Below are 72,089 nucleotides of genomic sequence, written 5' to 3'. Positions count from 1 at the left end.
CTGATTGAGGGTAAATCCACATCTGACATATGGGAGTCTTTTAAAGGCCAGTTGATCAGGTTTCAGCACCAACATGAGGATGAAATATAAGGATGGCAAGATTCGGGAACCATGGATGACAAGAGATATTGAAAGTTTTGTCAAAAAGAAAAAGAAGCTCTATGTAAGATTGATGAAACGGAAATCAAATAGGGCTCTTGCAGAGTATAAAGGAAGCAGAAAAGAACTTAAACAAGAGATTAGAAAGGTTAGAAGGCATCTTAAAATGTTCTTGGCAAATAGGAATAAGGAGAATCCCAAGGCATTTCATGTGTATATTAGGAGCAAGAGGGTAGCTTGGAAAGGGTAAGTCTATGTGTCTGCGTGGGTTTCCTCCAGGTGCTGCGGTTTCCTCCCACAGTCCAAAGATGTGCAGGTTAGGTGAATTGACCATGCTAAATTGCTCATAGTGTTAGGTGGTTTAGTCAGAGGGAAATGGGTCTGGGTGGGTTACTCTTCAAAGGGTCGGTGTGGACTGGTTGGGCCAAAGGGCCTGTTTCCACACGTAGGGAATCTAATCTTCTACTCAAGGACAAAGGACAAAGTTTTATGCCTGGTGCTGAAGGAACTGGATGAGGTCCTTAATAAGTATTTTGGATCAGTATTCACCAAGGAGAAAGACATGGATGATGGTAAGATTAGAGAGGGGTTCGTAAGACTCTAAGGCGTGTTGATGTTCAGAAGGAGGAGGTTTAACTGTTTTGAAAACGTTAAGGTAGGTAAGTTCCCAGGGCATGACAAGATATATCCTAAGATACTGAAGGAGGCAAGGAGGAAATTGCTGGGGCCTTGACAAAGATCTTTGTATCTTCTTTAGCCACAAGTGAGGTTCCAGTAGCCTGGAGAACAGCCAACATTGTCTTTTTTTTTAAGAAGGACAACTGGGATAATCCTCAAAATTACAGAACCTTACATCAGTGGTAAGGAAATTATTGGGGAAGATTCTTAGGGACTCGATTTACTCATACTTGGAAAAGAATGGACTTATTAGGAAAGTCAGCATGGCTCTATATGGAAGCGGTCTTGTCTCACAAATTTGATTGAGTTTTTTTGAGGAAGTTACGAAGATAGTTGATGGGGTAGAACAGGGGATATTGTCTATGTTAGCTTTATTAAAGCATTTGACAAGGTCCATCATGATAGGCAGGTGCAGAAAATTAAGTCACATGAGATTCATAGAGGGTTGGCAAGTTCAATTCAAAATTGACTGGGTCATTTTGACTGGCAAGGTAGCTCAGTGGTTAGCACTGCTGCCGCACAGTGCCAGGGATCCTGGTTCAATTCCAGCCTTAGGTGACTGGCTGTGTGGATTTTGCACATTCTCCTTGTGTCTGCATGGGTTCCTTCCAAAGTTCAAAGATGTACAGGTTAAGTGAATTGGCCATAACACATTGCCTATAGTGTCTAGGGATTAGCCATAGGAAACACAGAGTTACAGGGATAGGGTAGGGGATGAGTCTGGGTGGGATGCTGTTTGGCAAGTCAGTGTGGACCTGTTGGGCCAAATGGCCCGTTGGGATTGGAGGGATTCTATGAAGAAGACAGTGTTGGGACCTTGGTTGTTTGCAAGAAACATAAATGATTTGGATTAACATATGTGACCTGATTTGTAAGTTTGCAAACAACAAGAAATCTCGTGGTAAAAAAACAAGTGTCGATCTTGTAAATCAGAAAGAAAAGCAGAGGCTACTGGAAAAGCTCAGCAGGTCTGGCAGCATCTGAGAAGGGAAATCAAAGTTAACATTTCAGGTCTGGTGAACCTTCCTCAGAACAGGTGATTGATAGGATGAAACTAAAAAGAGTGGCTAAAGTAAACGTTGGTCCTTTAGAGGATGAGAAAGGGCATTTAGTTATGGATATGATGAAATGGCCGAGGAATTTTGTATCAGTCTTCACAGTGGACGACACTAATAACATGCTAGTAATTGACAAAGAGACAAAGGTAGGTGAGGACCTGGAAACAATCATTATTACGGAAGAGCTAGTGTTGGGCAAGCTAATGAGCTAAGGATAGATAAGTTTCCTGGCCCTGATAGAATGCATCCCAGGATACTGAAAGAGATAGCAGGAGAAATACCAGGTACATTGGTGGTAATTTTACAAAATTCGCTGGACTCTGGGGCACTTCCAGCAGCTAGGAAAACAACAAATGTGACCCCACTGTTTAAAAAGGGAAGTAGACAAAAGATGGGGAATTATAGGTTGGTTAGGTTAACTTCTGCCATGGGGAAGATGCTTGAGTCTATTATCAAGGAAGAAATAGCAAGGCATCTTGATAGAAATTGTCCCGATGGGCATGGGTTCATGAGTGGCAGGTCATGTTTAACTAATCTTATGGAATTCTATGAAAACATTACGAGCAAGGTAGACAACAGGGATTCAGTGGAAATGGTGTACATGGATTTCCAAAAGGCCTACAACAGAAAAGGCTGCTGCATAAGATAAGAATACATGGCGTTACAGGTAAAGTATTAGTATGGATAGAGGATTGGTTGACTAACTGGAAGCAAAGAGTGGGGAAAATGAGTGCTATTCTGGCTGGCAATCAGTAACTTGTGATGTGCCTCAGGGATCAGTGTTGGGTCTGCAATAATTTACAATTTATAGAGATGATTTGGAGTGGGGGACCACGTGTAGGGTGTCAAAGTTTGCAGATGACACTAAGATGAGTAGCAGAGCAAAGTGAGCAGAGGACTGTGAAACTTTGCAGAGGAACATAAATACTTTGAGTGAGTGGGCAAAGGTCTGGCAGATGGAATACAATGTTAATAAATGTGAACTCATCCATTTTGGTCAGAGTAACAGTAAAAAGGATACTACTTGAATGGTAAAAAAGTTTCAGCATGCTACTATGCAGAGGGACCTGAGTGTCCTTGTGCATGAATCACAGAAGGTTGATCTGCAGATACATGTAATTAGGAAGGCAAATGGAATTTTGTCCCTCATTGCTAAAGGGATTGTGTTTAAAAGCAGGAAGGTTATGTTGCAGCTGTACAGGGCACTGGTGAGGCCACACCTGGAGGACTGTGTGCAGATTTGGTCTCCTCATTTGAGAAAGGATGTACTGGCACTGGAGGGAGTGCAGAGGAGATTCACTAGGTTGATTCCGGAGTTGAGGAGCTTGGCTTATGAGGAAAGACTGAGTAGACTGGGATTATATTCATTGGAATTTAGAAGAATGAGGGGGGATCTTATAGACACATATAAAATTATGAAGGGAATAGATAAGATCAAAGTAGAGATGATGTTTCTACTAGCAGGTGAAACTAGGACAAGAGGGGATAGCCTCAAGATTAGAGGGAACAGGTTTAGGACTGAATTGAGAAGGAACTTCTTCACCCAGAGGGTTGTTAATCTATAGAATTCCTTGCCCAGTGAAGTAGTTGACGATATGTTTTTAAACCTGAGATAGAATTTTTTGAACAATGAAGGAATTAAGGGACACAGTGAGAGGGCGGGTGAGTAGACCTGAGTCCACAACAACATCAGCCGTGATCTTAGTGAATGATGGAGCAGGCTTGAAGACCAAACAGCCTACTCCTGTTCCTAGTTCTTATGTTCTTATGACCCAAAACATTAACTTTGATTTCTCTGCACAGATGCTGCCAGACCTGCTGAGTTTTTCCAGAAAATTGATGGTGTTGTGAATAGTGAGGAATGTTGTCAAAAGATAAATCAGTGTTTAGATTAGTTGGGAAGTTGTGCTAAGGAGTGGCAAATTTAATCTGGACAAGTGTGAGGTGATGCATTTTGGCAGGTCAAATGCAAGAGGAAAGTATACAGATAATAGCTGGACTCTGAAGAGCATTGATATATAGAGAGGTCTTGGGGTGTAAGTCCATAGCTCTCTAACAGTGCCAAATGGAAAAGGTGGTAAAAAAAGGCACATGACATTCTTGCCTTCATGAGTGATGGCATTGAGTATAAAAGTTGGCAAGTCATGTAGCGGCTGCATAAAATTTTGGTTGGGCCACATTTGGAGTATCGTATGCAGGTCTGGTCACCACACTATGGGAAGGCTTTGGAGAGTGTTCAAAAGAGGTTTAACAGGATGTTGCCTGGATTAGAGTGGATTAATTTTAAGGAGAGGTTGGATAAATTTCTACGTCCTTACTCCAACACCCACATCACATGGGCTGCTACCACACATAAATTGTCAGCCACTAATAGTCCCAATTAGCAAATACTCATTCTCCCAGGCTGACCTTTACCCAGTCTTTTATCTGTCTAACTGTTTTACTTTCCCTTTGGGTTCCATCTCCATCCATCATTTCCTCCTAGCCCCTCCCCCCACCACATAAATACAAGCCTTTTATTAGCCTCTGTCAACTCTGAGGAAGGGCCAGTGAACCCAAAATGTTAACTCTGCTTTCTCTCCAGAAACGCTGCCAGGCCTGGAGAGTTTTTCTAGCATGTTCTGTTTTTGTTTCGATAAACTTGAGTTTTTTTCACTAGAGCATTGGAGGCTGGGATACGACCTGATAAAAATATATAAAATATTGTGAGGCAGAGGTTTTTTTTCCCATGGTGGAAATGTCAATTGCTAGGGGCATAGATTGGAAATGATAGGGGAAAGTTTAAAGGAGATGTGTGAGGCAAGATTAGTACACAGAGATGCTGGACTGCACTGCCAGGGAAGGTGGTAGAAGCAGAGATGATAGCAATGTTTAAGAGGCATTTCGACAGGTATGTGAACAGGCAGGAAGTAGAAAGGTACCGACCTTGTCCAGGCAGATCGGTTAGTTTAGAATGGCTAGCACAGACTTGGTGGGTTGAAGGGTCTGCTTCTGTGCAATACTATTCTTATGTTCTATACATGACAAGTGGCTCATTCCTGTCTCCATAACTGATACGGGAAGATTTCCTTTGAAATTGTAAATATATTTTATGAACACATTCGTAATATTCAAACATATGGTAACTTGTTCCTCCGTATCTTTAACTTGAGAAATAAATATTGTTTAAAAATGTATATGTAACTGTTTTTTGTAACTTCTGCATAATTGAACTGTAGTCGATCCAGCTATTCTATTACTTAAAATAAAAGATGTTTTTCATCTAATGTTAACTGTACAGAATCACACAAAAATATATCATTTGCTTCTTTGTTTCATGTTTCATGTCAGACTATATTACTGTATTGGTTTACTTACACTGGCTGATGTTAGTACCCATTACTAAAATGTAAAATTTAACTGTAAAAATTGTAGTTAGCGCCTCTTATGGCCGAGGGGTAGTATTGCTATCAGGGAAGCAAAAGATTGTTGAGACCAAAATCTCACCTCTGCCACAGATGGGGCTGAACAGATGAAATTTAAAAAAAGTTATTTATAACTATTGCCATTAACAGTATGGTCTCTCCCAAAAATTCACAGGAGCATGTTTGAGCTCCCCCTACAGGTCTGGCAGAACAAATGAACCATTTTCACTGGAAATATTGCAATATGAATATCTGTTAAATAGTTAATTTGTGATAAACATTCTTAATTTTTCTTCAACTCCCACTTACTGTCATTGTGGAAGCCTGCACCATATATCCTGGGAGCTGGCGTGACTCTTCTCACCAGAGAATGTACAGGTTCCTGCTTTCCTTCCAGGAGAGGCTGCTGTGAGTCTTTACAAAACCCTCGGGCTAACTTAGAATTGAAATACAAGCTTCCACCAGGGCCCATAGAGAAACAGATCATAGGCTTCCTTAAGATGAAATTTTAACACTTGGACCATTCTGACTGGACCTTGCAGTAGAACTTTAAAGGTTGCACACCATCACTATAGTGCCCATCATAGGTGGAGCTGACAAAGGGGTCATTGAGTCATAGAGATGGACAGCGCAGAAACAGATCCTTCGGTCCAACCCGTCCATGCCGACCAGATACCAAACCCAATCTGGGCCCACCTGCCAGCACCTGGCCCATATCTCACCAAACCCTTCCCTTTCATTCAGCCTGCTCAGGAAGGCAATTTTCGGAAGATAAAGTCAAGGCAAAGACTGGGAGGGAGTTATGTGCCTTTGAGCACCAGACATTAGAGAGAACTGAGTTGAAATCCTCTTCCAGCATGAATGGATTTCCTTTCATTATGCAATTTTTCACGATCCTTTCTGATGATTTTGTTGGCAAGCAGTCCCTGGTCAGTCCTACCATTCCTGTGGGATCTGTTATTTCTGTATTCCATGATTTTTTAAATTGCGTTGAAAGACTATTTTCTTATCGATATGATTTTAGATATTTTTAATTAACCAGACACAACCCCAGTGCCACAAGAGCCCTCCATGTGATTGTACACTTGTTGTCTTTGGCTGTACCCACTTTACAAGTCATACTTACCATCAAGGAGAAAGCAGCAATTAGTAGGGCAGCCAACAACATTACATTGCAGTAATATTAAGTTGCTTTGGACTTTAGTCAGCATATGGTATTTGAGTATTATGTACTGAGACACCTCATGATAGGCAGCAGATTGGGAGTGATCTTCAGGCCTCTTTTTATGTTTTGCATCATCAGTTGGTCTTCAACATTTATAAGTTTGTATAGACTGCTAAATTAACTTGAAACATGCGAGCATTTTCCAGGACAATGTTTTACTTGAGAGAGGCAGTGTTCTGTGTAGATTCTCTTGGCTATGAGGGAGTGTGGAGATATGAACTTCTTGTACACCTCCCAAACTTGAATGGCAATGCAATCCCTTGAAAAGCTGAAGGATAGAATGAAATATTCCATTCAGAGGTGTGTGGAATCATCACTGATTCCATCCTCTTACACTTAAGGTGGGTGTAAGTGTGGAATGATGTGCGGAGCAGACTGACTATAGGCTCTGCTTATTGTATTCAGCATCAGTGCAGTGTACATTAAAGCCTTGGCTGCAGTCTTCACTGTCACATTTCAAAGATCCATGATTTTTGGTGCTACCTGAGGTCAAAGCATCTGCAGCCTGTGAGAGATTAGCAATGCTTGGCCATTACAGCCACTTTCATCCTTTGAATGTCTGAAGAGATTGGCTATCTCTCACACTGATGCAACATTACTATGTTTGGCAGCTACAAGGAGACTGAAGCAATACTTTAAGAGTGCAAATGAACAAATATTTACAAAAGTGCAAGGTTATTGGCAATGATGTTTTGGTAATGCCATCTTGAAAATTCTTTCTTCCTCTCCCTTCCACTACATCTCGGTTTAGTGCCAACTTTCATGGATGGAGTAGAGTGAGCCAAATGTATGGTTGGCCCTATGGTTTGGATGACTTGGTTGGTCATCCCCAGGGTTATTTGGGCTGAAACAGCCCAATCCTATTGAGAGTGTCAAGCCTAGATGCATGCTTCCCCTCCTCGGGCTTGGATTTCTGCAGATGTTGGTCATAGATAAAGGTGAAACGCTTAGGTACTCCATGCTTGGAGTGTCCTGAAAGAAAGCTTCCGTGAGGCCTGTGTGTGGCTCCTCCTCTGTGTGAGACAGGGATACCTGAGTGAAGTCCCTCGCTTCCCCTGCTGTCTTGCCATCGATGCTGGGCAATTATGTCTATAGTGATGGTTCCAGTGTAGATCTGGAACCATCACTACAGCCTTACCACTGAGCATAGTGGACATGGGTCTCCTTGATGGTCACCAAACTCTCCACAGAAACAGGCAAACTCTCAAACATTGAAACAAGCATGGTACTGATAATGCCTGTGGACTCCTCCATCCTTTAAACCAGTTTACTGACTGCCTCTGACAAACTGACCTGCTGTTCTGTGCTGAGAACATGGAATTGTCTTTTCTCAGGGACTTATCAGGTGCCTGGTATCTGGCAGAGCTCTGTGTGCCAATGTCCTGGGGCATTTCCTACTTCACCTGATGCAAAGGTGTGTCCGTAATGTGCTCACACTTTGTGTTCATTAGTCTAATCTACATAGAATACATGCTGAGGTGAGAGTCTGAGCTGGTGGCGGGTGCAGGTGAGAGCCTTGATGGTGCATCCTCTGTGGATTGAGTGGCTGCATTCTCAGAGGTGGAGGTGGAGCTGAGTACCTCCAGACTGACTTGTTCTAGCCAGAGATTTGCTGAGTGCCACTTGTGCTTGCATTAGAGAAAAGAGAGGATTAGTTGTTGAAAGAGATTAAATTTGTTCTCTGTAAAAATGAGCTAGAACAGGCATTAATGGGAGTGCAGAGCAACACGCCACAATGAAGGTCACTAGGTAGGCTGCCCATCAAAGTCTCCATGATCTGCATGAGAGGTCACGTCCAAATCATGCAACTTCTCCTTATACATAGTGAGGAACCTTATTTCTGCCAACCTGAATTTCATTCTTTCAACTCGGTGTGAGATGTTCACTCCTGCAACAAAACAACATGAGTGTAATAGAAGTAGCTGGAAGAGCTGTTGGTGGTGATGTACGAGCAGGAGAGATGGTAAGGTGTCCCTAAAGAGTCAGAAGAAGCAGAAAGGACAGTGTGCATTAGTGGTGTAGGTGGACGGTGTGGCTGCGAGTCTTTGAATCGGTATACTGCATGCAACAGCGAGAGTTATAGTCAATCAGCCTTGGTTAGCCGAGTGGGCAGTGGCAGAGTTTTGAATGAGTGCAAGATAGCAGAAATGGTGGTGCTTACCCTTGTGGAGCACAGAAAATCATTGACCTTCTCCTGAACTTCTTCTTATTGAGGATACTGCATTGACTCAGGCCAATATCTTAGTCTAGATCAGCTGAGTCTACCAGAATGGTCTCCTTTGGCAGTCAGCAGGGCAAAGGATGGCTCTTCTCTCTACCATCTCATCGACCAGCACCTTCAGGTTCTGTTAGCATAGGGCTGCAATCCATCCATTCTGGACTGTGGCCTCAGTCTACACTACAACTATCTTTGTAAGACTGCTGCAAGGACATCGTACACTCAGGGTCATGCACCCAGCTCATGGAGTAGACCAGACTGTGTCTCTGGGCTCTTTATAGCTCACACAGATCCTGAGTCTCCCTGGATGCTTATGGCATCTCTGTCTTTGAAGGGCATTGCTCTTCCTTGCCTTTATGTGTTTTTACCAACAACCTGAGATATTCGGCTCATATCGCTGCTATTTTCAGCAAGTCAAGGGAAGTCTCTGACATAAGCCTTGCATGGGGTGGTCAGAATCAAAATCCTCTCCACATAAGGGGTGACAAGCCAAATTTCAGCCAGCCCACCATCCATTTTTCTTCATTATCCTGGAAGGATATCGAGGCAGTACTAGGGAAGATGAAATCCAAGCTGAGGAGGGTAAGCCCACATCTGGGCTTGACATTGTCAGTAGGACTGGGCTGTCTTAGCCCAAATAACCCTGAGGATAACCAGCCGAGTCATCCACACCATGGGGCCAACCATGCAGCAGGCTTTCTCTACTCTATCTGTGGAAGTTGTTGACAGGGTGGCTCAGTGCCTAGCACTGCTGACACACAGCACCAGGGACCCAGGTTTGATCCCATCCTTGGGTGACTGTCTGTGTGAGATTGCACATTCTCCTTGTATTGTCGTGGGTTTCCTCCAGATTCTCCATTACCCTCCCACAATCCAAAGATGTGCAGATTAGGTGAATTGTCCAAGCTAAATTGCCCACAGCACTCAGGGATGTGTAGGTTAGGTGCATTAGTCAGGGGAAAATGTAGAGTAATAGGGTAGGGGAATGGGTCTGGGTGGGTTACTCTTCAGAGAGTCAGTGTGGACTTGTTGGGTCAAATGGCTTGTTTTCACATTGTAGGGATTCTATGATTCTAAACTTAGTGGAAGATAAAGGAAAAAGGAATTTTCTAAGATGGCATTGCTGAAACATCATTGTTAATAACTTTGCACTTTTATAAATATTTGTTCACTTGCATTTGTTCACTTCACTTTTAGTCTAGGTGGAAGATGTCATAAATAAGTGAGTAGACAGTGCAGAAGGCATATAGGGCTGGTGGCGTCAGGGGCTGGAGTGTGTGGGAGTAGGTGAGGGAAGATTTTGCATGCAATAGTCAGAATGATAGAGCATGAGCCTTGGTGGGAGGTGGGTACAATAGCAGAGGTGGAAGGAGTGTGAGTATGGTGGCACTTCCCCTGGTGGTGTGGAAAAGTCCATCAACTTTTTTTTTAGATTAGATTACTTACAGTGTGGAAACAGGCCCTTCGGCCCAACAAGTCCACACCGACCCGCCGAAGCGCAACCCACCCATACCCCTACATTTACCCCTTACCTAACACTATGGGCAATTTAGCATAGCCAATTCACCTGACTCGCACATCTTTGGACTGTGGGAGGAAACCGGAGCACCCGGAGGAAACCCACGCAGACAAGGGGAGAACGTGCAAACTCCACACAGTCTGTCGCCTGAATCAGGAATTGAACCCAGGTCTCAGGCGCTGTTAGGCAGCAGTGCTAACCACTGTGCCACCGTGCCGCCCTAACTTTCTTCCTAAAGTTCTGAGCATTCCTGTACAAAAGCATTAACCTGGGTGCTAACTTCAAAACAGAATGGTATGGTCTGGTGTCATGGCCTCTACTCTAAGCCTTGGGTAAGGAGAATGTCCTGTGTCAGGGAGGAGCTCCAGGACCATGCCTGCAAACCAGGGTGCTGATTTTTACCTGTCTGCCATGTCCTGAACTGTGCATGGCAGTTCTGAACTGACAGTGCTTGTCTGGGTGCACCACGGGCATTCAAAGATCGAATGGGAGAATTGGATGGCAGTCTTTCAGAAGCTATCCGCTGACTGGTGGGCTTTTCAGGAAATGTTGTACAGTAAGATGGGGTGGAAATTGAATGCGAGAGATACCAGAGGGGTGTGGTAGACAATTGATGAGACAAGAAAGGCTAAGATGAGAAAACTCAGTAGGTCCTATGACCACAAATCTTCCAAAAGTCTCAATGCAATTGGACCTGTAGCCAAAGAAACTTAGATTTAGCCTTAATTATGTGAAATTAACTTTGAAATTTCTGCATCAAATATTAATGTAAATACTCATCCCCATTACTGAGTATTCTGATTTTCTGTCTATGTGTATGTTTGCTGCTGCTCCTACTAAGAGATCCTGGTATGTGTGACTCATCCGTCTAATTTGTGGGCGGCACGGTGGCAGAGTGGTTAGCACTGCTGCCTCACAGCGCCTGAGACCTGGGTTCAATTCCCGACTCAGGTGACTGACTGTGTGGAGTTTGCACGTTCTCCCCGTGTCTGCGTGAGTTTGCTCCGGTTTCCTCCCACAGTCCAAAGATGTGCGGGTCAGGTGAATTGGCCATGCTAAATTGCCCGTAGTGTTAGGTAAGGGGTAAATATAGGGGTATGGGTGGGCTGCGCTTCGGCGGGTCGGTGTGGACTTGTTGGGCCGAAGGGCCTGTTTCCTGTAAGTAATCTAATCTAATCTACATCCTTATGCATGACTGTAGCTTATCTACTTTTAGAATGTAATCATGTATTTGAACATTAATAATTAAAAATTAAGAATGCAAGTTCTATAATTTTTAGGTTAGGATGGAAATTTGTAAAAATAGAATTCCTTATCAGGAAAATCCTACCAGCCACAGGTAATCACCATTACCCAGTGTTTGATTTTCTTTCCCAGGATGTAGGTTAAGGTTTTAGCTTTGGCATTTTCTTATGAGTACAGTTACTTACTGCTTAGGTAATTAAAAGCTCCATCATGGAAAATATTAATCTTTAGATTTGAGTTACTAATTTTCAGGAAGAATATTTGCATATCATGTTAAGTTTTGCTTGCAATTTCTCTCTTGTGCCAATGCCAACTGAGGCTGGATCCAACAACCTTTTTAAACAAGCATGAAATGAAATTTATTTACATAATGCAATGGTCCATGAAGGTTACCAGAACATCAAAGGGCAATATTAACCGCTTGAATGAAATTCATTAGAAATTAACTACCACTTAAATTAATTTTCCCATACTCATGACTCTGTAATGGTGGGAAAAAGGGCTGTTCATCTGCACATTCTGACAGCCAAGCTGTGGTTGACTTTATTTATAGGTTTTAGATTATATTAATACATGGATCAGTCTTCCATTGGGATGTGTTGAGTTTTTTCAAACACTGCAGTGCAACTTGCTCAGACACTAGGATTAATAGTTATTCTAATTTTGTGTCTGTTTAAAGATACGAGGAAGTTTATTTTGAATGTAAAACCAAGCTTACACTCAAATATTCATCTTTTAAATTGTCCACACAGAATGCTACTGTTTGATAGCAAGGAGTTTAAAATGGTGATTGCTTTTGAATGAAACTTATTCTTTACAATTTACACTCATGATCTACTGTATTACAAGACAAATTTCATCTTGCTTTCTTCCCATTACAAAATGAAGAGGAGATATTAGGGCCTGGATTTCCATGGAGTCAGGGTAACTCTGGAATCATTTAAATTATGACAGACAGGATCTGATTCTGCAATCCTGCAATTGCCATGTCTACTCAGTGCTAACTAAGGCCAGACATTTGAGTTTCTACCTGCCTTCATGATGTATACTTGGCTGAGGGCACAGACTAATAGAAGCATAAGCTCAGCAGGGACTCCATTTTCACAAGTGAATGGTTGAAAATGCTTGACTGACATCTTGAAATAGTTAATAAGTTGCCTTTTTTTCCCCCATGATCTCTTTTGGGGGTGTCCCATTATTCATTTGAACAAGGTTAAGAGGTGTGAAGTGTTTAAAGCCTCTGTCCTTGATATTTTAATGATCTGTCAGATTGACACACTTAGAGGGTTGTAGGAACGGCAGTATTTTTCAAGGAATGTGATTTTTTAAAATTCTCTCAGCTGTTCCACTTTTGCCATTGTTGGAACATGGTTTACTGCTTTTGTGCAAAAGTATAATGTACAGTATAGTACATACTGGGTGAATAGGTATGAAAGGAGCATAAGTTTTCCTTGAATTTGCATGGATGGTATAAGTGGCCATGGGGAGTGGTTTGGAGATATGAGTTGACATATAAAGCATGAAGGTTTACTAGGGGTGGCAGGGGGAGCATGAGTTGGTATCCAGATGACTTAAAGAATATAAGGGATCCTGGAGAGAGGATGAGCCAGGTGAGGGCTAAAAGCCTGACTGATTTTATTACAATTGGTGTGAAGTCTTAGACATCTGAGGCACATCTATGAACTGTCCACTTCCATGGCTACTTACAATCCATTTCTAGGACTGGTGGGGACTGTGTACGTCAGCAGCTGCCCCCCCCAAAAAATAAGATAAAGGTGTAATGAAAACAATAAGGAATAAAAGCAGGATAGACCTTTCAGCCAATCAAAACTGTTCCATCATTCAACATGATCATGGACAATCTGATCTCTCTTCTGATACGCCCCCCCATAACTAGGAACTCCTTTGTACATCAAAAATCTAATTTAGCCTTAAATATATTCAAGACCCAGTCTCCACTGAAGTGAATTCCAAGCACTAATAAACACCAGAGAGAAGTTCTTCTCCATTTCAATTTTTAATGGAAAGATCCTTATTTTGTATTTTTTGCCCAGTTTTAGAAGCTCCGAGAGAAAAAAACATCCTCTTAGTATCTTACTGCCAAGCCCCTCAATTGTTTTGATAAGATTAACTCTTATTTTTCGAAATTCCAATTAGTATAGGACCAATGCCTTAATCTTCACACATAAGGCAACCCCATTCTCCCAGAAATCAAACTTAGTGAATGCCTATCCCTGATTGCGAACAATTGCAGTTAAGAGTTAACTCGTTGCTGCTGATCTTGAACCACTTGCAGGCCAGACCTGGTGAAGACAGTAGATTTCATTCCCTAATGGGCATTAGTGAATCAAATGGTTTTTTTTTAACAGTCAACTGTGGTTACATGTCGAAAGTGGTGTGCTGGAAAAACACAGCAGGTCAGGCAGCATCCAAGGAGCAGGAGAATTGATGTTTCGGGTAAGAGCCCTTCATCAGGAATGAGGGAAGCAGGGTGGCTTAGTGGTTAGCAGGGCTGCCTCACAGGGCCAGCAACCTGGGCTCAATTGCACACTAGGGCAACTGTCTGGGTGCCCTGGGATTCCATTTCCTGCTCCTCAGATGCTGCCTGACCTGCTGCACTTTTCCAGCACCCTACTCTTGACTCTGATCTCCAGCATCTGCTGTCCTCAATTTCTTCTAACAGTGGTTCCATGGTTAATCTTAAACCTTTTATTCTAGATTTTTAGTGAATTAAAATTTCATCATCTGCAATATTCAGACTTTTTTTAACCAGAAATTTAGCTTGGGGTTTTGGATTACTGATCACCTGACATCATCACTACACCTCAGTAAAAATTAGTTTGTTGCTTAAAAGAAGTAAAGCAATACTGCATTGCCACAGTTTAGAATGCAGAGCTTTCTCAGAATAAAATGCTATACCATTGCTACAATACATAGCTCAAAATCTTGCAGACAATAAAAATGTTAAATCATTGCTATTATGTATTTGCAATTTGAAGGGATATTACACCAAGTGAATTAAAACAGTGTTGACTTAAAAACAAGATTATCAGCTTTCATGCCACCAGCATTTGTCTATTGCACAATCATTAAATCTTTGAGATAAATGGAATAAAGCAGCATTTAGATGCCACAGATTTAACATAGTGTTTCCGTAAGAACAATGCATAATTGCATAAAGAATAAATGACAGTACAAATAGTGTGCCAAATTGATCTAATGTCAGATAAGGGCCAAGAAGAACACAAGACTGGATATAGCTAAGTGGAAGAGCAGTCAGGGTGAGGTTGTCTGAGCTCAGGGAATTGGAGGCTTAGGCTGTATTTGCTTCAATGCATTAAGTATAACAGATAAGACAGGTGAATTTAGAGCCTGGATTAATGAGTGCAATTATGATGTTGAAAGAGGGCTAGAATTGGCATCTTAACATTCCATCATATTGATGTTTCAGATGAGACAAAGGAGGAGTTGCATTACTGGTTAGGGAGCATATCACAGTTGTGTTGAGGGAGGGTGCCCTGGAGGGATCTTGCAGCGAGACAGTATGTATAGAACGCAGGAATAGGAAGGGTGCAACCACAATGCTGGGACTGTACCACAGATTTCTGAGCTGCCAAAGGGAGACAGAGAAAGAAATATGTCTCCAGATACTGGAAAGATGTGAAATAAACGAGGTTGTTGTGGTGGGTGATTTTAACTTTCCAATATTGACAGGGACTCCCTTAGAGCTGGGGGTCTGGATGGGGAGCAATTTGTTGAGTGTGTCCAGGAGAGATCTTTGAAACAATATGTGGACAGTCCAACAACGGAGGAGGCCATACTGGGCCGGGTATTGTGAAATGAGCCCAGCCAGGTAATCGAAGTTTCAGTGGGGGAGCATTTTGGGAATAGTGACCAGATACATATGGATAATGACAGAGGTGGACCTTGGGTGAAGATGTTAAATTGGGGGAAGGCCATCTGTAACTGAATTAGGCAAGAGTTGGAGAGTGTGGCCTTGGAGCAGCAGTTTGAGGATAAATCCACATCTGACATGTGGGAATCGTTTAATGACTCGTTGTTTATAGTGCAGGACAGGCATGTACCTGTGAAAGTGAAGGACAGGAATGGTAGGATTCGGGAACCTTAAATGACAGGGGAAATTATCAGCTTAGTCAAAAAAAAACAAAGCATACATAAGTTCTAGGCAACTAAAAACAAAGTCCTTGAAGAATATAGAGAAAGTGGGAAGGAGTTCAAATGGGGAGTTAGGAAGGCTAAATGTGGTTATGAAAGGGACCAGCAGGGTTAAGAAGAATCCCAAGGCATTTTATACATATATTAGGAGCAAGAGCTTAGCTAGGGAAAGAATAACTCCACTCAAGGTTAAAGGAGGGAGGTTATGTGTGGACCCAGAAGAAATGATTGAGATCCTTAATGAGTACTTTACATTAGTATTACATGAAAGAGAGGGCATAAGGGATATTTAGGTTAGGGAAAGGTGTGTGAATACTCTTAAACATTTCAATATAATGAAGGAGGAAATGTTGAGCGTCTTGCATGTTGAGTGCAGTGGGAGTGTCCCTACCCCTGAGTCAGGAGGGCCAGGTTCAAAGCTCATCTGCTCTCGAGGTGAATAAGAACATTGCTGAACAAACTCTTTACAAAATAGCTAGAAAAGATTAAGTGACACTGTAGTAATATCCCTATCTCTGAGCCAGGACATCAAGGGTAACATCCCACCTACTCCAGACATATTTAATAATATCTCTAACTAGGTTGATTGGAAAGTATTGAAGAAGGAGGATTGAGAGCTCTTGTAGTACGGTGATAGTGCCTCACCTTTGAGCCAAGGCTTTTGCCCAAAACATTGATTTTCCTGCTGCTTGGATGCTGCCTGACCTGCTGTGCTTTTCCAGCACCACTCTAATCTAAACCCAGGTTAAACCCCACCTACACCAGAGGTGTGCATGTAACACCTCTAAGCAGCTTGATTCAAATATACTTGCAATAAGTTGCAGGGATATATGTATTTAAGAGAACTTTTATTATGGAAGGCAATGGTATGGTGAGGATGTTATTGGATTTGTAATCCAGGGACCTGGCTACTGTTCTCAGGGCATAAGGCTAAATTCAATCATGACAGATGAAACTTGAATCCAATAAAATTTAGAAAGGAAATTAAGGACACTTGTGCGCTGCAGCGGTGTCCCTATATCTGCACTGGGAAGCTTGGGTACAAAGGGATCTATACAATATTTCTGAACAGGTTTATAACATTACGTGTGTCTGTGTGTGTATGTGTTTACATGTGTGGGCAAGTGATTATATGAAGGCTGTATGCTTGACATTAGGACTTCATTATTTTCCGCAGGGTTAGCAGTTAACAGCATTCTTTCTTTCAACTAAACTTCAATTGGCTTCTTATTGCTATTGCAAAAAATAATGAATTGCATTTCAATTGGAGAAAGATATCGCCTCGTGATAAAAATAATGTAAGCCTTGTTGTAACAAAGTTGATGAGGCTGAAAAGATGGGAGAAGGTCTTGCCTGGTCATAACACTCGGGAAGAGAACATGAATGTGCATGACCACAAATGGATACTCGGGCAATGGGGAACTCTGTCAGGTGAACCAGGGACAATCTTATATACATGTGGCATGGTTTGAGGGGTCTTCATGACAGTAGATCCATCTCCCAGACAGGACTGCCAGCTTGAGATGTCTACCAACCCCTGCCAGCCTCCTCCCAAGAGCTACCTCTAAATTTCAACCTCCATTAGTTAGAATGGCAAAGGGGAGTGGAAATCTGTCTGATGCAAACACACTATGGAAAACTATTACTGAGGAGAATGTTTGTGCTTGTGGGCGTACATCAATCGGCCATTGTGACCAAACTATCAGAACTTGCTGCATTGCTACAAATGTTGACACAACATTTAGTTGTTCCTAGGCAACATTTTCTCAGAAAATCTCCTTGACACTGCAATATCAAATATAACCCAATATAACCCATACCACGTTTGTGCTCTCTTTTCCTACATATCTGTGTGAACACAACATCAAGAGTTCAGGTGGAGTAAGGCTGTTCAATGTGTTGCTTCATTGCCTTTATGGCTTTGGTCTGACTTTATTGAAGGTCCAGGAACACTTGGATTCCATTCTTTAGAGTTAACCTCCTAATCCGCAGGGGCATCTTTCTCAGCTATGCCTGCTAGAAACAATGAGATCAACAGCAGAGGAGCTCAATGAGAGGCTGCCTGTCACTAGGGTAACCTGGGAGAAGGTCCCACAGTCTCACCACCCTTCCTGTAAGATGGTGGTGAGGGCGTCCGAGCCCAAGGCTCGTCTGCTCCATCTGCTTTACTTTTCATTTCTTTTCATTTTTATCCTCTCTTGTTTTTGTTTTCTTTCTTTGTCTTTTACTTATCTCTTATTGAAGTGTTCAGTCACAGCAATGGCATTGGCAGCAAACTCGTGGTGACGTCAGAGGTGGGTTTGGGCTGCTGGTGGCTTCTGCATTGATGAGGCAGTCTTAGCGCAAATTCATGGCTGCCGCAGCAGAGGCTTGAGCATGGGTTCCCAGCAGTATCTTCATCCAGCGCAGATTCATGAAGGCAGCAACAGAGGTGCGTTTGGGTCTAGTAAGAGACCCGGCAGCACTGGCAGCAGCTGCATCAGCAAGATGGGCCCACAGTGTACTCATGACAGCGACAGAGTTGGGTTTGAGCTGGTGTGATGCTCGTGGCATCAGCTGGTCTTGGCATTGGCAAGGTCCAGCCTGCGTATCCCTGGACAGTATGGGCAATTTAGCATGGCCAATCCACCTAACCTACACATCTTTTGGACTGTGAGAGGAAACTGGAGCACCCATGTAGACATGACGAGAATGTGTAGTCTCCACACAGACAGTCGCCTGAGGCTGATATTGACCTGGCACTGTGAGGCAGCAGTGCTAACTGAGTAACGGTACTGCCTCTTTGCCAGCAATGTGGCCAAGATCATGGGTAGATCACATATTGGCATTCTGTCCAGTATTTCTGGTAAGAGAACCTCATGCTATTATTGATGACCTGAAGGCACATTTGCATGGAAGCATGGATGTGGACGCTTTGGAGAGAGAGCAGAGAAGGTTTACGAGGATGTTGCCTGGTATGGAAGGTGCTAGCTATGAAGACAAGTTGAGTAGGTTAGGTTTATTTTCATTAGAAAAAAGGAGATTGAGGGGGGGACATGACTGAGGTATATAAAATCATGAAGGGTATACACAGGGTGGATAGAAACAAGCTTTTTCCCAGGGCGAAGGAGACAATAACGAGAGGTCATGCTTTCAAGGTGAGAGGTGGAAAGGGTGAGGGGGATACACGCAGCAAGTACTTCACACAGAGGGTGGTGGGCATTTGGAACGTGTTGCCAGTAGAGGTGGTAGAGGCAGGCACGGTAGATGCATTTAAGATGCGTCTGGACAGATGTGTGAGTAGATGGGAAGTAGAGGGATACAGATGCTCAGGAATTGACCGACATGTTTAGACAATACATTTGGATCAGCTCAGGCTTGTAGGGCCGAAGGGCCTGTTCCTGGGCTGTAAATTTTCTTTGTTCTTTGTTCTTTTATTCTAAATTGTGGGGCCAATCTATGTCTCTGCTCTGACATCTTAAATCTACTCCTAAAGGGATGAGAATTCCCAGTATGGCAGGTGTTAATAAAGAGGAAGGGATGGGGCGTAATGATGGGGGAATGGGTTTGAATAAGGTTAAGAGTCATAAAGTATAATGCAGACAAATTGACAACATTTAAAGCAAACAGAGTGTGGGAGCAATGGACTTGATGCAGAGCCTTGCTGCTTGTTCGGGAAGCTCTTCCATAGTCCACCCAGATCTGTTGAAACATTGTCTAACGACAGCATGTTCCAATCTGCCTCTACTACACAGTTGCATGTATCTCACATGCCCACCACAATAGCTTACTTTCCCATTCTGGAAAAAAAGCTTCTTGCTATCCACCCTGTCTATACCTCTCATGATTTTGTAGACCTCAATCAGATACCCCCTCAACCTCCATCTTTAAATAAAATAATCCTAATCTACTCAACCTCTCCTCATAGCTAGTGCCTTCCATACCAGACAACATCCTGGTGAACCCCCTCTGCACCCTCTCCAAAGCATCCATATCCTTTTGGTAATATGGCGACCAGAAATGTGTGTAGTATTCCAAATGTACCTGAACCAAAGTCCTATACAACTGTAACATGACCTGCCAACTTTTGTACTCTATACCCCATCTGATGAAGGAAAGCATGCCATATGCCTTCTTCATCACTATCGACCCTCATTGCCACCGTCAGGGTACAATGGATATCTCTCTATACATCAATTGTCCCCAGGAATTCTCCATTTACTGTATAGTTCACTCTTGAATTGAGTCTTCCAAAATGCATCACCTCACATTTGCTCAGATTGAACTCCATCGGCCACTTCCCCACACAACTCTTCAATCTAACTATATTCTGCTGCATTGTCTGACAGTTCCCTTCACTATCTGCTAATCCACTAATCTTAGTGACCTCTGCAAACTTGCTAATCAGACCACCTACACCTTCTCCAGATCATTTATATATACCACAAACAACAGGCCCCTGTGGAACATCACTGGTCACAGTTCTCCATTTTGAGAAACTCCCTTCCACTACTACTCTCTGTCTCCTGCTGTCCAGCTAGTTCTCTATCCATCTCACTAGTACACCCTGGAGCCCATGCAACTTCACTTTCTTTATCAGTCTACAATGGGGAATCTTATCCAACACCTTACTGAAGTCCATGTATATGACATTCACAGCCCTTCCCTCATCAATCAACCTTGTCACTTCCTCAACGAGTTCTATTAAGTTGGTAAGACATGACCTTTCCTGCACAAAAACATGCTGCCTATCACTGATAAACCCATTTTCTTCCAAATGTAAGTTGATCTCTCTATACGTATCTCTCTATATATTTGGAGTTGATGGATAATTGAGTAAGTTGGTGAGGATTGTAAAATAATAGTCTTACAAAAGCTAGGAAAATGAGCATGATTACAGTGGATTTGAATGTAGAAGGAGTTGGAAATATACAAGTCAAATCTTGGTCAATTTAGTATTATCAGGGAAGAATTCAACTTTGGTCACCAAAAGGTTGTTGAAGATATCATGAACTTTAATCTTGCTTACCTAGGGAGGATGAACTGAGCTGAACAGAATGAATAAGAATACCAAACACAAGAAAATAAAGTAAATGACAAATGCTGTATGGTATGCTCAAAAAGTACTCTTTACAAAGAAAACTTCCAATCAGGAGTACATTTCTTTGACCTGACACAGTGTTGCTATCAAATCAATGCAACACTTTCCTTCACTCCAATCTTTTGAAAGAATTTATAAAGAGAGTTTAATGAATTGTTGTCTGCTGTTATACACATAGAATCACAGAGTTATACAATACAGAAACCTACTCTTTGGTCCAACCTGACCATGTCGAACAGATATCCAAAACTGATCCAGTCTCATTTGTCAGCATTTGATCCATATCCCTCTAAACCCTTCATCTTCATATACTCATCCTTTTAAATATTATAAGTGTACCCACCTCCACTACCTCCTCTGGCAGTTCATTCCATATATGCACCACCATCTGTATGTAAAAGTAGCCCCTTAGGTCCCTTTTAAATCTTTTCCCTCACACTTTAAATCTATGCATTCTTGTTTTGGACTCCCCTGTCCGGGGAAAGAGACCTTGGCTATCCATGCTCCTATGATTTTGTAAACCTCTGTAAGGTCACCCATCAGCCTCCAATGTTCCAGAGAAAACAGACCCAGCCTATCAGCCTTGCTCTGTAGCTCAAACCGACCAATCCTGGTAACATCCTTGCAGATCTTTTCTGAACCCTTTCAAGTTTAACATCTTTCTTATAGCAGGGAGACCAGAATTGAATGCAGTGTTCTAAAAGTGACCTAACCAATGTCCTGTACAGCAACAACATGGCATTACAACTTCTATACTCAATGCACTGACCAATGAAGACAAGTGTGTCAAACATCTTCTTCACCAGCCTGTCTACCTGTGCCTTCACATTCAAGGAACTATGCACCAGCACCCCTTTGGTCTTATTGTTTGACAACAGACCCCAGGGCTCAACTGTTTTGAGTCCTGCGCTGATTTGCCTTACCAAAATACAACACCTCACATTTATCTAATCGAAACTCTATCACCTATTCCTTAGCCCATTGGCCCATCTGATCAAGGTTCCACTGTACTCTGAGATAACCTTCTTCACTGTCCAATACACCACTAATATTTATGTCATCTGCAAACTTACTACCAATGCCTCCTATATTTGTACCCAAATCGCTTATATAAAGCAGTGGACTCAGCACCGATCCTTGCAGCACACCATTGGCCGCAGGACTGCAGTTCAAAAAACAACCCTCCAGCACCACCCTCTGTCTCCTACATTCAAGTCAATTTTGTATCCAATTGGCTAGTTCCCCCTGGATTCCATACTGGTTACAGTAAAGAAATTAAAGCGTTATATTTGAACTATAATACTGAAAATTGTTATCCAGTGAAAGCCTTGCTTAAAAACATGAACCCAAGTGTGTCTGCCTTTTGTCCTTTGAGGACAAATAACAAATATGTTTTTGATAAGTTTGACATTAGTGTTTTTTCCGTTTAGCCCAGGGCTACGTGGTATTTCTGACTGAGAGGTGCGGACAAAAGAAAACAGTTTCACATTAAAAAAAAACATTGTATGGGTTAATCATAACCATACAGAAATCACAAGACTGCCAGCAAAGAAATAGACTGATAACGCCAAGGGAGTAGCATAGTTTATTACAAATGAACTACAGGGACTTATACACCCCCTCTGTGTGCAGTAAAAGTATTTCAAGCATGCACTTCTTAATTAATTATTTACAAGCTTAAGCTGAAGTTAGGTTAAAAAAAAATCAAATGCACTTAAATATTTAAATTGCAAAAGTAGTAATTCAAATGTTTCTTGGTTTGAAACTAATCTCCATGCAGTTATTCGATTTTGATGAAGAAACCCCGTATTACCAAATTTAAAGAAATAGTGAACGCCTTTCTCCATAACTCTGCAAAGGATAAATCTCATTCAAAAGTAAGTATTCCAGCAATTACTGTATATCATATCATGTTGTGTCAGGCATGCCTCATTCATGTAATGTAAAAACAAGCAAAACAGTTTCAATGTTCCTCAGATGGAGATCTGGGCATCTCTGCCTGTACTGTGCTTTCTGGTGCCCCCAAACATTGAGAATAGATGGACTATCAGACTATGTCCAGCAAGAGAGCACAACTGATTAGCATGGAACTCCAGGGCTAAAGAACAAAGAGCCTGTACTGCACCATCTGAGGGGAAGGGGTTAGGTCCTATCTCAAAAATAACTGTCACCATGACTCTCTGACTCAATTATAAGGAAGTACAAGCAAATGTATTATGTTACTCAATCTTGAGAGTCCACCCCACTCTCTTAGATTAAACGTTCATGGTTATTTCCATTCCGAAATTTGAGTAGGCCAGTTGTCTCTTCTTCATCACAGTACCCAGCTCCAGCTCCAGCTCCAGCTCCAATACTATACCCATCTCCATGAGTCAAATATTGCAGGAAATCCCAAAGTTCCAGTTCACCGATAAGGTCTATTGTATACTGATAACATAGATAGAAGCAGAAACATTGCAGAAGATTCCTAATTAAACAAAAACTATAAACTAATGAATCTAATGGTTGAATTTAATAAAGTTCAGCCATTATAATCAAATTAAGGAATCAGAAGATAGCCAAGACAAAAAGCTAACTCCAAGATCTATTTTACATGAATAATTTTACTTCTTAGAATTGTCTGTATCTTTCTATCAGCTGATGAGCCTTCTGAAGAGATAACAAAGGAAGTTAATGAGGCTAATGTCGCTGATGTATTGTACATCATTTGAAAACATGTTTGACAGAATGCCACCCAGCAGACATGAGCAAAGTTATAGCACGTGGCATAGAAGGTACAGTAGCAACATTGATATAAAATTAGCTGAGTGACAAGGAACTGAGTGCAGTGATTTTTGGAATGTTTGTCAGCCTAGAGGGAGGCTTGTAGCACAGTTCACCAAGGCTCAGTGTCAGAGACTCTTCTTTCTGACACATGTTAATGGCAAGGTTCTTAGTGTGCAGGTTGCATTTTCAAAACTTGAGGATGAGACAAAAGTTGGAAGCATTTGTGAACTGTGAGGATGACGGTGTAGAACTTCAAAACGTTGTGGACAAGTTAGTGGAATGGACAGACAGGTAGCAGATGAAGCTAAATATAAAGAAAGGTGGAGTGATTAATTTTGATAGGAAGAACATACAGTGACAATTGATGAGGGGAGGCAATGGCCTCATAGTGTTGTTGCTGGATTATTAATCCAAAGGCCCAGGTAATGTTTTGGTGACCCAGATTTGCATCCCACCATGGCAAATGGTGGAATTTGCATTCAGTTAAAAAAAATGTGGAATTAAGAAGCTAATAATGAGAATCAATTAATTGTCAGGGAAAACCCACTTCATTCACTAAAGTCCTTTAGGGAAGGAAATTGCCATCTTTACCTGATAAAGCCTACACTTGAGTCCAGACCCACGGCAATGTTAACTGCCTTCTAAGCAAACAGGGATTGGTAATAAATGCTGGCATAGACTTCATGTGAATGAATTAAAAAATAAAATAAACAACGCAACCACTCGAAAGGGGGTGCAGGAGTAGAAGGACCTGGCTGCATGTGTACATATTTTCACTGAAGGTGTTAGGACAGGTTCATAATGTGTTTAATGTTGGATGAGGGGATTGAAGGATGGGTCAGTAAGTTTGCAGATAACACAAAGGTTGGCGGTGTCGTTGACAGTATAGAGGACTGTTGTAGGTTGCAGCGGGACAGTGACAGGATGCAGAGATGGGCTGAGAGGTGGCAGATGAAGTTCAACCTGGATAAATGCGAGGTGATGCATTTTGGAAGGTCGAACTTGAAAGTTGAGTACAGGATTAAAGACAGGATTCTTGGCAGTGTGGAGGAACAGAGGGATCTTGGTGTGGAGGTGCATAGTGGGCAGGGTTGTTAAGAAAGCATATGGTGTTTTGGCTTTCATTAACAAGGGGATTGAGTCTAAGAGCCGTGAGATCTTGTTGCAGCTCTATAAAACTTTGATTAGACCGCACTTGGAATACTGTTTCCAGTTCTGGTTGCCCTATTATAAGAAAGATGTGGATGCTTTGGAGAGGGTTCAGAGGAGGTTTACCAGGATGCTGCCTGGACTGGAGGGCTTATCTTACAAAGAGAGGTTGACTGAGCTCGGACTTTTTTCATTGGAAAAAAGAGAGTGGACCTAATTGAGGTATACAGGATAATGAGAGGCATAGATAGAGTCGATAGCCAGAGACTATTTCCCAGGGCAGAAATTGTTAACACGAGGGGTCATAGTTTTAAGCTGTTTGGCGGAAAGTATAGAGGTGATGTCAGAGGCGGGTTCTTTACGCAGAGCGTTGAGAGAGCATGGAATGCGTTGCCAGCAGCAGTTGTGGAAGCAGGGTCATTGGGGATATTTAAGTGACTGCTGGGCATGCATGTGGTCACAGAAATTTGAGGGTTCGTACATTAGGTTTACCTTATATGAGGATCAATGGTCAGCACAACATCGTGGGCTGAAGGGACTGTTCTGTACTGTACTGTTCTATGTTCTAATGTATTAACTATTTGGACTTTTTTAGCCAATCCAATCAGTATCAGTATCCAATCCCTCCTGTCAATTTAAAACAAAAATCATTGGGTTTAAAATGGATTTTATTTTCATTCCAACATTTTTACACTTTATGGATAGGATGCAGCTGTGAGTGTGAGAAAAGAAGGCTGTGCTGCCTCCTGGTGACAGGATTAGGGACACCTTCTCAGGGCTGGAGAGGAGCTTGGAATGGGAGGGGTGGGATCTCCTTGTCATTGTTTATGTAGTACTGTATTAACAGGAATAAGACTGAAAAGGAAGTTGTGATAGAAGAATCTGAACAGTTAGCAGCTAAGTTAGAAACTGGAATCTCCAAAGTAACAATTTTGTGACTGGTATGTGAGCCAAGGGCAACTGGCAAAGTCCAAATAAAGCCAAGGAATTAAATACATGATTCAAAGATTGGCAGGGGTGGAATGGGTTTCAGCTGATGGAGCACTGGCACCAGTTCTGGTGTGGAAGGGAACTGTTCCAATGCAATGGGTTTCTCTTGAACTGTGCTGGAATCTGAAGCCAATCAAAAAAAGCTAGGGTCATGGAGGACGCTTTAAACTGATTAGATGGTGAGTGCAAACCCCTCTCTCCCAGACCCTGATCGAAGGTAGACCTGAGGACACTTTCCAGGTCAGGGTGATGGCTTCGGGTCCATTCATGAATTTGCTCAACATACAGCAAATAATGATCTGATCAGTGCAGCTACCGTATTATGGGATAGCTCTGATATACCCTACATCAACATGAAGCTTGCATGATGAGTAAATACAGTTCAAGCTCTAATTGTGAGATTGCTGATGCTACGTGAATGCATTGAACCCTGTGCTTCTAGGTATTACAGCTAACTCTCAGCACAGACCTTTATCCATTAAACCTCATATCACACATGCCTTGAATCTTCTTGCCTGTAAGTAGAACCTCCTCAGCTTGAACTTCCAAGGTTTCGAGGTGGCAGGCAAAGTGGATGTGAAGGGCCTGCCCCCATCTGAGGTTTTGTGAGTGGGAATGTGCAGAGGCACCTGGATATGGTTCCACCTCTGGCCAGGTACCTCCTGGCAATGCCCTGTCTCCCTGTGAGGAAAGGGCACCTGAACTGGGATCAAGGTTCCCCTTCCCTTGTGTTCATACCTTCTATGGGGTGGAGTGCAAGTGTGTGCACTTCTTTAGTAGTCCCCGAGGCTGATGGGCCTTCCTCTCCTTGGCAACACCCAACTAGACAGCTGCTTATATGAGTTGCTGCATTACCGTAGTCTCTGGGGTCTGAGAGACCTTGCATCCCACTCACCTGTTTGCTGCTGCTATGCATTTGGAAGGAGCCTCTGGTTACTGACACCACAGGGCTAACACCTGCCTGGGGCTGAGCAGGTACCTAGCAGGCAGCATGGTGGCTCAGTGGTTAGCACTGCTGCCTCACAATGCTCGGAACCCGGGTTCAATTCCTGCCTTGGTGACTGTGTGGCGTTTGCACATTCTCCCAGCGTTTATGTGGGTTTTCTCCGGGTGCTCTGGTTTCTTCCCACAATCAAAGATGTGCAGATGAATTGAGCGTGCTAAATTGCCCATAGTGTTAGTTAAGGGTAAATATGGGGTAGGGGAATGGGTCTGGGTGGGTTACTGTTTGGAGCGTCAGTGTGGATTTGTTGGGCCAAAGGGCCTGTTTCCATATTGTAGGGAATCTAATCTAGTCTTTAGCAGTCCCCCTTATGCTGGCTGCTGGCTCTGTTTCTTTCTTAGCCAGCTGTTGCTGAAACTTGCTCACTAAATTGTGTACACACACTTCCTAGGCCTAGTATTGCCTTAACTGTCTAGTTCAGACAAATTTCTTGGGCTTTCCAAAAATGACTTGAAGCATGGCTGCAGGAAGTTACCTTGATTATCCAAGAATTACTTTATAAGTCAGATTTTGTTGTGATGATGGACTATTTCCAAATGAAGTTCTTGTGAGTTTCTTCAAAAGGAATCATTGATCAGCATACATTGTTGCTGTGATGTCAAACAAGCTGTATGTTTGATGAAGGAAAATTATTTCCAATTCATGTCAATAATGGCATTGTGCAATGGAGCACATAGAATATGTGTGCAATCTATAATTTTCTAGATCTTCTGAAATCTAACCATTCTGAAAGATCACACAATCCTCTCGAGATACTGTTATTTAGGGACGGGGAATAAGATGCCTGTACAAGTCATTAATCATTTGATTTATGTAGCCAGATAGCTGATTGGCTTATATCCTCAATAGTATTCGGAAGTTAGCCTGATTTTTGTTTTAAATGAAAGACTGTTATGACCTTGACAGCATTAAGGAATTTAACACTGCAGGACACAGCTTAAATCAGTCATGCTTTTATAAAACAACGCCTCTAGATTCACTGACCCTTTGAACAATGTTGGTATTTGTATAAGTGAACTTCAGTACAGCATGATCTACCTTGCATTATTTTCATTCCTTTGCCAAACCTGATATGGGATTGAATGTTTCGAAGAAGAAATGTTAACTCTGCTTTCTCTCCACAGATGCTGTCAGACCCGCTGAGCTTTCTCAGCAATTGTTGCTTTTATTTTGACTTCCAGCATTCACAGTTCTTCGATTATTTTTGATTGGAGTTGGATATATTTTGGGTGTGCGTGGTTCAGGAGACATAACCACATGAACACAATGCATTTTTTTCAATTTTTCAAACCAGAAAAGTGACTGTAATAAAATCTAATTTCTACCCCAATTTGTTTCCTTTTTCATTTAGAAATGTTGCTAGTCAGCGAGGGTTTTAGACTTGTATTCATAAACATTGTGTCACGGATGCCGCACAAGAGTTGAATTTTATGGCTTCTTCCACAGAATTGTAATCTATAGATTACTTTCCTTAAACTGAAATGGAATAAGTAATTTCTTTGACAGCAAAAGCTTTTGGCTTTTTTTGGAAAAAATGAAAAGAGGAATTATAAGCCACAGTGACGACCACTTTCAATATGAGAAATCCTTGTAAAGACATTAATTAGGAGCATACCCAGAGATAACTCACATTTCCATGTAGATTTTAACGAACAGCTTGCATTTCTTTTGGTGTCTGATGCAGCTCAGGGGTAGATTAGAGCAATGCTCAGCTCTTTGATGAGTGAGGGACTTCAATAGATTAATGCTTACTCAACATAAAGTCAGATGAAGTTTTTGAATTAATTTATCATTAGTAATAATCCTAAATCAATATTTAGAATAAATATCCTTTCAATCAACTTATATAAATTGGCAGCACGGTGGCACAGTGGTTAGCACTGCTGCCTCACAGTGCCAGAGACCCGGGTTCAATTCCCGTCTCAAACTCACAGGAGTTTGCACATTCTCCCCGTGTCTGTGTGGGTTTCCTCCGGGTGCTCCGGTTTCCTCCCACAATCCAAAAATGTGCAGGTTAGGTGAATTGGCCATGCTAAATTGCCTGTAGTGATAGGTGAAGGGGTAAATGTATGGGTCTGGGTGGTATACGCTTCGGCGGATCGGTGTGGACTTGTTGGGCCGAAGGGTCTGTTTCCACACTGTAAGTAATCTAATCTAAAAAAATAAATCAAATAAAGTGTGACTCTGACAACTGTTTAATATAACTGTCTGAATTTCCTGTGATTTTGTTATTGTTCTCTCGTGGGAAAAGCATAACTGGCTGGCCAGCATTTACTGTCCATCCCTAGTTGACCTTCAGAAGGTGATGGTGAGCTACCAACTTGGACCACTTCCATCCATATGTTGTAGGTAGACCCACTCTGGCCAAGTGACCAACAGCCTAAGTGGATTAACCTCAACATAAAATTGGCTAAATAGTTTCTGCATGCAAAGCCTGATGGAATACAAGGAGGCCAAGGTTACCACAGGTCAAAAGCCATAAGGACCAACGTGAACCTGTCTTGAATATTGAACAACAGGAGCATCATTATGGATGCAAAACCCATTAAGAAGTACTCAGCCAGAACATTATGTTTGTGTATTCCCCAATTTAGTACAATGAAGTAATCATATCTTGGAAAGGGAATGGATACATGAGGATAACCTAGCCTAACTTCACTGGGTGGTATGACCCCTGCCCTGTGACCCATTGGCTGAAGCCAGAGAAGCTCAGAAAAGGGGGATAAGAGAGGACACCTGGCAGACATTCCCTCAGTGAAGACTTCGTTGGCAAAGACTCCCTGTGAGACCTATATTCATATGAAAAAGACACTGAAAACACCCATTGGTGGAGCTCAGTGAATTGAATCCAGCAACCCAATCAAGTTCACTAGAGCAGATGGCATATGTGGTTTTCAGCCAGTTTGGATAAGTTAACATAATTTGTGTAAGAGTCTTTTTTTCCCAACTTGCAAGCATTTTAATAAAACTAAGTTTGAACCACAGTCCTTTGTCTCAGTAACAGCTATTGTACATGCTTTATATGCATCATAAACTGGTCAAATGTTTATGTAGGATATTTCACAGGCAATATTTCGCATCGCTGGGTAGTCTTCGATAAAAAGTGACCCTCAGTTGCCCCAAAGTTGAACCCGCCAGCTTGTTTACTCAAATTTCCAACCTAGGTCTGAACTAAGATGACAGCTGATTAAAGTGGGTGAATAAAGATAAAGGCAATTGACCAGTAATTAGGCTATAACCAAGTGTTTTAAAAAGTGAGATGAACAAACAGGTGAATTTGAAGCTAGGTTAGTTGGGATGTGAAGAAGCTCTAGAGTCAGCCACCTGAGGGGCTGGGACCTTTATCAAGGAGTGTGAAGTGCTTTTCTATCAGAGGGGCTGGAACAGGAACTTAGCAAACGCCAGTTCCCAACCCCAGTCAACTCCCATATTCCTGTGACAAATCCTAAAGGAAGACAGAATAAAGAGGCAAGGAAGCCAAATAGTGGGTCAGAGGAACGACAAATTGGTGAGAAACCAGATATCGGGGTTGGGGACCCACAAGGATATAGAGAAGCTGGAGCAGGGTCAGGGTCACAGAGAAATGAAAAATAAACAGCTAATGGTGGTTCAGGGACTCATGAGAGAGAGAGAGAGAAAGAGTTGGGGGGGGGGGGAGACAGAGAGAGAGAGAGAGAGCGAGCAGTGAATTAGAAGGAAACAATAGGAGAAAAAGGCAAAGTACCCATAGTGAGAGCAGGTACAAAAAATTTACCTAACTAAGAAATGACAAAGGTGGGCTGACCATTGTAGTGAGCAAATATCAGGTTGAGAACCTGCGGGACAGAAATGCTGGGTGATGACGTGGGAAACTGGAAGGAAGCGCTCTTTAAATAAGCCTCAGCACTTCTACAGCAATAGCCAGCCAATTGGGGCAGCTGAGAGGGAAATGGGAGAAGGTGAAGGTATAGTTGATAAAATGTGGAGTTGGAAAAAGCACAGCAGGTCAAGCAGCATCAGAGGAGCAGGAGAGTCGACATTTCAGTCTGGATCCTTTATCGGGACTGGGGAGGGGGCAGGAGGCTGAGAAATAAATAGAGGGAGGGAAAGTGACCCGACATTTGAGCCCTCTGCTGATCTTATATGCTCTTTGAGAATACCCACCAACAGAGAGTTTTACACAGGCTCGATGACACAAAAGAAAACGAATACAAATGTGCCTGAGCCCTGCGGTGCATCCCCAGCATTACGGCACAGGGTAAATCCTCTTGCTTAATTTACAGCAGCAACACAGAAAAGATTTATCCCGTGCAGTAATCTGTAAAAATTCGAGTGGCCAAGAACTATTTAAAGTAAAAATTAGCAGCTTTATTTCTTAAAGTATAACTGAGAATAATTACCTAACAACCTTTTACAATTCCTTCCTCTAACCTATCTTTTATCTTCCCTTCAATAAGATTAGTCTGATAAAACTCCCAAATAAATTTACAAAAAAATTCAAATTTTAAAACCAGCTAGCGGTGGAATCTTCTTTTTATCTTCATTGGTAGATTGGCTCTCCAGGTCAGTGTTGAGGTTTCTCTCTGCGCAAACTCCTTCTCTAGACAGGCACCTCTCAGAGAGTTCTGACTAGCAGTCTACATCTGTTGGTCTGGTGGCAGTTCTCCTCCCAACTGTTCAACTTTCCCCGGTCTTATACCCCAAAGCATTTGATTGTGTCATTGGCTTTTAAGATCATCAATATGCTCAATTCAAACTGGATTGGGATTTGGTATTTTTCGGGGTATAATTTAAAATGATTGGCTGAAATCGAATCTGTTTTGTCATTTCCAGGCAATTAGCTACCCAAGTAGCTGGAGCACATGTCTTATTGAGAACACTTGGTGCTGTCACTGCTAGCTTTTACTCTCTTAAAGGTATAGTACACTCATGTCTTCATAATAACAACAGAATATAGGAGAACGCAGCTGTATGACATAAAAGCAGTGATTCTAGCAACAGTTGGCTACAATAAGATAGAAGGTAGAGGTTTAAACAAATACAGGTAAAAGAAAGGGGTACACCTGACAGCTTTCTTTAGACACTGTGGACTCACCACTAGGGTCTTTGGTGATATGAAAAGAGCAAAGTTAGACGGACATAATCTGTCAAATTGGAGCAAGATTTTAGCAACACATGCCACTGAAGGCATGCAAGGATTTTGAATCAATGGGTAATATCCATACAAAGACATAGGTGTTAAAGGGAATAACCCAAACTTGGGCGAAAGAAGTTCAGGGGGTATGTAAGGTTAAGGCAAACAAGGGTGGAAAGATGTTCCCAGTAAAAGGCCCAAATTCTCGTATTTGGAGAAACAAGTAGGGGGCAGAGGCACAGGAAGAGGTCACCCATCCCCAGGTTCAGGCAGAGGTCAGCCTTAGGATGACTGCAGACAACAACCTGTGTGATGCTATAAAGATGGCTGAGCAGGCCACTATCCCTGAGAATGTAAAGCACTCCACCAACGTCCATATGAACAGAGACTAAAGCCTGCCATAGAGAGACTGGCGCAACAAGCCCCAGTATACACAGCAGAGGAAATCGAGAGCCCCTTCACCTGTAACCTCAGCTGAACACAGGTTCAAGAGCATGATGATGTCAACCACACCAACTTCCGTGTGTAATGCAAGGGCAGACAGTGTAGCTCCCTCACAACCCTAAAGAGATTCACAGTAATCGGTACATGAATCTGTAAATTGGATTCAGTGGACGTTTAGAGGACAAATCCGAGACGGACCCACAAGAATTCGGATGGGATGTTGTGTGTCATCATGCAACCATATTAATGGACCGGCACCCAGAAGCAGAACACACCCAGGATTCCGATCTCCTCTTGATTAGATTACTTACAGTGTGGAAACAGGCCCTTCAGCCCAACAAGTCCACACTGACCAGCCAAAGCGCAACCCACCCATACCCCTACATTTGCCCCTTACCTAACACGATGGGCAATTTAGCATGGCCAATTCACCTGACCTGCACATCTTTGGACTGTGGGAGGAAACCGGAGCACCCGGAGGAAACCCACGCAGAGAACGTGCAAACTCCACACAGTCAGTCGCCTGAGGCGGGAATTGAACCCGGGTCTCTGGCACAGTGAGGCAGCAGTGCTAACCACTGTGCCACCGTGCCGCCCACAGATACTCAGGAGGACCATTTAAGAATGCTAGCTGAATTACTGACCCTCCTTAAAGCACTTAGATTAAAAGTCAATCCCAAAAAACTCCAGAGGATGAAGTCCCAAATCACATACATATGAAATACAGTGACCCACGGCAAACAGGAATTGAAAAGAATCAAATCCAAACAATAGCCCAATTGTCCCTGCCCAAAGATGTGATCCCACTACAATCCTTTCCAGAATTGGTGGGACACTGCAAGAACCACATTGACAGTTTCATCATCAAAGCCTCCCCATTATCAGAACTCCTGAAAAGAATGTCTCTGGAATTGGAGATAGCAGTACACATAGGCTGTCTTTAAATTAAAACAAACCTTGGCAAAGGCTCCAGCACGGCAGGTGTCAGACCCAGAACCTCACTATACACCAGAAGTTGTCACTGCAGAGGCAACATTTGCAGCCATACTTCTCCAAAAACACCAGGGGAGAGTCAGGCTGGTACACTACACCTCATGGCTCCTATTCCAATGGAGCAGGGTTTATTGGTGTGTGTGTGACTTCCTGGCAGTTTTCTGGGCAGTACAACACTTTGCCTGCATCACTGGACTCAATCCACTCGCCATATTAACAGAACGCACCCCCATACAATTGATACTTGACAGACGAATCGAAGAAGACACCGTTTGTCAGAACCCAGAAGATGGTGGAACCTGATGCTTCAGAGCCATGACCTTAAAGTCAAATGAACAAAATCACTCACTTTCTTTTAGTGAACTATGGTGGCGAGTGAGGGCCAAAGAGTGTCAACAAATGATCCCAAAGGACCATTTGTGCTGAAACAGAAGGGGAGAGGACCCAAGGTAGATGCAGCCAGAGAAGGCATAATAAAAATGTTTGGAGATGGAAGGTGGAAGTAGGATGATAGGTTGTGGTATTTATTTGGAAGACTAACAAGGTAGGCCCCCTAGTGGAGCTAGTTTTACATTTGCCCAGCAAAATGAGCATCCAAACTGCTGACTTAGCAGCAGGAGCCTACGGAGTTAGTTATCCTGAGGAGCTCCCCAACTGCAGATATACATTCAGGCAGTATGTATGTCTGTAACAGTATGACAGACTTCTTGCCACTGTGGGAAGTGAGAGAATTTGTCTCAGCAGACAGAAAATCTTTATCATCCATGCCCCCCCTCTGCTAAAATACATCTTCTAGGGTGTCCAAGGCTATGTGCATGGCATTGTCAAAGTCCGGGCCCACCATAACTATTTCCTGGCTGAAAACATAAGGACTGAATTAGCCAAGCAGGGCACCTGAGAAGGAGAATGATGGCAAATCCCATCCTAGAACAAATAGATAGCGTTACCGTCGCACTGTCAGAGATCGACAATCTTGTGCAGAGATAGAACAGTGATGGAGAATTAAAACAGATACTAGAGGGAAAACACCCCATCTCTTTTCTCTAAAGGGCAGTAGTGAACCAGATGGGTTTTTCCGACAATTGACAATGATCTCATGGTCATCAGTAGATTCTTAATTCCAAAGTTTATTTTAATAGAATTTATATTCCACCATCTGTCATGGCAGGGTTTGAACCTGGGTCCCCAGAACATTACCTGGGTCTCTGGATAAATAATCTAATGACAAAACCAATAAACCATTGCTTCTCTAAAGGAACAGATAAAGGCATACAGATCCCAAAGAAACCATCAGCTTCACATGTCCCTAGAAGATTACAAGACACCAGCCTCACATCCTGTTCCCTTGCTTCTGATCTGAATCCCATGGAACTGGGAGGTGATGCCCTGGCAGTAGTGATTGGAAATGAGGTCAGATGTATGGATCATATAGAATATGAGTTCCCTGATTGGGGCTATTAATCTGGTCTAATTAGGGAGACCTGGCTAACAGATATAAACAGGAATATCAGTGTTCTGCTCAGTTTAGGAGGCAGCTCTGAGCTAGCTGGGTCAGTCCCATGTAATTTGCACATGTAAATAATGGGTGATTTGGGGGAAACTTGGCAGAGGTTCACCTGGCATTGACCTAGACACGAGAAAATACCAGCCATCAGGAAGTTATCTCAATGGCAACGAGAGTGGGACTAACGACATGACCATGCAAAAGCGCATACTAGCTGAAGCCCACTTGGACTTCAAACAGGCACTACAACTGGCCTTGTCATTAGGAAATGCAAGAAGTGGAGCTTATGAGTTACAAGGTATTGCAACAGAAGTGGATACCCTCAACAGGCTGACTGAGCTGGGCCGACACCACTTGAGTGAAGGCAACTGCATAGCTTCACTCAAGACGATCTTGAACAGCGGGATTCTAAGTCAACCCACAGAAAAACCCTAAAACAAGGCCAAGCCTTGGCGAAGTGGTGAAAATTTACCTCAGGATCTGGGCCAGCAGGCCATTGGAGTTGCTGCCAGTATGTAGATTCAAGACAGCAGAAGAGTCCCCTTAGGCCTGAATTCAGTAAGAGAACTCATAGGCTGATATACAGGAGAGTGCATGCCCTGGAAACTTCACCTACATTTGGTTTGGAATTGTTAAATTGCTTAGCAACATCCAAATCAGAACTGATCAAAATAAACATCTGCTTAAATGGTTGCCCAAGTCTAATAGAGGTTGATACCAGTACGGCTGTATCAGTGATCGCAGAACCAGTCTTTACCAAAATTCGCTTTGGACTCCAACCCTTACCTCGGCCGTGCTGAAAACCTATACTGGGGAAGCCTTACAGATTAAGGGTATAATGTTGGTTCTGATCTATTTTCAGAAGCAGATTGTTCATTTACCACTGATTGTACTAAAAGGCTCGGACCTAAGCTTGATGGGGTGAAAGATTCAACATGATTGGCTCAACATTTTTTGATTAGCCCAGGCTGCTTGAGTGAATCATAGAATCCCTACAATGTGGAAACAGGCCATTTGGCCCAACAAGTCCACACCGATCCTCAGAAGAGTAACCCACCCATACCCATTCCCCTACATTTACCGCTGACTAATGGACCTGACCTGCACATCTTTGGACAGTGGGAGGAAATCCACGCAGACATGGGAAGAATGCGCAAACTCCACACAGACAGCCACTCAAGGCTGGAATCGAACCTGGGTCCCTGGCGCTGTGAGGCAGCAGTGTCAACCACTGAGCCACCCTGCTGCTGTGAAGCCCTAATTAAATACCCCAGATATTTTTCTGAAAGCTCTAGGGACTATCAAAGGGGTGAAGGCCTCCATACATGTTGACCAAGAAGCAATTCCACGACTCTGCAAAGGCCCGCCCTGTGCCATTTGCCTTACGGGCAAAAATAGAGACAAGAATCAGAAGTTCAGAAAGCAAAGAAATCATCAAACCAGTCCAATTTGCAGAATACTAACTGTGGAACCCAATGGGCCTGTGTACCTTTGGGGATTCCAAACAAATGGTAAACTGCTTTTCACAGCTGGATAAATACCCATAGAGGACTTATACGCAAAACTGGCACCGGAGGGGGCTATCCTTCACGAATCTGGACATAAGCCATGCATACCTGCAGTTGCAATTAGGTGAGGAAACCCTGAAGTATGCTACAATTAATACCCAGAAGGGTTTGTACCAATATACGTGATTGCCTTTTTGGGTGTCATCAGACCTGTGCCATTTTCCAATGAACGATGGAGAATATTTTACAAGGTCTGCCTCGGGTTCCCATTTATCTGGATGGTGTGCTAATAACCAATTAAGAACATTTAGAGAACTTGGACAAAGTAGTTAAATACCTTAAGAGGGGAAAAAAAATGTGTTCCAGGCAACCAAAGGGGTCTACTTCGGCTACAGATTTGGCAAGGCTGATTACACCCATTAGAAGATAAAGTGAGGGTGGTCAAAGGTGTCCTGGCTCCCCCATCTGTACCAGAATTGAGGTCTTTCGTTGGGTTGGTGAATTATTTTGGAAAATTCACACGTAACCTGTCCTCCATCCTGGCACCCTCTCATCTGCTACTTTAAAATGGTTAGCCTTGGAAATGGTCTTGGAGCCAAGAGGTAGCCTTCAGGGAAGTGAAGAAACAGCTATTGTCATTGAAAATGTTGGCACAATCTCAAGCGAGATGTGGTGCTGACATGCAGTGCCTCCCCATTCGGTATCGGGGTAGTGATGACTCACTGGTGGCCTAGCGGAGAGGAATGCCTGGTAACGTATGCTTCCTGATGCCGAATATACAGATAAAGAAGAAGGTTTGGCAATCAGCTTTGGTGTCAAAGAAGTTCCACCAATGCCTTTATGCGTGTCAGTTTGTAATGGACTACAAACCTCTGCTAGGGCTACTTAAAGGGGACAGGGCCGTATCGTTCATCGCCTCAGATTGAATTCAGTAGTGGGCTCTTATATTGAGTGCGTACAACTACAAAGGGGAACACCGTCTGGGGGTCAAAGAGTGTGGTGCTGGAAAAGCACAGCCACTCAGGCAGCATCCAAGGATCAGGAGAGTTGACGTTCTGAGTGCGTCCGGGAGGCCAAGTGGCAAATGTGGTTGCCTTGAGCCACCTCCCACAGGCAAAACTAAAACAGCTGGATGTGATGGGTGAAACAAAAGGGTCATTACAACCGGAATGCAAACCTTACTGGACTCGGTAAAACCAGTACACGGTAGAGAACGGCATGTTATTATGGGGAGCAAGAGTGATTGTCCCAAGCAAAGGTTACTCCCAGATACTGGCTGAACTCCATCAGGGTCATCCAGGGGCTTCCAAAGTGAAGATGTTGGTGAGACGTGACATCTTGTGGCCAGGATTGGATGCTTACACAGCCGGGTTAGTGGGGCAGTGCCCAGAGTGCCAACTAGGCCAAAAACTGCAGCCAGCAGCTCCCCACATTCATGGGCGTGGCCAGGTAAACCCTGGACTCAGTTACGTGCCGACTATGCTGGTTCTTTGATGGGCTCTATGTTTTTTAGTCATAATGGATGCCCATTCAAAGAGTTTGTGCATGTACTGAGTTCAGTCATCAAACATAAGAATGACTATTGCAGCTCACATCGAATTTCCTGTTCCTTGGATGCTGCCTAACCTGCTGTGCTTTAACCACCAACACATTTTCAGCTCTGATCTCCAGCATCTGCAGACCTCACTTTTTACTCAGGAATGCCAATGCCCAGCAGAAGACTCCTGTATATGAGAGAGACAGTTTACGTTGTCTCTCCACCCATCAGGCACTCTGCCTGTATTCCTGATGAAGGGCTTTTGCCTGAAACGTCGATTTTCCTGTTCCTCGGATGCTGCCTGACCTGCTGTGCTTTCCCAGCACCACTCTAATTCAGAATCTGGTTTCCAGCATCTGCAGTCCTTGTTTTTACCTAGTTTACACCAGGGGACAAAGTTTGGTGTTGTAACCATGGGCATGACCCTGTATGGGTAAGAGGCAGAGTCAATGCAAGTCCAGGTCCCATGACAGACAAAGTTTGGGTAGGAGAGGCTGTCCTGATCAAGCAGGTGGATCACATCAAAGCTGCAACCTCGCAAATGGGGCAGGAACAAAATATGCCTGACCCTTCAGAACACCCAGCAAGGCTGTCAGAAGCTGTGGGTTCGTTCCTTCCACCTAACATCGAAGAAGCCTCTGAGGATGAGTTGAATACAGCAGATGTCACAGCCTCGATGCCATTGCCACCTGAAGACGAAGATGAGTGCTGGCCGAGACGTTCCAAGTGCAAGGGGCAGGCTACAGTCCATTACACACCGTCAGTGTCCAAGGCAGAGTCAGAGGAACTGGACCTGGTGTGGAAAAGCCCTAAGAGAAACTGCAGAAAAAAGAACAGGCCTTTGTCACATGACTTAGGAGAGCAGGTATGTAGTGATCGGAACGAGGTCAGCTAGTTGGACCTCAGAGAATATGAGCTCTCTGAGTGGGGCTGTTAAGTTGGTCCAAACCCAGTGTCTTGGCTGACAGATGTAAACAGGAGTGTCAGGGGTTTTGCTCACTCTAGGACTCGCCTCTGAGCTGGCTGGGTCAGTACCATGTACTATGCTCATGTAAATAAAGTGTGTCTTGGTGATGGGATACAGGCCTTTGTGAAGTTATTTCACTAGCCACCCTGTTCAATGCCATGAACCCGAACCAGATAAGCCATGGTCATGGAGCATTGAGGAGTCGTCATAGCTTCAAGGCTCACGGATGACAAGGATGAGGCTGAACAAAACTCTCTACAACCCAAGTTCTCCTACGGTAAGTAACATTTCCTGTCTTAAATAGCATGACTTCCATGCTCTAAGGTAGTAGTTCCTGGCCCCTTTTCTCCTCCCTATTCACAGGGAATGAGAAAGGGACTGGGCGGGTTAATCCTGGCATTAATAGTATATGAGTCGAGTGTGTGGTGCAGGAAAAGCACAGCTGGTCAGGCAGCATCCGAGGAACAGGAGAATCCATGTTTCGGGCATAAGCCCTTCATCAGAATTGAGCTTTTGATGAAGGGCTCATGCCCGAAACGTCGATTCTCCTGTTCCGCGGATGCTGCCTGACCTGCTGTGCTTTTCCAGCAACACAGTCTCGACTCTGATCTCCAGCATCTGCAGTCCTCACTTTTTCCTAACAGTATTTGCTTTTATCCAAAAAAGCACCACAGATCAAATAAAGCTACATGGCCACAGTACACTCGCCACTCTAAATTTTAGGATCAACCCTCAAAACCTCTGGCCAGTATTTATGGCTGATACGTTGACACATCAAAAAGGGGAAATTTTTTTTAAAAGCAAAAAGAAATGCTTTTGAGGAAAATTCAACAACTCAAGCAAGGAACAGCACTAAAATATAACAAGTAGATATTCCACCAGTGGAGGAGGGATAGGGGAATAGATAATATCTGAATTATTTTAAATCTAAGAACAGATGCTACCTTGATTTCCCCTCAGGATAACCATGAGCTTAGAAAATATTTTGAAGACCATACGTCATCGGATTCTTCAACAGGATGAATTCATAGAAACTTTACAGTGCAGATAGAGGCCATTCAGTCCATCATGTCTACAGCGGCCGCTGAAGCGCATCCTATCCAAAGTTACTCCCCTTCTCTATCCCCATATCACACATTCGCCTTGGCTAATATACCTCACCTGCACGAGCCCAGACACAAGAGGGAAATTTTTAGCATGGCCAATCCACCAACCTGTGCATCTTTAGACCATGGGAGGACACCGGAGCACCCGGAGGAAACCCACACAGGCAGAAGGAGAATGTGCAAACTCCACACAGTCAGCCAAGGTTGGAATCAAACTTGCATTCCTGGCACTGTCAGGCAGCAGTGCTAACCACTGTGCCACAGTGCCGTCAATGCTCATTGCGATACTGGCAGCCGAATCCGGGTGAAAAAGAGGAACCCTCTCCACTAGACTTTACCGAAGACACCAGACAAACACAAAAGTTACTCACCCTGGGTACATATTGTTCATCTCACTGGATGATGGAAGTCCTAGCTAGAGTGGACTAGGAAAGAGTTTAGCATCAAAAAAGGTTGAAGAACAATGGCGGGCATGTAAGAAAATTGAGGTGATGGCTGACAACAAAGAAGAATCCCAGTGAGCAAGAGGAATTCTGGGAGGGAGATAAGCCAACAATGGTTGGCTGTGGGAATTAAGGATAGCATTGAAAGGAAAAACATACAATGTGGCAAGGATTATTAGTAAGGCAGAGAATTGGGAAGTTTGAACAAAACAAAAGTAAGACCAAAAAAATTCCCTGGTTCCCCAGCCTGATATCTGACATGATTCCGTCTTCTTTTTTCGGTTGTAATTTGCCACTTTGTCTCAATTTAATTAAGCAGAGTTTGAGAATAAAAAGTTGAAATAGTTAATCTATCACAAATGCATTTGTTTACCATATATATTGAATTAATTAATCTTACAAAGTTATATACAATCCGAATTGGCTTAAAGTTAATACTGCCACCATTGATTAAAGCCTAATTCCTTAGCCATTGATATTTCTTCCCCAAATTTGTTCATTTAACGTGTCTTTAAAGGGTTTGTGTGCCATAGAATCATAGAGATGCACAGCATGGAAACATACCCTTAGGTCCAATCTTTCCCCTCTCACCCTAAACCTTAGGGCGGCACGGTGGCACAGTGGTTAGTACTGTTGCCTCACAGCACCAGAGACCCGGGTTCAATTCCCGACTCAGGTGACTGACTGTATGAAGTTTGCATGTTCTCCCTGTGTCTGTGTGAGTTTCCTCTGGGTGCTCTGGTTTCCTTCCACAGTCCAAAGATGTGCGGGTCAGGTGAATTGGCCATGCTAAATTGCCCGTAGTGTTAGGTAAGGGGGTAAATGTAGGGGTATGGGTGGGCTGCGCTTCAGTGGGTTGGTGTGGACTTGTTGGGCCAAAGGGCCTGTTTCTACACTGTAAGTAATCTAAATCTATGCCCTCTAGTTCTGGACTCCCCGACCCCAGAGAAAAGACTTTGTCTATTTATCCTATCCATGCCCCTCATAATTTTGTAAACCTCTATAAGGTCACCCCTCAGCCTCCGACGCTCCAGGGAAAACAGCCCAAGCCTGTTCAGCCTCTCCCTGTAGCTCAAATCATCCAATCCTGGCAACATCCTTGTAAATCTTTTCTGAACCGTTTCAAATTTCACAACATCTTTCCGATAGAAAGGAGACCAGAATTGCATGCAATATTCCAACAGTGGCCTAACCAATGTCCTGTACAGCTGCAACATGACCTCCCAACTCCTGTACTCAATACACTGACCAATAAAGGAAAGCATACCAAACGCCTTCTTCACTTTCCTATATACCTGCGACTCCATTTTCAAGGAGCTATGAACCTGAACTCAAAGGTCTCTTTGTTCAGCAACACTCCCTAGGACCTTACCATTAAGTGTATAAGTCCTGCTAAGATTTGCTTTCCCAAAACGCAGCACCTCGCATTTATCTGAATTAAACTCCATCTGCCACTTCTCAGCCCATTGGCCCATCTGGTCAAGATCCTGTTGTAATCTGAGGTAACCCTCTTCGCTGTCCACTATACCTCCAATTTTGGTGTCATCTGCAAACTTACTAACTGTACCTCTTATGCTCACATCCAAATCATTTATGTAAATGACAAAAAGTAGAGGGCCCAGCACTGATCCTTGTGGCACTCCACTGGTCACAGGCCTCCAGTCTGAAAAACAACCCTCCGCCACCACCCTCTGTCTTCTACCTTTGAGCCAGTTCTGTATCCAAATGTCTAGATTAGAGTGGTGCTAGAAAAGCACAGCAGTTCAGGCAGCATCCGAGGAGCAGTAAAATTGACATTTCGGGCAAAAGCCCTTCATCAGGAATACCCAAATGTATCCAAATGGCTAGTTCTCCCTGTATTCCATGAGATCTGACCTTGCTAATCAGTCTCCAATGGGGACCCTTGTCGAACGCCTTACTGAAGTCCATATAGATCACATCTACTACTCTCTCCTCATCAATCCTCTTTGTTACTTCTTCAAAAATCTCAATCTAGCTTGTGAGACATGATTTCCCACGCACAAAGCCATGTTGACTATCCCTAATCCATCCTTGCTTTTCCAAATAAATGTACTCCTGTCCCTCAGGATTCCCTCCAATAACTTGCCCACCACCGAGGTCAGGCTCACCGGTCTATAGTTCCCTGGCTTGTCCTTACCACCCTTCTTAAACAGTGACACCACGTTTGCCAACCTCTAGTCTTCCGGCACCTCACCTGTGACTATCGATGATACAAATATCTCAGCAAGAGGCCCAACAATCACTTCTCTAGCTTCCCACAGAGTTCTCGGGTACACTTGATCAGGTCCTGGGGATTTATCTACTTTTACCCATTTCAAGACATCCAGCACTTCATCCTCTGTAATCTGGATATTTTGCAAGATGTCACTATCTATTTCCCTACAGTCTATATCTTCCATATCCTTTTCCACAGTAAATACTGATGCAAAATACTCATTTAGTATCTCCCCCATTTTCTGCTGCTCCACATAAAGGCCGCCTTGCTGATATTTGAGGGTCCCTATTTTCTCCCTAGTTACCCTTTTGTCCTTAATGTATTTGTAAAAACCCTTTGGATTCTCTTTAATTCTACTTGCAAAGCTATCTCATGTCCCCTTGTTTCCCTCCTGATTTACCTCTTAAGTATACATCTACATCCTTTATACTCTTCTCAGGATTCACTCGATCTATTCTGTCATATGCTTTCTTCTTTTTCTTAACCAAACCCTCAATTTCTTTCATCATCTAGCATTCCCTATACCTACCAGCCTTTCCTTTCACCCTAACAGGAATATACTTTCTCTGGATTCTCGTTATCTCATTTCTGAATGCTTCCCATTTTCCAGCTGTCCCTTTACCTGTGAACATCTGCCCTAGTCAGCTTTCGAAAGTTCTTGCCTAATACCGTCAAAATTGGCCTTTCTCCAATTTAGAACTTCAACTTTTAGATCCGGTCTATCCTTTTCCATTATTATTTTAAATCAAATAGAATTATAGTCACTGGCCCCTAATGGTGTAAATCTTACAGGGGCCTAAACAATATTGACTATGGCAAGAACTCGAATAGAATTGCATAAGAAGTTCAGCGAGAACGTTCCTGACATCAGGAAAAAAATTCATTGCATTTCTCAGCTAAGTTCAGGAAGATGAGATAATGCAAGCAGTCAGTCAGCACCTTGGGGTGGTCAGAGTTTAGATCCTCTCCACATATTAGGTGAGGAAATGAAAGTTGGGCAACCCAATCACATGTCTTGACTCTTTCTGCCATATTGTGGGTTGTGCTTCTGGCATGAGAAGGATGCAGGTACAACAGGAGGTGATTACAAATAGCACAGCTGTTATTGTTGTTGCAGGTGGGAAGGTGTCGCGAGTGAGCCAAGTAGGCATCACATTGGGCATGTAGGGTTAGTGGTGTCAGGGGTTTGGGGTGGGTGGGAGCAAGTGAAAGAAGATGTTGCAGCCAATACTGAGAGTGGTAAAACATGAGGCTTGATGTGAGATGGGTACATTAAGTGGGAATAAGGTGTCAGACAGACAACAGTGGCAGTTACACTGGCAGAGTCGAGAAGGTTATTGACCACATTCCTATACCGGAAGACAGTCTGTTCTTGCTTGTTTCCTGCCTTTGTAAAAGTTGGAAGTTATCCCCTTTAAGTACAGATGATGTCGAAAATAGCAAACACTTATAAGGATTTAATAAGATTCCCCCAGATGGCTGAGACAGATCCACAGAGTGTAATGGTCTAGTATCACGATCCCTTTTGCTGATCGTGGGGAAGAGGTCATCCTGCCTCTGCAGGACCTGAAGGTCTCTGCCTGAAAAGGTTTCTTTGCTGTATCAATTTTCCCTTCTCTGCCACATCCAGACCAAATGATAGGTGCCGTGCTAACATCCTTGTCTGGATGCACAACCTTTTCAAGATAGTACTGGTCCCGGGGATGCCAGTCTCATACAGTCTCCAGCAATGGCTAGGTGTTCTGAATATACCAAGTGATATAATGGGGCTAGAATTGGACAAGAAGCTACTGACAGTCTGGGGTAGGTAGTTAATGAGGCAAGATCAGTGAGACATGGCAAAACCATTCAGTAGGCTTTGCAGAGTGGAAATCTCCTTAAAACCTGATGAAACTGACACTCAGCCAAAACCAACATTAAGATTCAGTGTAATGGTTCATTGGTTCTGAGTAGAATCCTGAAATTAATTCATTTAAAATCTTTTCAAAGAGTTGATGTCCAGAACCATTCAGCATGGATTCCTGAAATTAGAATTTTACAGAGGTGAAAGTCCTATCTTCACTAAAGGTAGCAAAAGTTTACATGTGAATATAAAGGGGCATTTATAGGCTCTGCAAACAAGATTCATAATTCTGTGCCAATTAGTCTAGATTTTGGCAAACTAGGCAAAAAGAGCTTACAACTCATGCTGTTTAAGTAATGACTTTTACTATTTCAACGTAATAATTTATTTCATACGGTAAGGATACAATAAAAAGTTTCTAATAACCTCTAATTTAAAACAGTTACTTTCCTATTTTCTTCCAAAATATAATTTGATGTACTCTCACATTCATCAATGTAAAGGCTGTCATTGCCAGTGTCATGAGTGAGCTGGGGTATGACCAAGCATTGAGCAATATTGTTTGCCATAATTTGAAAAGATTGCATCTTATTAAGTCCTTACAAGTGTTTGCTATTTTCAACATCATCTGTACTTAAAGGGATTAACTTCCAACTTTTCCATAGGCTGGAAACAAGCAAGAACAGACTGTCTTCCTGTAAAAAACTAAATTTAGCTTTCTATTGAAGTTCACTGTTAGCATTCTGGACCGATCAACATTTAAAACAATTCTTACAGTCGTCTGGGTGAGGTAACAATCATTTGGACAAATTGATAATGAAGTTTGGTCAACGTATATGAGCCCACTCCTGTTAAGAATCCTTCCACATTGTTATACAACGTTAAGTCTCAAGTCTGCTGATTATTCCTCCCTGAACGTTGCTGGGCTTGGGCATTATCAATATTATCTGTTCGCCATTGGTCAATGTGAGATCATATGGCAATATGAGTCTAGGCATATACATGTGAAAAATAGCCAGACAAAAATGAAAAAAAAAATTCTACAGCATTTTAAATAAAAAATGATATAATGAAGGCGAAATGAAAATGGGAACAAAGAATAAAATTGCCACCAATGGTAAAAATAATATCGAGCAGGTAATTTGTAATTATAGAATCCCTACAGTGTGGAAACAGGCCCTTGGACCCAACAAGTCCACACCGACCCTCCAAAGTGTAACCCACCCAGACCCATTACCCTACTACTTTACATTTACACCAACTAATGCCCCTAACCAACACATCCCTGAACAGTATGGGCAATTTAGCATAACTAATGAATCTAACCTGTACATTTTTGGACTGTGGAAGGAAACCCATGCAGGCACAAGGAGAATGTGCAAACTCCACACAGCCAGTTGTCCGAGGCTGGAATCAAACCCGGGTCCCTGATGCTGCGAGTCAGCGGCGCTAACCACTGAGCCACCCTGCTCTGTATAACAATGTGCTCAGGATGTACTTATTGTCCATCCCTGGTTGCCTGAGGGTCAACATTAAGGCTAAATATCACTAAGCCAAATGCTAAGTATTTCTAGCAGAACCCGAAATAAATGTCAGCAAGCATGTTATTGATTAGACAGCTAGTGGCATATTGGTCACTCCTTTCACAACTTTTCTGATGATTGGGAAAAGTCTGAAAAAATGATACTTTGTCAAATTAGATTTGTCCTACTTTTTGTGACTGGTACATGCCAGGATAAAGTTCCAATATCTTGTGAAATGCTGGCAATAAAGTGGTGGTGGTGGTGTTGTTGTGATCATGTCACTGGAGAAGTACTGAACCCCAAGCTAATGTTCTGGGGACATGGATTCAAAGTCTACCAGATTAGTTGATGGAACATAAAGTCAATAAAATCCAGAATTAAATGCTAGCTTAATGATGACCATAAAAACCCATCAAAGGAATCAGCAATCTTTACCTGGACTGGTCTAGATGCAACTCAGGAGCAATGTGCTTGACACTTAAAATGTCCTCTGAAAAAAAGTTCTGTCAATCAAACCATTATGAGACCTACAAAAAGGAACGAAATGGACATAACCTAAGCACAAAATATGATAACAGCAAGAACAGCCTCCTCCAACCTATAATGCCTTCTTTACTAACATCTGAGAACTTATGCGCTGTCTCACACACTAGTCAAGCTCAAGGCTGATATAGTCATACTTACAGAAGCATTTCTTGCAAAGTTGTGCATCATTACCACAATCCCTGGGTATGCCCTATCCCAGCGGAGCCAATAGTACAGTGATACCCAGCCATAAAGGAGATGCCCTGCCAGTCCTCAACATTTACTCTGGATCCCATGAAGTCTCATGGTTTCAGGACAAAGGTGGAAAGGAAGCCTCCTTCTGGTTACCAACTACTGGCCCCTCATCCTTCACCCTGGCTGATGAATCTGTGAGGAGAAAGTGAGGTCTGCAGATGCTGGAGATCAGAGCTGAAAATGTGTTGCTGGAAAAGCGCAGCAGGTCAGGCAGCATCCAAGGAACAGGAGATTTGACATTTCGGGCATAAGCCTGAAGAAGGGCTTAAGCCTGAAACGTCGAATCTCTTGTTCCTTGGATGCTGCCTGACCTGCTGTGCTTTTCCAGCAACACATTTTCAGCAGCTGATTAATCTGTGCTCCATCATGTTGAGGGAAGCACTGAAGGTGACAAGGGACAGAAGATACTCTGGGTGATGGGCTTCAATGTCCTTCATCAGCAGTGGCATGGTTGTACAACTACTGATTGAGCCGGCCAATCTTTAAAGGACATAGCTGTTAAATTAGGTCTGCAGCAGATGGTGAAGGAACCAACAGAGGAAATCATCTACCTAACCTGGCTCAAACTAATCTACTTGTTGGAGATACATCTTTCTATGACGCTCTATACAGATCTTGTGTAGATGAAGTTCCATCTTCACATTGCGGATACTGTGTGGCACTATCACTGTGTGAAATGAGACAGACTTTGAACAGATCTAGCAGTTCAAAACTATGTGCCATCAACAGCAGTAAAAACTGTATTCAACTACGATCTGTAAATATTAATGTAATTTCCCCATTCTATCATTACAATTAAACTAGGAATCAAGTCTGAATCAATGAAGAATTCAGGAAGGCATGCCAGGAGCAGTTCCAGACATGCCTAAAATTAAGGTTAAAAAACTGGTGAATACACAGCATAAAACAATTTGAGTGCCAAACAGCGGAAGCAGCATGCAAAAGAAATGGTTAAGCAATCACTCATCCAACAGCGCAGACCTAAGTTCTGTTATCCTGTCACATCCAGTCATGAAAAGTGGTGCACAATCAAGGAATGAACTGGAGCAGTAAACTCAACCAACATTCCCATCCTCAATAATGGGGATTCCTGCAAGAAACAGGAAGTAATTTCATCCACCGTCAGTCAGAAATCATGGATAGATGGTCCAACTTGACCTTTTCCTGAGGTTGGAGAAAATGAGGACTTTTCCTGAGGTCCCCAGCATTGCAATGCCAGTCTTCAACCAATTCAATTCAGTCCAACTGAAATCAAGAAAACTTGAAGACACTGGATATTGCAACACTATAAACTCTATATTCTGACAATAGCACAGAAAAATAACCACCACCTGTAGCTAAGCTGTGCCTGTACAGCTACTACTCCGACATTGATCCAATAATCTAGAATATTTCCCAGGTATGCCCTGTGCATAAAAAGCAGAACAAATACAACCCAGCCAGTTGTCATCCTATCAGTCTACTCTCAATCATTGACCAAGTGATGGATGAAATTGTGATGCTTAGCAGCACATGTAAAGGAACAATGAGCTCACGGACGCTGAGTTTGGCTTCTGCCAAGGCCACTCAGCTTCTGAATTCATTACAGTCTTGGTTCAAACACGGACAAAAAGTCAAACTTCATAAGTGAGGCAAGAGTGACTGCCCCCTTGCATCAAGGTAGCATTTGACTATAAGATTGGTATTAATAGCACCTATCAAACCTGGAGTCAATGAGAATCAGAAGGTTGGCATCATAGCTAACACAAAAAAAATTGTTTTGGTTGTTTGATGTCAGTCACCTCAGCTCCAGCAGTTGGGAATATCAAACTAGCAGAGTTGGCTTTGAGGAAGAATGTATGGAATATACTCAGGACAGTTTCCTAGAACAATACCTTCTATATCTGACCAGGCTATTTTGGACCTGATATTTGGAAATGAGGTAGGTTTAAACAATTATCTCAGATTTGAAGATCCCCTAGAAAACAGATGCCATAAAATAGTAGAACCTTGGGTTCAGTTTAAGAAGAAGGAACTTAAGTTAGAACCACGCCAAATTTAAATAAGGGTAATTGCAAATGAGTGTGGGAAGAGTTAGCTGGATTGACCTTGGAAAGCAGGTCAACAGAAACGACAGTGGAAGAAAATGGCAGATATTTAAGAAAATAAAACATGACGCACAATAATGCTCTAATCCAAGGAGAAAAAAGGATCCCAGAAAGTAGATAAACCAATCATGATTGACCAGGGAAATTAAACATAGCATCCAATTGAAAACAAAACCATACAAGATGGCAAATATTCGTGGTGAATCAGAAGATTGAAAAATTTTATTAACCATGTAGGATAGACAAAGGGAAGCCAATACATGTAGTATATATGGTTTTCAAAAAGGCATTGGGTAAAAGATTAAAGAGCAAAGAAAATTACAACACAGGAACAGGCCCTTCAGCCCTCTAAGCCTGTGCTGATCCAGATCCTCTATCTAAACCTGGCACCTATTTTCGAAGGATCTGTATCTCTCTGCTCTCTGCCCATTCACGTAGCCGTCTAGATACATCTTAAATGATGCTATTGTGCCCACCTCTCTGTTGGCAATGTGTTCCAGGCACCCACCACCCTCTGCATAAAGAACTTTTCACACATATTACCCTTAAACTTTGCCCCTCTCACCTTGAACTCGTGATCCCTAACAATTGAGTGCCCCACTCCCGGAAAAAGCATCTTGCTTTCCACCCTGTCTATACCTCTCATGATTTTGTAGACCTCAATCAGATCCCCATATAAACTCCATCTTTTTAATGAAATAATCCTAAATACTCAATCTCTGTTTACAACTAGTGCCTTCATACCAGGCAACATCCTGGTGAACCTCCTTTGTACCCTCTCCAAATTATCCATATCCCTTTAGTAATGTGGTGACAGAACTGTACACAGTATTCCAAATGTGGCTGAACCAAAGTCCTATACAACTGTAACATGACCTGCCAACTCTTGCACTCAATACCCCATCTGATGAAGGCAAGCATGCCATATGCCTTCTTGATGACTCTATTAACCTGTGTTTCCACCTTCAGGATACAATGGACCTGAACACCCAGATCTCTCTGCACATCAATTGTCCCCAAGACTTTTCCATTTACAATATCGTTCGCTCTTGAATTGGATCTTTCGAAATACATCATCTCGCATTTGCCCTGATTGAACTCCATCTGTCATTTTCTGCCCAACTCCCCAATCTATCTATATTCTGCTGTATTCTCTGATAGTCCCCTTCACTACCTGCTACTCCACCAATCTTAGTGTCATCTGCAAACTTGCTAATCAGACCACTTGTACCTTCCTCCAGGTCATTTATGTATATCACAAACAATAGTGGTCCCAGCATGGATCCATGTGGAAAACGACTGGTCAGTTCTCCACTTTGAGAAACTCCTTTCCACTACCAATCTCTGTCTCCTGTTGCCCAGCCAGTTTTCTATCTAGCTAGTACATTCTGGACCCCAATGTGACTTCACTTTCTCCATCAGCCTACCATGGGGAACCTTATCAAATGTTTTACTGAAGTCCATGTATATGACATCTACAGCCCTTCCCTCATCAATCAACTTTGTAACTTTCGCAAAGAATTCTATTAAGTTGGTAAGACACAAACTTCCCCGCACATAACCATGTTGCATATCACTGATAAGCCCATTTTCTTCCAATTATAAATAGATCCTTTCCCTTAGTATCTTCTCCAGCAGCTTCCCTACCACTGATGTCAGGCTCACCGGGCTATAATTATCTGGATTATCCTTCTTAAAACAAAGAGACAACATTAGCAATTCTCCAGTTCCCTGGGATCTCACCCGTGTTCAAGGATGTGGCAAAGATAACTGCTAAGGCTCCAGCTATTTCCTCTCTCACTTCCCTCAGTAACCTGGGATAGATCCCATTCAGACCTGGGGACTTGTCCACCTTAATGTCTTTTAGAATACCTAACATGTCCTCTCTCCTTATGCCGAATCAATCGGTAACAAACATTTATCCCAAACCTCAACATCTGTCATGTCCCTCTCCGCGGTGAACACCGACACAAAGTACTCATTAAGATTCTCACCTATTTTCTCTGACTCCACGCACATCTCTCCTCCTTTGGCCTTGAGTGGGTCAACCCTTTCTGTAGTTGCCCTCTTGCTCCTTAGATACAAATAAAAGGCTTCCTGAATTTTCCTTAAACCTGTTTGCTAAAGGTATTTCATGACCCCTTTTAGTCTTTTTCATTCCTCATTTCAGATTGGTCCTACTTTTCCAATATTCTTCCAAAGCTACATCAGTTTTCAGCCACCTAGATCTTACGTATGCTTCCTATTTCCTCTTAGCTAGTCTCATAATTTCATTGATCATCCATGGTTCCCTAATCTTGCTATTTCTACTCCTCATTTTCAAAGAGATACGTCTGTCCTGCACTCTAATCAACCTGTCTTTAAAAGCCTTCCACATGTGAAATGTGGATGTATCTTCAAACAGCTGTTCCCAATCCACGCTCCCCAGCTCCTGCCAAACTTTGTTATAGCTGGCCTTTCCCCAATTTAGCACTCTTCCTTGAGGACTATTCTTGTCTTTGCCCATGAGCATTTTAAAACTTACGCAATTGTGATCACTATTCCCAAAATGATTCCCGACTCAAACTTCAACCACCTGGCGGGGCTCATTTCCCAACACCAGGTCCAGTATGGCCCCTTCTCAAGTTGGACTATTTACATACTGCTCTATAAAACCCTCCTGGATGGTCCTTAGAAATTCTGCTCCGTCTAGACCTCTAACACTAAGTGAATCCCAGTCAATGTTGAGAAAATTAAAATCTCCTATCACCACCACCTTGTTGCTCGTATATCTTTCCATAATCTGCCGACATATTTGTGCCTGTATCTCACATGCGCTGTTGGGAGGCCTGTAGTACAGTCCCAACGTTGTTACCGCACCCACCCTCCGAGCTCTGCTTGAGTCCTCCATAGTGCCCTCCTTCAGCACAGCTGTGATATCCTCTCTGACCAATGGGACAACTCCTGCTCCCCTTTTATCTCATTCTTTATCCCGCCTGAAGCATCGATATCCTGACATATTTAGTTGCCAATCATGTCCTTTCCTCAACCACGTCTCAGTAATCGCAATAACATCAGACTCCCATGTATTAATTCAAAGCCCTAAATTCATCTGCCTTACCTACTACATTTCGCGCTTTAAAACAAATGCACCTCAGACCACCAGTCCCTTTGTGTTTGTCATCTGCTCCCCGCTTACTCTTCCCCTTGGTTGCGCTGACTTCATTATCTAGTTCTTTACTATCTCCTTACTGTCCACTAATCTTCTCATTTACTTCCCATCCTCCTGCCGCATTAGCAATTGCGCCCCCTAAGACATTGGTTCCAGTCCGACCCAGGTGTAGACTGTCCAATTTGTAATAGTCCCACCTTCCCAGAATCGGTCCCAATGTCCCAAAATTCTGAACCCCTCCCTCCTGCACCATTTCTCAAGTCACGCATTCATCCTGCCTATTCTTCCATTTCCACTCTGACTAGCACATGGCACTGGTAGCAATCCTGAGATTACTTCCTCTGAAGTCCTACTTTTTAACTTGGCTCCTAACACCCTAAATTCTGCTTATAGGACCTCATCCCATTTATTACCTATATCATTGGTGCCTATATGCACCATGACAACTGGCTGTTCATCCTCCATCCTTTAGAATGTTCTGCAGCTGATCTGAGACATCCTTGACCCATGCACCTGGGAGGTAACATACCATTTGGGAGTCTCATTTTCGATCATAGAGGCGCTTATCTACTCCCCTTACATTCCTCTATGACTATAGCCCTTCCATTCTTTTTCCTGCCCTTCTGTAATGCAGAGTCAGTTCACGGTGCTATGAACTTGGCTACTGCTGCCTTCCCCTGGTAAGCCATCTCCCCAACTGTACCCAAAATGGTGTACCTGGTTTGGAGGGAGATGACCACAGGGGGCACCTGCACTGCCTTTCTGCTCTTTGTCTGCCTTTTAATCACTCATCCCCCTTCTCCCTCAGCAATCCTAATCTATGGTGTGACCAATTTGCTAAACATGCCATCCACGATGACATCAGCATCGCGGATGCTCCAAAGTGAGTCCATCCACAGCTTCAGAGCAGTCATGCGTTCTAACATGAGCTGCAGCTCCACATGAAGGAGGCGGGGATATCAGCCACTCCCCTGAGCTCTCACACTGAGCAAGAGGAGAATAGCGTGGGTCTGAGATCTCCTACCATTTTCACTCATAAGCTTAACTTAGTCCAACTGTAATATCAAATAACAGGTAAATGAAAAAAAAGAAGCATTTTTCCTAGTCACACGATAAAAAAGAAATAGAAAAGCCTGACCTTAACAACACACCACAGTCTTTTTTTAATTAGAGGAGGAAGGCGAGTGGGAGATTCTACATGTGTAGCATCTCTGGCTTAGCCGCTGTGTGTAAGGTACCACGCATTTAACAAGGTAAGATGCTACGGTGTTAAAGATTGTACATTAGCATGGATCAAGGGTTGATTAATTCATAGAAGACAAAGAGTGGGATGAGGAGAGCATTTTCAGGCTTGCAACCTGAAACTACTACAGTCCCACGAGGATCAGCACAGGGGCCACAATTATTGAATTAGGGAAATCAATGTAATATCATGAAATTTGCAAATAACTTGAAAGTAGATGGGAAAGCATGTGGAAAGGAAAACATAAAATGTTCACAGAGGGTATATAAATAGGTTAAGTGAATGGGCAAAATCTTGGCAGAAAAACTAAAATTTGAGGAAAATGTGAGATTGTGCACTTTGGCAAGAAGACTGGAAGAGCAGCTGAATATTATTTAAATGGAGAAATAGTGCACAAAGCTGCATTGCTGAGGGGTTTTTGTGGTTCTTGTGCGTGAAGCTAGCATACAAAATTCAAAGGTAATTGGGAAGGTACTGAAGCATTGGCCTTAATTTCAAAGGGATTTGAGTATAGCAATAGGGAGGTCATGCTAAAACTGTACAAAGAACTAATTAGACTACATTTGGCATACTGCGAACAGTTTTGGCCCCATTTCGAAGGAGTAATATACTGACATAAGGGCAGTGCAGAGCAGGTTCAATAAGTTCAATGGAGGAATTTTCTTATGTAAGATTTTGAGCAGGTTGTGTTATTATTTATTGGAGTTTAGAAGAATGAGAAGTGGCCAAATTGAAAAAGAATATATTCTTGGGGGCTTGCCAGCATTGATGCTGAGAAGTTGTTTGCTTTCCCTTCTGTGAGAGTCTATGACCAAAGATCATAATCTCAAAGTATGGGGTCACCCCTTTAGGACAGAGATGGGGTGGAAATTCTTCTTTCAGAATGTGGTACGTCTGTGGAATTGTTTACTCTGGACAGCTGTCAAGGTTTGGTCATTAATAATAGTCAAGGCAGAGAAAGATAGATTTTTAATCAGTAAGGGGATCAGGGGCGAAGGAAGAGAGACAGGAAAGTAGGGTTGAGGATTATCAGGTCAGCCATGCTAGCACTGAATGTTAGAGCAGACTTGGTGGGCTGAATGTCCATTTTTGCTGTTTAGTATTGAACCCGGTGGAGTTTTTTGATTAGATTACATTCTCTACAGTGTGGAAACAGCCCCTTCAACCCAACAAGTCCACACCAACCCTCCGAAGAGTAACCCACCCAGACCCATTCCCCTAGCCTATATTTACCTTGATTAGTGCAGCTATCACTAGGGGCAATTTAGCATGGCCAATCCACCTGAGCTGCACATCTTTTGTGATTGTGGGAGGAAACCGGAGCACCTGGAGGAAACCCACGCAGACACGGGGAGAATGTGCAAACTCCACATGAGCGACAGACAGTCGCTCGAGGCAGGAATCGAATCCAGGTCCCTGGCGCTGTGAGGCAGCAGTGCTAACCTATGACCCACCGTGCCACCCCTATGGCCAATCACCTTTAGCCACTTGTTCAATGATTTTCATCCAACAGTGGGTCAGAAATGCAATGTCCATCAACACTCATACAATGTTCAGAACCATTCTTGACCACTCAGGTACTGAATACCATTGCATTAGAACTGCTTGCTGTGATGCAGTCATCATTTTAACACAAGATAATATAGATATTGATTTCATAATATGTATATAAAAACTACAAAATTAGATTAGATTACTTACTTACAATGTGGAAACAGGCCCTTCGGCCCAACAAGTCCACACCAACCCGCCGAAGCGCAACCCACCCATACCCCTACATTTACCCCTTACCTAACACTATGGGCAATTTAGCATGGCCAATTCACCTGACCCGCACATCTTTAGACTGTGGGAGGAAACCCACGCAGACACGGGGAGAACGTGCAAACTCCACACAGTCAGTCGCCTGAGTCGGGAATTGAACCCGGGTCTCAGGCGCTGTGAGACATCAGTGCTAACCATTGTGCCACTGTGCCACCATGCCACCCACATTAGACAGCATAGAAACACACCAGGTTGCACAATTCATTTACTTGCTTATTTATGGTCCTAATAAGCCCCCTCCAACTGCTTTGCATCTAGCCATATTATCATAAACTACTTTTCCTTTCGCCACATTTCTTTATCTAGCTTCCCCTTTATACAAAGAAAACCATTTCTTTCACTTCAGTGATTCCCTGATTCTTAATTCCATCATAGCATTTGGGCAATGCTTTTCAACTGCCATCATTTGTTATGTATCCCAGTGCACTCCTGACGTTGCCTTGTAGTTGATGGACAGGCTTTGAGGGAGAAAGATTAGGTCAGAGTGGTGCTGGAAAAGCACAGCAGGTCAGGCAGCATCTGAGGAGCAGGAAAATTGACGTTTCAGGCAAAAGCCCTTCATCAGGAATAGAGGCAGGAAGCCTTCAGGGTGGAGAGATAAATGGGGGGGAAGCGCTGGGGATAAGGTAGCAAAGAGTACAATAGGTGAATGGGGGTGGGGATGGAGGTGATAGGTCAGAAGGGAGGGTGGAGCGGATAGGAGATTGGCAGGCATGGCAGGTCATGAGGACAGTGCTGAGCTGGAAGGTTGGAACTGGGGTAAGGTGGGGGGAGGAGAAAAGGTTTTGAGGGGATTCAGGAGGTGAGCAACATCCCATAGAATTCCCAGCTTCTGACCTGCAATGTAATCACTGTATTTAAAAAGTTGGTCCAAACAATTTTCTTATCAATGTTTACTCCATCGATGATGGGATTCAACAATGGTATTGTCACTGAATGCCAAGGGACAATGATTAGATTATCATCTATTGGTGGGCGGCACGGTGGCACAGTGGTTAGCACTGCTGCCTCACAGCACCTGAGACCCGGGTTCAATTCCCAACTCAGGCGACTGACTGTGTGGAGTTTGCACGTTCTCCCCGTGTCTGCGTGGGTTTCCTCCGGGTGCTCCGGTTTCCTCCCACAGTCCAAAGATGTGCAGGTCAGGTGAATTGCCCATAGTGTTAGGTAAGGGGTAAATGTAGGGGTATGGGTGGGTGGCGGGTCGGTGTGGACTTGTTGGGCCGAAGGGCCTGTTTCCACACTGTAAGTAATCTAATCTAAAATGATCACCTGGCACTAGTGTGGTGTGAATGTTATTTGCCACTTATCAGTCTACTGACATCAATTTTGAAATGGCTGCCCTGATACCAGGCTTAGTCAAGTGTTACAGTACTTTGATGTTAAGGGTAACCATTCTCAACTCACCTTTTGAATTCAACTCTTTGGCTAAGTGCTGTAATGAGAATCCAAGTGGCAAGGACAGAATTCAAATTAAGCATAAGAGAGCAGGTTGTTGCTGCCATAGTAATGTCAACAGTACATTTAATCAATTTGTTAATGATTATGAGTCGACTGGAGTAGTAATTTGTTGCATTAGGTTTGTCCTGTTTTTTGTGAACAGGGCATTTCTAGGTAAATTTGCACATAGTTGAGTAGATGTCAGTGTTGCATCCGTACTGAAAAAGTTTGACGAGGAGCAAGGCTAGTTACATGCCACAAATAATCAGCACTATGGCCAGGCTGTTATCACCAGCCATAAACCCTATGGTAAACAATGTCTTCTGCCATTTCCTATACAAGAAATGTAGAGTGAATTAAATTATCTGAAAATTAGAAATTGTCTCATTGGGGATTTCAGGAAGATACCGAAATGGATCATTGATTTAGTGCAATTTGTTGAATAAATGCTTTGGCTTTGTCTTCTTCACTAATACAATGGGTTCCCTCATCATTGATGGTAGAAATGCTTGCTCAGCTTCCTCTTCTAGTCAGTTGTTTATTTTCCACCATCATTCATGACTTAATGCAACAGGACTGGGATTGGATGTGCGATTGCCCAATTCTGTCCATTGTGTACTACTTCCACTGATTATCATGCGTGCAGTCCTGTTATATAGTTTCAATAGGTAGCAGCTCACATTTAGCAATGCCCCGAAGCTGCTCCTAGACTACTCCTCATTGAACCAGAGGTGATCTCCCTGGCTTGATGGTAATAGTAGATTGGGGGACAGACGTGGGGTATAGATTGTGGTTGAATATAGTTCTACTGCTGGTGACAGTCTATGGTGCCTCAGGAAAGTCCATTTTTGTGCTGCAAAATCTGTCCGCTCTTAATCTATCCTATCTTGCATCATCACAGTGTCACAGCATATGATAGAGGATATCTTTAATGAGAAGATTGAATTTCATCTCCTCAAGATCTGCGTGGCGATTTTACTATTAGAGACAGGTGAATGTAAAACAAAAGATTGGTGAGGTTGAGGTCAAGTGATTCTCAGTTCTTGCTTGTTCTCTTTCCACCTGCAGTAGGTCCAGTCCAGCAGCTATGTCCTCCAGGATCTCTCTGGTTTGGTCATTAATGATGCTGTTGAACCACTATTAGTGATGCACCTTGAATCCTACACACAGAGAACATTCTGTGTCTTTGTCCCCCTATAGGCTGCTTTGAAGTGCCATTTCACTTGGAAGGATACTGATTCATCAGTTAAAGGAAGGTGTCAGGAGGTAGTTAGCAGGAGGTTTCCTTTGTCCTGTTTCACTAAATACCAAGAGATTTCATGGGGACCAGAACAATGTGAAGATAATCATAGCTTTTGCCTCGTGATTGTGAATCATCACTGATGGAGATATTGATCATAAGATATAACATAGTGAGTATGACTATGGTAAGCTATTGCTTGACTTGACTGTTGGGCAGGTCTTCTAATGTTGGCACATGCCTAGATAACAGTGAAGTGCATTTTTGCAGGGTCATTGGGCAGCAGTACATTTGTTCTATCCAATGAGTTGGTCAATGCTGATTGGTCCACGTTGTTTTAGATTTACTTAACTACCCTGAAACTGTTTCATATAACTTAATGGTTTGCTGGGTAATTTCAGAGGACAATTAAGAGTTGCCATATGGCCATAGATCTTGAAAGACATGTTGGTCAGACCAAGTAAGATTTCCTTCCCCAAATGATTTTATTGAACCAGAGACATTTTTCTAATAATCAATAGTTTCCTGGACACCATGATTAAGGCATGAGCAGAAGTTTTCCTCCCAATTAATTGAACTTACATTTCATCAATTGCAATGGTAACATTATATCTCTGATCTATTTTAACCAGTAATATAAGTGAACTACTGTGCACTTAGCCAGTAGCTGTAAGTTCCACATTCTAAGCCATCTGTTTGTATAATTAAGTGTATAAGTCACATCTTTATGCAGATTTTTATGACTTCTAAGCACAGGACCATGACTCATACACAGTACAACTTTTAAAAAGTTAAATTTCAACTAATGTTAACATTTCTAGAGCAATTTAATACTTGCAAACTGCATTTAATTATTGAAAAATCATCAGTTGAGTACTAATGGACCAACAGCTCCCCCTATAGACTCAAATATTTAATACTGTCATTGGCTTGAAGCTTTCAATATCGGGAACAGTAAATGACTCAATCTAAGTGAATGGTCATGATTTGGAGATGCCGGTATTGGACTGGGGTGTACAAAGTTAAAAATCACACAACACCAGGTTATAGTCCAACAGGTTTAATTGGAAGCACATTAGCTTTCGGAGTGATTATCACCTGATGAAAGAGCGTTGCTCCAAAAGCTAGTGTGCTTCCAATTAAACCTATTGGACTATAACCTGGTGTTGTGTGATTTTTAACCAAGTCAGTGGTGTGCCTCATAGAACCTTGAGGAAGTCTTGACATGTGCACATGCACGGTACATAGTCAGGAAGTTTAAACTTCCGATTGCTCATTTTACTCGGCCTGGATGACTGCATGATTCCCACAACATTGGAATCATATGGCCACAGCTATGGAGAATTGAGCTGTTTTCCTTTTAATCCTGATTTTAACTCAGATTTACTTCGAGCTTTTCCCAGCAAAAGTAACGCCAGCTCAGTGATGGAACACAAAGTAAATCACCTGGAGTCACATAATCACAGTATGGAAGCAGCCCACAACACAGGGCGGCACAGTGGCTCAGTGATTAGCACTGTTGCCTCACAGTGCCAGGGTCCCAAGTTCGTTTCCAGTCTCGGGCGACTGCATGTGTGGAGTTTGCACGTTCTCCCCGTGTCTGTGTGGGGGTGCTCCGGTTTCCTCCCACAGTCCAAAGATGTGCAGGTCAGGTGAACTGGCCATGCTAAATTGTCCATAGTGTTAGGTGTATCAGTCAGGGGTAAGTATAGGGTAGGGGAGTGGGTCTGGGTGGGTTACTCTTCGGAGGGTCGGTGTGGGCTGGTTGGGCTGAAGGGCCTGTTTCCATACTGTCTAATCAAAAGACAGTCTTCCATAACAATGTCCACACTACCAACAATGCTCATCCCCCAACAATTTTAAGCGACCCTGACAATGTTCAACCTCTCCTGACAATGATCACCCATCCGACAATATTCAGGACCACCCTGACAATTACCAATGCTTTCCCAAGTATGGTCACCCCTATCCCTGGTAATGCTCATGGATACTGGAACAGTGCATTCCTAAGCTTTTCCCCTCTGTGACCCTGTCTTGAGACTTGAAAGTTGGCATGACCGCTTAGTGAAGACTGTTAGAGTGGGAAAATACCTGTAACAGCTATTATAACATGATCAGAGATGCATGGTGGCCATTGCTGCCTCGGAGCTCAGGACTCCAAACTTGCAGCTTGCAGACTCACTTGGGATCCCAAACATCACGTTAGGAAGCCCCACCTGACCATGGTTAGTCTCTTCCAAATCAACGCACTTACCTCCCCAACACAAATCAAGTTCCTCTTGATTCAGTGTCCAGAATCCCCACCTTGCCTCCTGCTTGACTGACACAGGGAGAGCCAACATTGTCAGGGAATGCACGAGCATCCATTGGGCTGAGACATGGAAAGTATGAACCAGGAGAACATGAACATTGTCAGGGGGTGAGAGGAAGTGAGCATTTATTGGTAGGTGAGTGAGGGGTAAAAATTGCCAGAGCATAACGAGTGAGCATTGTCAGAGCATTATGATAATGTCAGAGGGTGGGGGCTATTAGCTTTGTCAGGGGTAAGATGGTGAGCATTGTCAAGAATAAGGGGGTGAGCATTTTCAGAGGTGAGGGAAGGGGAATGTTGTCAGGGGGTGAGGGAGGCAATGAGCATTATAAAGGGTGAGGGAAAGGATGACTATTGTGAGGGGTGAGGCTGTGTGATTTCAAAAGAAGACAGGTCCATTTGCTGCAAAAGTCAGTTAACTGAAGACAGATCTTAAGGGCCATTCCTTTGGTTTATGATGAAAATCAGACCCTGGCTCTGCTGAAGTTACACTCACCGTTAGGCCTCCAGAATTCAAACCAAAGCAGTGACTGGGAGTTGACACAGACCCCAGTGTAAAATGGTACATAGGCAGTTTAAATCATTGTCTGCAGCAGGCAAATGTGTTTCACTGCTGTCTGGAAAAATCTGGTCCAAGATGTTTTGCATGTCAATTAATAGAAGATAAGCAACTCAAACTTGCATTTATATGGCAGCCATATTATTGTAAAACATTCCGAGGCTTGGGGATAATACCATTCATGTTGCCCATTTTATATATAAAAATGGGGTTTATAGAAAATGAACATTATTAACACTAGTTCCTTGCAAATGAACATGAGGGAGAAAGCGTTCTATAACACACGCTTGCTTCAGGATTGGTAGTTCTTCAGGTTCAAAGAATAGTCAAGTTTTAATAAGCAAGTGCCTCATTCCCAGAAAGTAAGATCCATCAAACAAAAATTGCTGTTGCATTTTCTGAAGCCAAACAATATATATCATTTCCACTGTACATTGATTCTTCTGTTTACACATGAAATCTATGAGCAAACCTTTACTATAATTGGATTAGCTTTACAGAAGTATGGCACAAGTAATTCCATTTCAATCTAAACATCTGACACCATTCTAACAGTCGCTAAGAAAATCTGCAGAAGAAATAAGAAACAAGGCAGTTTGTACCAGTGACCTCGCAGTTCAAGCAGTTGAGGACTTGTCTTCCAAATACAAGGTCAAAAGTTTAACTCCCAGAGCTACTTGTCATTCAAGCTTCTGTTTACTTGAGATGGCTGACTTCCGGCACTTCTAAGTTTGTTTGTAAAAGGGGATGGTAAGTGGAAAGGAAGTGTGCTACCTCAGATGACTAGAAATAGTGGTATTGTACAATGTGTGCTTCTCACACTGTCATTTGTATGAGCTGAATGCTAGTGTTTTCGAAGTCCACAGTCCAGACCATCCCAATCTTCTGGCTGCACAAAGATAAGATATGGCAAACAGCTTGCAAAGAGAGAAATAATTACCATCATCACCAGACTATGTTCCATGCAGAACACAGGTCTGCTGGGAAATGATGCTATCCAATTTAATCAGCTGTAATCTCTTGTCTGATCATGCCCTAGTTGCTGTTTGGATCATAAATTTCTCTATTTATTTTCCTGTAGCAGGTTGACCACTTCTACATTGTCCTTCATACAGGTTCTCAGATTAATTTTTACTTCAAGAGCATGATTTGTATTTTTCTGAGATAGTGATTGCCATATTCTTTCCCATTAATTACAGAAACAATCACACTGTCTGTTCTTATTTACTTCTTAGTTAAAACCTTTTGTCAATGTGTAGTTGGAAAGCATTTGTATTTAAATGGTCTTGCCAGCTGTAGACTTGGTTAGTGGCCATCAGAACAATTAACCATGTGAATACCGATATTTGACCTGGCCTTCAAATATGGTAAATCGTACCTTTTCATTAATTCATAGGCTCCTGAATAGAAGATTGAAAGGAAAACTAAATCAGTAAGGTGGTTTTCTGTTTCCAGACTTCAATAAACTCTGTTCGGATAGTGTAGCAAATCAGTAAAGGATGTGATTCACAGGCAGAGGCTCACATGACAAGGATGTACTATTGCAATTATTTTTTATGAAGGGCAGGAGATATGAAGTTGCTTTTGTGGTTTTTTTTCCTTTTTTTTGTAAAAATCAGTTTATTTGTGTGTTATAATGAAAAATGAGGAGGTAGTGGCAAGCATACCAAATATCAGCTAAATAATGACAGAGCATTGTACGCAGTTTTAAGCAATTACCATCTGGATGTGCATTAAACTTCAGAAAGACCAACAAGGCTATGTTATGGATGAAAAGGCTACTAGAGTAGAAGTTTTGGTTACATCTAGTAACTAGAAGGAAGAAAGATTGTTTTCATTTGAACAAAAGTTTAAGAGGGCAGTTGGTAAAAATATTCAGGATTATGAAGGGTTGTGATAAAGTTAGGGCAATAATTACTACTGAATCAAGCATCAGAAAGACTACAAAACAAATTGAAGGAACGGTTTCAGGGATATTGTATTTTGCTAGGTTTTCAGGGACGCAGAATACCAGACTAGAAGCAGTTTAAATAAAGCAGAAACCAGTCGTTGTGATGTGATTCTGTTCCCTGGTGCCCTTCCCTACCAGAACAGTAAGAAACTGGTAGCAAATTAGAACCTGGGCAGAAAAAGGCCAGGAAGGTAAAGGCGTAAAAGTTTTCCTGTGGTTCTCCTGCAGGCCAACTCGAACAAGAGTACTTCACCAGGTGGTGCAAGGGAACCTTGAGCCTCCATTGTTCAGAGATTCTCAGCTTCTCTGACCATGATATCTTCCCAGTTTCCTCTCATTTTTGCTTAGAGTTATGGATTTTCTGTGGTCTCTGGCTAAAGCCTCCAACAAGCCAAAATTCTCCCCCCACACATTATGTCAGATTTTCTGGGACTGTCTCCTGCCCAGGCGATTGCCAGAACACTTTTTGTCCAGCCATTTCAGATGCCTGTTTTGCATATATGCAGTATCTCTCTGTGCACACGTACTCTTGTGTAGCAGCTTGGACATAACCCCCACCACATCCCTTGCACTCACAAATCTGACAGCATCTCCCCTCAATTTTAAAGCACCCATTCACCTTTCTCCCCCACCCCCCCCCCACCCCCACCCAAATACCCAACATCTACACCAGTTAGATGCCAAAGTGTCTTTTAATTTATTACCCAGGAGTTGGTTCATCTGTATCAATCTGCCAGCCGGTAAGTTCAGCAGGACAATCATTTTCAGTGCAGCCAGGGAATTAAAAACTCTCTTTGCACAACATTGATTTGTGAACTTGTCCCAGATCCTACATAACACAAATTAAAATTGGAGTCTCGAAACAGTTGAAATTTATTGTTGATTTATACAATTTTTGATATAGTATTCCAGTTAATATTAGATCAGTATGCATACGCATTTTAATGAAAACAAAATCAAATATTTATCAGTGTATGCTGATAAAGTAAAGCAAACACAATTTATTGAATAGATTTTCCAAAAAAAGATCCATATAGGGCTTGATCAACTGGCTTTATGTCCTATTAGCAGCTAATCAAATCTTGCTCATGATGGTGTAGTGATTTTAATTCTCAAGTACTTACAGGCGTGATGTTGCCAGTTGTGATCAATACACAAGCTGTCAATAGTGTCTACTTAATAGAAATAATAGAATAAAAAGGGCATTTTACTAACCACGGATGTGTTTCCATTAACAGATTTTTACAATAATAGAAATCTAATCACACGGCTTTATTCCAACCTTAAGGCAAAAGTTTGCTTCAATATTTTATGTGACTCCTAAAGCTATTACGGTGTAAGGGATTGATGGGTGGATTAGTAGTGTGTGGGTTTAAAGTGCGATTTGTGTAGCATATGAAGTTTAACTTGAGATTTAGGTACAGTAATGATGTGAAAAGTAACAAGAAACCAGAGTTAATTGTTATCTTGAAGGTGGGCTGGGAGGCAGAGAGATCATAGCATGGGGAGGAAGCTGCTGAATGAAAGCCCTGTCACCTTCACAACCTCTCTCAATTTGGGGCAAGTATAGCAAAGCTTTCTCATTCCAGAATCCAACTGAACGTCCTTATCCCACCACCACTATTATTTAACCAGCAGTAGGCAGGAATCACAATTGCCAGGTGTACCCTGGTAGGTATCCCTGTGGCCTAGTAAACAGTGCCTCTAATTCTTGGACATCTCATGACAGGTGAAGGGACCTGGTGATAGCAATGGAGGAACCTACAGGAAGACAGCTCTACCCTTCACAACACCCACACTTCCCTGTCCCTTACTGACTCACCCCAGCAATTCTGTCCCAATTGCTGGAGACCTCCAGTTATGATCTTCAGTGTTGGGCATCCCACAATTCTGGCAACAGCTACTGGTCCTGGTGACTAGAGAGCTGCTGCACTGTGAATGACTGACAGCTTTCAGACCTGGTAACCCACCTTACCCCCTCCACTGCCAGCCTAACCATTGCCAGACCTCATTGTCCTCTCTGCCCTGTCAGACTCAACACTCCACTTACCCTAAACACTCATTCACTTACCTAACATCCCATTCGTCTGACATTCTATTCCTCCTAACATCCTTCCCCCCTTCAGTTACTTTTCACCTCACTCTTCAGGTATTATACCCTCTTACCAAACTGGCACTCTAACCAAAGGGTTTAGATATTTTCCTGATCAATCTGATCAGGGATATTTTTTACACATCTCTGGAGGAGGAGGTGTGTCTTGAAACTCAGCCCCCAGCCTCAGAGTGGGGAACACTACCACTGCACCCCAAGGGTCCTTGCCAACACGACAGTTATATAAATATTCCTTCAAAACAGTTGTCACAGCTGTGCTGCTGGACACTTAAGTCTCAACTCTGCACTCTCAACTCTCTCAACTTAAGTCTCAGACTGACTGCTTTAAAAAGAGATGTGGTCTCTAAGCCAATTCTTTCCAGTGCTGGATTAATGGAATCCTGGACAGGTTTGTAACAGAGGGCCCCTATCATTTGATGTAGTAGGAGATATCTAAAAGTAAATGTGTAAATGTTCATTTCAGTCAGAATTGTGAAGAAGGGTCACTGAACGTGACATGCTAACTCTGATTTCTCACCACGGGTGCTGCCAGACCTGCTGGGTTTTTTTCTGGCAATTTCTGCTTTTAGTTCTGATTGCCAGCATTTGCAGTTCTTTTGGTTTTTCAGAAACAATGGTTCCAATCTAGTTTAGAATATCTGGACCAGTCTTTTGCCATCGGGTCAGAGAACAGTGCAGGATAATCAGCAAGCAGCTATTCATATATTTGACATCAGGGGTGAGGACAGTATCATTGGACCACTAGTGCTGTGGGGCCATTAGTTCAAATCCCATGAATTAGAGCAATACATAAATAAAATTTACACCCACATGACTGTAAAGAGTTTGGAGTTAAATTTGAAATATAACGGTGTTATTCAAAAGTTCTTTTTTCCCTTTAAGCCAAATTAACAAAGAATTTGTATCTTACATTGAGTCTACTTATCTACTATTCCCACACAACTAGTTTAATAACTGTATTGTTTGTGTAAATGGCATATTGGATTTAAACCATGTGGCTTGAAATCTAGATCTTGAGTTCAATTTTTAAAAATTCATTTTGCTGGTGAATCATTATAGATTGATGCTGTGGTTAATAATCCATTCAAAAGCTTCAGTATGTATGATTGTGATGCCAACCTAATGGATCTCTCAGCATTCAAATTAGATCAAATTGATGGAATAAAGGTTTCCAATGATGGTGACATGAATCCTAACTCAAAGACTATGGGAGGTTTTCATGCAGTTTCTGATGAGCATTGGTCTAAACGTATGACACTGAAATTCAGCATAAATGAGCAGTAGCTATACTTCTACCTCAGGAGTTAAAGAACATACTTGGAAAAGAGGAGAAGGCATTTGAATCACATTTAATCTGGGACTGATTCAGAAGGTAGTAAATGTAACCCAATGGTTAAAGAGAAAACAGAACTATTTAGCTTGACGTCAAAGGAGAGGATAATATCACTGGACCACTAGTGCTCTGGGGCCATAAGTTCAAATCCCAGACATGAGCTGGTGCAACTTAAATTCATTTAACAAATCTAAAACATACTAGTCTCAGTAATAGTGACCATGGTAATCATCTCTGATAGGTTCACTAAAATCCTTACAGGAGGAAAATCTGTCACCCTTACCAAGTCTCACTGATATGTTACTCCAGACACACAGTATTGAATGACTCTTTACTGCCATTCAGTTCAAGGACAACTAGGGATGGTTAATATCCAGCCTTCCCAGCAACACCCACATCCCAATAAGGAAAATGCTAGTATTTATGATTAATAGCCTGCTAATAGGACACTTGATTGAAATATCATTAGACAAAGTCAACACAATCTTGTGAAAGGTGAATCATGTTGACAAATTGATTAGACTTTTTTTTGGGAATGAATGTGCATGGTAGATGATGGAAAGACCTGTAAATGTCTTGACTTTGTACTTTATGCTTCTTTCAATGTGGAAGCTTTGGAAAGGGTTCAGAAGAGATTTACTGGGATGTTGACTAGTATGGAGGGAAGGTCTTACAAGGAACGGCTGAGGGACTTGAGGCTATTTTCATTAGAGAGGAGAAGGTTGAGAGGTGACTTAATTGAGACACATAAGATAATCAGAGGGTTAGATAGGTTGGACAGTGAGAGCCTTTTTCCTTGGATGGCGATGCTAGTACGAGGGGACATAGCTTTAAATTGAGGGGTGATAGATATAGGACAGATGTCAGAGATAGTTTCATTAATCAGAGAGTAGTGGGGACGTGGAATGCACTGCCTACAACAGTAGTAGACTCGCCAACTTTAAGGGCATTTAAATGGTCATTGGATAAGCATATAGATGAGAATGGAATGGTGTAGGTTAGACGGGCTTCAGATTGGTTCCATAGGTCAGCGCAACATTGAGGGCTGAAAGGCCTGTACTGTGCTGTAATGTTCTATGTTCTATGTTCATCAAACCTCAGGTTTTGGCATGATAAATTTTACTTAAATACCTTGATGATAATCCAACTCACTTAATTAATATTCAGCTTTCCAACTGACCAAACCTTCTAAACAAGCTTCTAAACAATGTTGAGAAATCTTGACATCGCAAATTCTTCTACGTTGCATTCAAATAAACTGCAGCTCAGTATGCACTCCATGGCCATCAGCTGCATGTACCCCTCATCCACAAACATTGATATCCAGCCTCTGAGAACCCATTATGACTATCATGCCACCTCTCTGCAACATCAGCAGGCCAACAGAAAACAGAAACCTGCATTGCGTGGCGCACTGGCAGCCAACCGTGAAAGGCTGCTGCAAGGACACTTTGTGTGAATGGACTGGGACCCAGCCCATGGATTGGAGCATGCTGCATCTCAAGGCTACTCACTTTCTGTCCCTGAGTGCTCAATCACTTTGTGACCACCTTGCATACTTGCAGCATCTATGCCTTACCTCACCTTCTATGTCATGGGTGTTCGCATATTTGCACTTCAAACAGAGTCAAAGGCCATGCCATGTCACCAATGTCATGTTTAGGTGCTTTTTAACACTGACACACAGACAGGCTATTTGTCATGCTTGTTGGTAGAGGTCTGTCTATGGGAGAGTATAGTGGAGGTGGTGGGAATCTTGATGACCAGTACATTGGGATGACAATGTAACTACAGGAGCATGTGCCATTTGCCTACACAGCAAACATACAGCATGTATGTTCGCCCAAATGGTAACTGGTGAGGGCTACTCTTCATTCCTGTCAAAGGGAGCTCGCTAATGGTCATGACCACAGGCTGCATACTGCCCAGGGACTTCATTACAATCATCCGCTTGGGGCACTCATAGTCAGGATTCAGTGCAGTCGGCAAGTGTTCAGCGGTCAGTCCTATCGGGCCATCCCAAGCAGTCAGGGCATTCGCAAACCTTCAGTCAGACAAGTACAAAGAGAGCAATCAGTGGTCTGGTCAGGCATGTCTTGGGCAACTTGTCAGAGTCAGCCAGAATTTCCTGATGAAGGGCTTATGCCCAAAACGTCGAATTTCCTGTTCCTTGGATGCTGCCTGACCTGCTGCGTTTTAACCAGCAACACATTTTCAGCTCTGATCTCCAACATCTGCAGACCTCACTTTTTACTTATAGAAAATAAGAGGCAACTTCACCAAAACAAAAAAGATTCTTAGGATTCTTGATAGCATAGATGTGGAAAGGTTGCTTCCCTTTTAGGGGAGGCTAAGACCAGACGGCATAGATCTCAGAATAAAGGGTCAAACGTTTGACGAAGCCTTTCTTCACTCAGAGGTTAGTGAATATTTTGAATTCTTTGCCTCAGAGGGGTGTTGAGGCTGAGTCATTAAGTACATTCAAGGCTGAGATGGACAATTAAGGGTTATGGGGAAAAGGAAGGAAAGCCGATTTGAGAATTATTAGACTAGCCATGACCTCATTGAAAAACAGAGCTGAATGGCCTCCTCTGCTCCAATGTTTGATGGTCTTATGCTCAAAATGGCAATGCTACTAGCCCATTCCAGGAAGCAATGGGTGATCTGTGTGTGATTACTCTGTTGTGCTATCACAAATGCATCAGGACAGTAACCAATGCCATCTCTGCAAGATCACATCAGTTCAGTTCATGCCTGATGATGTGGTCAGTGCCGTAGCCTGAGCAGTAGGATTCAAGAATATAGCTAGGATTCCCTAGGTGCAGGGTGCCATCGACTGTACACATGTGGCACTGACAGGGTTGTATCGCAACACTGTGGAATTGATCAACAGGAAGGGATTCCATTACCTCAATATTTAGGAAATCTGTGATCATGTTGCCACTTCCTGAAGGTGGGTCCCTACTAGCCTGGCAGCTGCTATGGGTCTTACATCCTGGAACACTCTTATGAATCTGATGTGTCAAAGTATCCAATTGCCTTACAAGTCTGGTTACTGGGGGACAAGAACTGTCCACTGTGTCCATAGTTCATGTCATCATTACATGTTACAATTAGTGCTGTGATAGAGCAGAGTTAAGGTAAAGTTGTATAGTCCTGGAGGATGATTAGGACTGCTTTCTACTAGACAGAGATGACTGCTGGTGGGCTTAACCTGAGGGTCACCATTTGCAGGCAAGAGGCAAGGTTGAGTAGGCTTGCCCTTAATGGTGATCTCAACTGGTACAGAAATTGACCTGCACTGTTGGCATTAGTCTGCATTGCAAACTAACCAACCAGGTGCACGGCCTTGTTTCAAAGATGACGCAGGTGCACTGGCGTTTTCTGGGAACATCTGCTGTGTGATGGGTTGTTTTGGGAAGACAGGGCTGGAATTGACAGGACAGACACTATAGGGGTATGGTAGGTAGGTAATGCAATGTGTTTGGTAAAATATAGTGAGAAAATCTGTGAGGTCTTGCAGCACAAATCCTTTCACAAAAATCGATGCAAGTCAGACTTAGCCAATAAGATTCAGCCCATACTTGCTAAGAGCATCCCATATATATCACATGTACATAGCAATCGTGTTTGAATTTAGTAGTCAGCACAGAGTATTATGTATGCAGTTAAACTCGGTCTACATGCCACAGTGGGGTATGTTTGCTGCCACCATCTTTTTTGAGTGTAAGTATATATAGCATCTAATTGATCTATTGTGACAGAGGAAAACCACTTGGTATATTAAATGGAAGAGGCTCTTGTATTGAACAAGTAGCTTATTGAATGTTAGTAACTAGTTACAGGTTTCATGAGGCATTGTTCTAGAGACTAGGAGGATGACCGGTATGTTTTATCTTACTTCTCCAAGATCCTACGCTGTTCAGCCCATAATCCCATCTCACATCATCATATGCACTTAAGACATTCCTCAGAATAAATGGTTTCAGGTCTTTATGTACTGATATATCAGCCCAAGCTATTTTCCTAATATTATAATTATATTTACCACTATCCCATTTCCCCTAGTCTCTGAGTTTACTAATTCAGGAGGCCTGGAGGTTACACCTCCAGCAAGATCTGCACATTACAATGTTACATTTGAGAGCAACCTGTCTGCGTGCAATTATTCCATCACTGCCAAGCTCATGTTGCCAGGCCAGCGTACACCAATTTACTGACACGTACCTAAAGTACTCCTTTTGAAACTCAAAGGCAGCTTGCAACACCGGAAGAGAAGGTGATCATCTGCAGGTGCAGTTTTGCCAAGCACACATGGGGCACTCTGCTTCCTACAGAAGGTATGTGGCATCAGGTTGAAGTGATGAGAACATACTCAGATCTGAGATCATATGACAGCCATATAAATGACATGCAACGCTGCATCAGTACTGAGGATAAATTAGGTCGACTCCAGTTTCCCAACTGTCTTCCGGACCTGTTACATCATGAGCAAGATTTACAAACATAAACAGGAATGATAGAAGGTATCACTGAATGTGGGCGATTTGTTCATCCTTACAAAGTCACCGTCACAGGATCTGTGTGCATCACAAAATGCCTATATCTTACAGAGATTCATTGGCTCACTTGTTATTTAAATATTTAGCATTTCACTTGAAAATGAGGGCATGTGTATCTTGACTTTAAGCGATTTAATTTTTAAGAATTTCATATGCTGTGCGTATACAATATTGCAACGCTGAAGGGCAGTTACTCTGTTGTCACTCTGCAACAAGCGCACGCCAAAATCAGTTGATTTTTGTGCTGACTGCTTCACAACTTATAATGTGTTGAACAGTTTTAATTAAACTCGTCCACAAAGTGAACCATTTGATAAGAAATTAATTATTAGACCATTATCATGAACTTGACAGAACAATAATGGAGGCGGGCTCTCATTAGCTTCAAATCCTAGACAGCACCATCTAAGAAAAGCTCAGCAGTTAGAGCTGGGATGTCAGCAGCTTTCTCTACCTCTGGTGAAGCCATCGGCATTGTTCCACATCAAAACCCTTGGAAAAAAACATGGAAAGTTTTGTAATTACATATGGATGTACGCTGGGTGTATGAGGTATTACTTTATTGTGTTTCTGTTTAATATTTGAAGTAGATAGATCCTTATTTTTATTACCACTTTACCATTTTGACCATTCTCAGTTATTACCTGGAACGTTACCTTTTCAATGGTTTATGAAGAATGGAAGACACGAATTGATGGCTAGAAATATGATGTTTGGTTATGACAGGATTGTGGTACTGGAGTTTTCAGTTTAAGTCTCCCCTTTCAATGTAGTTTTAGTTTAAAGATATTTAATTAGTGGGCGGCACGGTGGCACAGTGGTTAGCACTGCTGCCTCACAGCACCAGAGACCCGGGTTCAATTCCTGACTCAGGCGACTGACTGTGTGGAGTTTGCACATTCTCCCTGTGTCTGCGTGGGTTTCCGCCGGGTGCTCCGGTTTCCTCCCACCTTCCAAAGATGTGCGGGTTAGGTGAATTGGCCATGCTAAATTGCCCGTAGTGTTAGGTAAGGGGTATATGTAGGGGTATGGGTGGGTTGCGCTTCGGCGGGTCGGTGTGGACTTGTTGGGCCGAAGGGCCTGTTTCCATACTGTATCTAATCTAATCTAATTTTATGTCCTGCCTTTTCATTTACAATGCCATTTTAGCACCCCTCACTTCCTGTGCTACTGCATCTCTGATATCATTATGTCTTATGGGTCATCATATGATCCAAATCATCAGAAAGACACTGAACTATGCTGGAGTTGAAGCCATTGTGACTCTACCCTATGTCAAAAATGAAAGACAGGAAACAGAAGTAGCTTTTGCATGTGGTTTGCAGATGATTGCATTGTTGGAACCCAAGCGACCCCTGTAATAATCAGGCATCCCAGCCAGAAATGTACATGATTGGTGGTGCATTTCCAATATCATTTTCTGTCTCCACAGAAACCAGGAGACCATCAAACTCAAGAATAGAAGTAGGCCATTCAGCATATCCAGTCTGCTCTGCCATTCAATCAGATCATGGCTTATCTTTAGTCATCCAGCATTCCCTATACCTACCAGCCTTTCCTTTCACCCCGACAGGAATATACTTTCTCTGGATTCTCGTTATCTCATTTCTGAAGGCTTCCCATTTTCCAGCTGTCCCTTTACCTGTGAACATCTGCCCCCTATCAGCT

The sequence above is a fragment of the Hemiscyllium ocellatum genome, chromosome 5 (genome assembly GCF_020745735.1).
Source record: "Hemiscyllium ocellatum isolate sHemOce1 chromosome 5, sHemOce1.pat.X.cur, whole genome shotgun sequence".
Classification (NCBI taxonomy): domain Eukaryota; kingdom Metazoa; phylum Chordata; class Chondrichthyes; order Orectolobiformes; family Hemiscylliidae; genus Hemiscyllium; species Hemiscyllium ocellatum.
This window is presented reverse-complemented; position numbering follows the sequence as displayed.